We start from the raw sequence: 72,089 nt of genomic DNA, 5'->3' as shown, positions 1-72,089 counted from the left end.
CCGCTTAGTCTTCCATCCTCCTCAGGGGATGAAAACCCCAGATGATCATCTATAAGAAAGAGAACTGAAGATAGGTGATTTTTTTAAAATCACAGAGGCACTTTCCTTTGTGGAGGAAACCAGACCCACACCTCCCAACATTTCCCTAGCTCCAGCTGCTGCCTGCTTTACCCAAACCAGGCTGAGGTGTGGGGGCAGTGGCAGCACCTCACCCGGGGCAGCAGGAGCCGGCAGGCACCGGGGGTGCCGGGGGCCAGAGAGTGGGCTGGGGCTGTGCCCAGCAGCGTGATGGCATTTGGAGACACAGGGCTCCCATTCTGCATGCGTGCAAGCGTGGGCCGAGCGTGAAGCCGGCATTTGTCACACGCTGAGGTCAGGCCGTGGGAATGTCAAAGAAGAGGAGCCAGATCAAAAGCAGGGTTTCTTCTGTTTGTTTCCCTCTCAGATCTCATGCTCAGAGGGCAAGCTTGTTGTAGTATGTATTTCGGATAGAGTGCGCTGGAGAATAGCAGTACTTGAGGTTGCACAGCTGCAAATCAAGTAAGAATCAGGCGCGAAGCTCTAAACTGCTGAGAAAGAGGAACAAGAGAAGGAGAAACCAGGTGCTTAATGCAGCGAACACATTTACCTTTTTAACACTGATATTTGACTAACACTAGACTCTGGATGGTGGAAGGAGGACAGAGGGAAAAGTTACAGAAAAAAATTGTCTTAAGAACACCTTGATTTTTAAGAAAGAGAATATTCCTTTGGGCAGGCATGACATAAAGCAGATTGAACTTGAGGAACCGATCCCTGAAATTGGCCTTGCTGAAAAGTACTTGAGGAGGAAATTCAGCTGTGGGTTGAGAGCGCAAGGACTTCTAGGAATTAATCTGATCTCCCAGCTCTGCCTGGCACCACGTCAGAGGGAGAGAAGCTGGGAGAGAGCAGGCTTTGAGCTGAAGGTATCAGCTGGAAGTTTTGCTTCTCCATCCTCTGTGAGATGGGCTGACTTGGGAAAGCACCATATTTATAAGCAATATTTTGTGACAAAACTTTAACACATTTAAAATGCACAAATAAATCTGAACCTAACTGTTTAGTAACTATTCTCTGCAACGTGACAAATAATGTTTCAATATTTGCATGCCCAGGCATCACTAAACTTCTTGAAAAATAAGCCTAAAGCACTATTTTTGCACCTAAATGAATGGCTTGCTTTTCATATATCCAAGGTGCCCAGCCATCCATCACTGACTCCAGAGGAAGATCTTGGAAGCAGATCGAAAAGAGGAGGGGAAGAGGGGAACAAAACAGATTGCGGAACCAGATCCTGCTTTCTTATTATTTGGGCCCAACACAGCCACAACACACCCAGGAGTTGGTGACAGGAAGCTCCGAATTGCACAAATGGCTTGCAGCTCTCTTTTGAAGACAAAAGAGAGCACACAGAAATCAAGCAGCCAGCAGCAAACAAGCATTTACTGCCTTCTTGTCTGCAAAGTGAACGATGACACACTCCTGCATCAGGGGGCTGCGGCAGCGTGAGCAGAGATGGGAAGGGGTACATCATGACATTAGTTCTTTGGCAGAACAAGGAGTTACATCAAGGGCAATGTCATGCTGTTTCAGAAGGGTGTTCACCCCACACACAGCTATCTGGACCCCTCGTGCATACAGAGCAGCTGCTAAAGGACTGCGCAGCTATTCCTCTGAAGCTTGCTCCCATTATGTCTCTTTCTCCTCTGAGCCAGAGAAAAAGAAAAAGCCCCAGTAGACTAGATATTTTAGTGGCATGACATGACCAGAAGCTAAATGCCATATGTTTTCTGTCTTCATTGTAAGAATAACAGTTAAGGGCAGCAGACACGGCTTGTTACAAGTTCCTGAGGCTTTTGAGCCTCAGGAACTTTAAAAAATTGAAATGAAGCCAAAAGGGAGAGCTAAGCATGGTTTTGCTTTCCACATTTCACTTGCTCAGCATTCCTGTCACTGGGCCAGTGAAGGCTGGGATCCTCTTCTCCAGAGACAAAGGTTTAAGTACTTTGAAGAAGAGACAGGCAGTGATTATTTTTTTCATGTTAACTCAAATGAAGCATACTTACTAGGTGTCATTTGTGAGGGCATCAGCATATGCACATCACCCTTCACACCTCAAATTTGATGAATACCTATTAGGTTAGTAGTTAAATATTATCAGAAGCAACAAAGCGGCATCAGGATCTGCAGACATTCTTTAGTGAATTTGAACATTGAGGAAAGAGCAGGTGCTGATGGGAGAGGTGAGGTCTTAAAACTCATATAATCTGCTTCGTCTGGGACTGGCTGACTTGATTTGACCAGAAGATGAAATGGTCATTTATAGAGATATGTTTTATATAACCGAAAAAGCTTTGCTCATTTTGTGAGCCAAAAGAGTTTGCATGTGGAAATTTAGAAAAATGCTCATAAACAATTCCTATGCTATGTTTTTTTTCCTAGAAAAGCTGAACAGAATTATTTTAAATAAATGTTTTGAAAAAAAACATGCCAACTGCTGCATTAAAATTTAAGTTGAAATTAACTTGAACATATAAAAAATGTTTCAGAATGTTAGGACAGCCTCAAAAATACCGTCATGCATAGACAAATTCTGATATTTTAGTGTTGAGGATCGTGAGAGAGAAAGACAGGAATTCCTAAGAGAAGAGAATGAAAATCATCAAAGGATTTATATGTTAACAAACGGGATTCTACCAGAGATCATCTATTTCAGAGAAAAGCACCATCTGTCACCCCCACACAAAAAAAATCAGATTTTGGAGCTCCCTCTGCTGGACTCAGTTACTTTCGGTTTGCTTTCCCTCCTCTCATCTACCACTGAAACTTCAAAAAACCCGCAACCTTTTCAGAAATAAACTGCACATTTCACATAAACACGTGATATCAGGAAAGAAAAGTTTTTTTTTTTCCCCTCTACATAAGAAGAGCAGATGCATGTAAACCAGTACTGCTTTCTCTACAACTGGAAAAAAAATTACAAGTGGCGTTTAAAGATTGGCTGTACTACCAGTGGGATTTCTCTTGCTATTTTTCCTCTCTTTTTTGAGCATGGGAATTCACACTTACAAAGCTTTCCCCCTCCCCTCCCCCTTGTTCTCTTTTTTCTCTCTACCAAATCAATGGGGAATCAATAAATTACTGTTTCAAAAATAAAAGAGGGCATTCTCAAGAACAAGCCTTGGAGGTAGTGCCAAATACTGTATTACTCATGACACACATGCAGCAGAGCTGACACAGTTATGACAAATTCAAACCTAAAAATGTATCTGTAAGCATAATTGGGCAGTGCCTCAAATGTCTAGTTTAGTTCTTGGTGCCCTGCAAGACTGACATTTTGGGAGGAGAACTTGGAGCATGTCAGAAGTGTGTCAGCTCAGGCAGGGTGCCGTTTTAAACAGCCATCTTAGCATGGGACGAAGCATGCTGTGGAGGGAGATTTCTTTCTTTACTGACCATAAAGTGCATTTAAATGCCTTCCTCAAAGTGGACTTTTGTCAGTTTTTATCACCTCTGTTCCTTTATTCTTCCAGCCTTTTGTCTGCAGACAGGCACGGCTGCTGCTTCAGCGAGGGGAGTGTATCAGCCGCTCTGCTGATTGTACCATCATTTAGTTCAGTGTCTGCCTAACCAGGCTAGTGTGGAACATACTTGGCACAGCTTATTGGCAAGCTTGGATACGCACGACTTCACAGAGAGATTTAAAAAAGGATGTGTTCATCGTCCCAGATCCAGCATTCACAAGTTGCATGTAGAGTCATTTATATACATATATATGTATGCATTCCGTTCATATATAATGGATATAAACTCACGGTAGAAGAGATAAGAACTGAAGGAGCGTTCTTGGGGATATGTGTGTGCGTGCTTTCAGGAGGCTGCGATATGGCGGTGAAAACAGCTATGTAAAATAAGAGAGTGAGGTTGTGAGGTCAATACTTAAGAAAGTGAAAAAGAAGAATGGGGCCACTGAGAAAGAATAAAAGGTGGGAGAGCAAAGGAGGCAGGAAGGCTCAACATCACAGGCTGGCGAAAAGGACACTATTGTAAGGACAAAGGAAGAGTGCTGCCACATCTCACATGCCTTTTTCTGAGAACTCCCCCTTCACTGCCAGCATCAACCTACACAGAAAGGAACATGAGAAGTCACTTTTTTTCTTTTTCTGGAAAGGCAAAAGAAGCGTCTTATGCTTTCTAACTTCTTGTTAATTCTCATCTTCTATTCCCATAAGTACGAGCCCCCCCCCCCCCCCCCCATGTTTAAATACTTTGCTGAAAATCTTAAACTCCATACAATAAATTTTGGTCATTAACATTATTCATTGCTATGTTGTAAATATTGTCCAAGATGTAACGATACCAGTGGGGCTAACCCAATGCCAGCAGCGACACTGCTGCTACAAATTAAGAGAGACTGGCTTAAATCAATACAGTACTAGAGTAGACCACATTCCGCTTTAATAATTACATTAGACTGTTGAATTTAGAATGTTATTTTAGTGACATTGGTTCTTTGAATATGAGATCATGTCTGATAACTTCATTTAACTTTATTTAGTTTACTCTGTTCAGAAGAGTAGTGATAGGGATGTAGTCTCCAGGACAGCTGCTAAGAGACTAATATTTATTTCCTGGGTACAGTTACTTGACAGAGGATAGACTTACAGAAGGGTAATACCACTGTTTAATGTTAGGGGTCAACTTGCATTCATTCTAGTAGTTTCATCCTTTTATCCTTCCTCCCTATTTAAGTATCAAATGCAAATGAATTCTACAACTATTAAAAATAACCATGCTGAGAATTAATCACTGGAGAAGAGAGAGATCTAACAGGAAGAACAGGAAGATAAACTGAGTCAAAAGAAAAGCGATTATTCTTCCTTTTATTCAGTACTTACTCTCCCTGGAGCTTGACGGCATGCAGACCAACAATTGCTTCATGTCTTAAGGGCACTATTTTCACGGCTGCTGAGCTTGGGTCCGTACTTGAGATCCCGTTGGATACAGGTGGTGGCTGCAGCTGCCAGCAGCTGCCTGGGCAGACCATAGCTTGAGCACCACAGCACAGCCAGGAGCAAGCCCTGAGGAACTGAGGGCTGCTGTTCTCAAACAGGTGGGTTGGTTTTTTTCCTAACCTCCACTCCCCAAGTTGTGTTTCCAAAATACAAGCTTGGTTCAGGGAGTTTTGCTTGGAAAGTATATTTTTTGCTGTTGCTGCCACTTCATTTGTTGCATGACCATTTCTATTATATCTATCTTTGGTAGTTATTTTGCCCTGTTCCATCAAACCTGTGGGTGGGATAGCACAGGATACTGATCTGGAGCTTTAACTGATGGCTTGGCCCTTAAACCCATCCAGGAGCCTGGGGGGAGGTGGGGGGAGGGATGTCTGTATTATCCTGCTTTTCTGCCTCCCCCCCCCCCCCCCCCAAGTTTTTTTTGGGCATTCTTCAGCAAGGCCACAGCATGGGAAGGATGCCTTATTTTCAAGTTCTGCTGATGGTGTTAGCTGTGGAAACTCCTAACAGATCAACTGAGGCCCACACTGTTAATTTCTGAAATTACACAGGAGGCAAATAGAGATTGAGCAGTTCAATGGTAGATGTCATTGTTGGGTGGCACCTTCCTGGTAGTCGTATTAAACAACAACAGTTAAAGTTTATTTCTTGTTTACCGTCAGTTCCCTTTCTGTTTTGTAGGCACCTGAAAGAAAAGGTTACCTACTTACAGAAGGTATTGACTAGCAGAAAAATTATTATACACAAAGAGTGTGACAATATGTGTGACAATAGGTGACAACAGCTCTTTTAGGAAGTTGATATTGGATGCTGATATTTCAGCAACTTCTCTTTGATTACAAGTCTTGAGTACTTACACAGTCTGGAACATGTTTTGGAAGAAAACGTAACAGAGAGTCCACCCTTGGCAGGTTATTAGCTCACATGGAACAGAGATGGTATCTACTGTCCTCTTCATTTTGGCAGTGGTTACTTTCATCCCAGTACTTTAAGAAACATACAGTTCCAAGAAGCTGAAGGAATATAGAAAAAAATCTATTTTTACTCCAATCATACTTTTTACATCAACTCCCCGGTGCTTATTGTTTGAGTGAGCATAAACTGCACAATGCCATCTAAAAATAAGCCCATGCACAGTTTTTCATACCAGAAAATAAATCCATTCATTTAGTGCAGGAAAAGCATATCAGCTGCTAGTCTTACTGATTCTGTCAAGCTTTTAAAACTAAAATTAGTTGGTTTTGAGGTACTTTTCCTTTCCAGTCTATTTGTCACAAGTTCTCCCCTGTTCTCTCCCCAGAAGATCACCAGCTTTGTCATCAGAATGTTCTGCGACCTGAGCCAACAGTAAAAGCATAAACTTTCACATCTCAAGATATTATGGGCTGCAGTGCAGGAAACAGGTTGTCCATGACCTCGCCTTACAACATCAGGAACCAGAAGATTCCTAGTGGAGTCACTTTTCCCTCAGTGTAGTCAACAGACTTCAGCCACACTGGGGAGGAAAAGCAAGTCACTGTTAAGTGTCAAACTTATCTCCCCCCAAAGCAAAAACTAATGGTGGATGTATCAGTGACTATAAGAATAATCTTAATCAAGATGTCGCTTTATGAGGGAGCACTCTAATCCCTATGTTTCAAGAGGAGAGCATAACTTCTTTTGGAAGAAAGGTGAGCTGGTGCCCTGTGCACATATTGATAACCTAAAAACCTAAAAAACACTTCAGGCTGTGAATCCCAGTTGCAAAGAGAATGTATCTAGGCTCTGGGCCAGGTACGCTCTACAGCATATCCTGCTCTCCTGATTTCACAGCTGAGTTCCTGCCAGAAGCTTGCAGTGCTGCCTTCTGGGGCGTGCACCCCGATTTTTCCCATGGAAGTAAGCATATGCCCTAGGGAAAAGGCATAGTGCATGTTAAAATCTAAACAGGACAAAGATGAGATGCCCTTGGGGCATGTGCTTAGACCAAGGACCTAGAGAATGCTCCCATGTCCCATAATTTAGACACAGCTGAAGATACCTAACTAACGCCTGCGAATTCACGTGACATGCACCTCAAAAATGTTCCTTCACATGGCTTTTTTTATGGTTTATCTAGGCAGTTGCTCCAAATTGCAGCCAGAACAAGCCTTGCAGAATATGCACATGCTTGCAGAATACCCATTCTGAAATCCATCCCTTCCTTCAGCTTTTGCTTGGCCTTATAATTTAGATAATACGATAAATACTGTAATTCTGACTGCCACTTCATTTTCTGCATGCATGTCAGTATACTGGCTTTGATTCATTTAAAGCCCAGTGTCTCTGCTCCTGCTCTGTCCTAGCAAACAGACATTCCAGATCCAGAAACAGACAGTTAAATTTAGTAAACATTTAATGCTCATCTCCTGTAGAATTTAAACTGACACACTAACCTAATTAGCTTTTTGGCATCGCAAACACTCTCAGCTTAGGGAGGGTGGGGGTTCTGTGGCAGTAATAGGAACCAGATATTTCTTGTACTGTTTGCCTGTTTTAGAGATCTCAAATAGAACAGTTAAGAGGCTACGACAGTGGTAGTTTGGATGGAGAAGTAAAATGGACCGAGAGTCTATCGGCAATATTAGTTTGGGAACCCTGGATTCATGAAGCAAATGTTTTTACTTAGTTTAGGTTAGCTGATACAAGCTCAGCACATTAGGGGTAAAAATCCAGATTCTATCTGGATTTTTTTTTTAAAGCAGCTGTATGATGTTTAGATTAAAGCCCTGAAATTTCTTAATAAACTAGATAAAGTGTTTTCTAGAATTCATCTTTTAAAATTAGTCAGAGATCTGAAGTTAACATAGCCACCACTTATCAACTTCTTCTAATAACAAAAGCTTTTGAAAACATAATTTTAACTTAGATATATGGGCAATGCATTTAAAATAAAGCACTTTATTTTACTCACATTCTCAAAAGTAACCGTGCTATCTTCAGCCCTGAACAGTGAGCAGAAATAGAGTTCCTTAACTCAGAATGGGAATTGTTCAGTGAATCGACTATGACTGCTTAAAATCTGAAACTTGTGTGCACATTGCTGGCAAACACAGCACAATGAGATACGAGACCTATACTTATATCCGTGCTGACTAACTTCTGTATCCGTAAACACCTGTGACACACATACTTTCTGCTTTCATGATAGTACCAGAGAAAGGGAACCTCAAGAGCAACCACAGTGGTGCACTGTTTAGCCCAAGACAGGCTAATGTTTGTTTAATTTGTCTTTAAGACCTTCAGTAATGAAGCTTCCACAATCTCTCTATGATCACTGACTTTTGGACTCACAGCCCCTGCACCAAGCTTTGCTCAAGTATCTGCTGGTGGGCCCGTCTGCACTTAGCAAAGAGATCTGGAGAGCGCCTGACCAGCTCATTCTGTAACTGGGTTTCAGTCTGAGATTTCGACAGTGAATTGCTTGCCAGCAACATTTCTCCTTGGCCAGGAGAGCTTCTTACCCTGAGCTGAGGAAGGTGTAATGCCAGAAGGGCTCAGGTCTGTGTGAGTCCATGCCAGGGAGGACTACTGAGGAAAGCTTGCTGGCCTCATCATGAAGAAAGCTCTTGATAGCTGACTCCGTGCTCCATACCCCTTCAGTGTCCTGGCACCCATCGTATTGGAACTAATTCTAAAAATAAGAAAACTTGTTGTGATCCAGGCCAGGGCACTCTGTTGAGGTATCGTATGTCTTAGTTTGGAAAAGAGCATTTAATGTCACAGTCTGGCTCTTGTTATCATGGCTTACTGTTAAGTGCAATGGATTCAGGTAATAAGGGCGATAGTTCTGACGTAATACATAAAGCAAGAGTTTAGTATATCATTTGGTAAGTGGAAGATCTTACAATTATACTACAACTATTTCTTCCACCAAACAGTGGTACTAGGAAGACCTGTTAAATTACATTTTAAGCATGTCAGGAGAGTACTCCCACCCAAAGAAATGTGACATCATTTTCTGTTGTGATTCCTGGGACCAAGGAAGAAGCGGCGCAGTCACTGTGACCAATGAGTATTTTCCCCAGTAGTTGGTTCCCAAGGTCGTTTCTCGCTGCAAAAAAGAATTCAAATTTTGGAGCTCCCTCTGCTGGTTCTACATCAACTTTCATTCACAGCCGCTTTCCCTTCTCTCCCACTGCTCATTACCACATAAACATTTAATTTCATGTATTGTTGTATTGGAAAGAAAAGTGACTACATTGCTTATCAGAGCATCTGTCTGTGATAGTTGATATTACATTGGAGAAAAACCTGACATTCCTCTAACAAGGGGAGAAAAGTTTCTTCTTTTAAGTTTCATTTCAGGACTTGCAGATGCACAGTGCTCGCACACGAGTGTTCAGTGGAAGCATATGCCCCTATCACTCCATTCTTCCATGAATTTCTAACATGTGCGCACTCATGTTATGTAACTACTTTAATATACATTAGTCTGCCTTACGAAGTATAAGCAAAGTAAACCAGGAGGAAGACACTGTGAAAATGTTGCATGAAACAGTGCAAGCGCACACCACCAAGAAACTAGGTGGCTTTATAGGGTTTTTATACTCATCCTTTATTCAGGTCATTTAAGTGTTACATGGTCTAGAACTTCCCTCATTTTTATTCAAAGCATTTTCTTATTGTCATGGGTGTAAATGGCACTGCAGAGGTGCAGAGTTTGCCGTTCTAAGCTATAACCAGGCTCAGTGCGCCACACACTGCGATCACAAGGGTATTTCAGGTGCGTGTGTTAAAACACAACCAAACAAGTGAGAGAGAACACAGTCAGATATCAGAAGCAGTGTGCATCCAAGGTATTGCTGAAGTTTCGCTGTCTTCATTACCTTCAAAGAGAGCTGGGGGGTGTAGGGGAGGGGGGTTTGTATCAATTGGCTCACTTTGCTTATAACTTGAGGGCTGTTAATCCAAATTGTCAGAGATTAGAAATGAACCTCTCCATTTTGACAGGCAGCAGCTCATCTCCTGTTGCCTTGCAGCAGGCATGCCATTACAGGCAAGTTTGTAGAACAGCCTCCAAAGTGCATGGGGTCAAATCTGAGCCTCAAGCCTTTCTGGGACATGCTTTTACTCGGCAGGCAACAACCTCTCCTGCAAAAATTACAGTTTTCTGCCTCAATTTTGTTTTTGTGATTAATACCAAATAGCTTTAACTTTAAAAGGTAAAATTTCATTATGCTTAAGTATTTTCTGAATGGATTAAAGGGGTCTGAAAAGAGATTATAGAACTTCCCCTTTTCTTGTAGCTAACCCACTGTTTTTGCAGTTATGCTGCCATAAATTCCAGCCAAACTGAAGTCTGCACATCAAATTGTAGCCTATAAAAATTTTTAATAGTGGAGGCACAGAGCCCTCAATGAGGCTGATAAAGCGCTAATGGGAGAGCCACAACGTAATTATGGGAACAGCTGATTAAATCAAGATAGCGCTTAACAGAATAAGATCAGTTCAAATCTAAAGATTACATTAGATTATATCATCAGTTCAGTGACACCACTGAGAGGTGATCAGAGATGGAACTTTAACTGTCAACTTTTGAACAATTTAATTTACATTTTTTAATCACTAATATAGAAAAAAAACAAACTTATATTTTCTCTGTGTTCACTGAGAGAACAATATATTTTTAGTTCCAGTTTGCTTGAAGAAAAGGATTCTTTCAAAAGATTAGAAGGCTGCTTAGTCCTGAATATTGATAACTGGATAATGGACCCATAAATATATGCTGCTGAGCTGAATCTTGTGAAAGTCATTAGAAAATTATCCTGCTGAAGTCACTGGAAATATTCCTTCTGATTCTTGCAGAAACCAGAATGATCTACTAGTGACTTTAAAGATTTCAATCTTCCTAACATTTTATGATATATTTAAAATGATTTTGGCTTAGGTCTTTGTTATTTATTTAAACAAAGAGAAGATCTTTCAGTGATGCTGTTAATCACTAGCGATATAGTAGAGGAGAGACGTTGGTCATAAATATTCAGAAACTGTAAACCAGACACTGTTAAAAAGTATTTTTTACCAAAAAAAAAAAAAAAAAAGGTTAACTTGCCAGTTTAGGGGGAGTTTATCCTACCTTTGAATAGAAAACTAGAGTAGGTGATTCTCAGCATTTCCTCTAGTTTTTAGCCTTCATGTTTAATATTTCTGAATTTTCCCATGGTCATAATTAGCTCTAGGTGTTGCTAAGATGAAAGCGGAGACTGCTTGCCTAAGTATAGGACCTATGACTCTGAGAAAAGAGTGCCAGCCGCAGAGAGGCCGCACTGCCGTGGTCCTCAGCACAGATCTGCACATGCCTGCTAACTTGGCAGCACAGGGTCAATCCAGATCCATGGATTGGGCTGGAGCACGTCACCTAAGGCTCATGCTGGTGTGTCAGTGGCTATATGTCAACTGGCATCCCATATTGCTTGGAGTTACTTGCCACTGCAGGATGCTCAACCCGTTAAATTTTGGAGCTGTTAGTGGGTAGTGCTCTCTGGCCTTCTGTTTCTGAGGTCAATCTGTGACCTAAAAGAACCTCTTAAAAAATCATTGCTCTAGTCCGTAGATATATGTGCATTCAAAGACAGGCATTTTTACGCCTCCACATCTCCATGAATGAGGGAATGGAGTAAAGCCGCTGTCCTGCTAGTAGTGTGGAATGGGAGTGAAGCTTTATGCTTCCTTGAACTAGGTCATTGCTTCCAGACCACTGAGATGGGCTAGAAGCAGAACTGCAGGTGCAACTGCTCAAATTGCTGACTAGTCTCTCTCACACTGACGGTACGGAGGTGTTGCTTCTCTTCTGTGTGATGGGAGGTGTCCTTGCCCATGCCAGGGGGGGTTGGAACTAGAAGATCTTTAAGGTCCCTTCCAACCTAAACCATTCTATGATTCTATGTTTTGACAGATGAACAACAGCTTGTGGCAAGCAGGTGCCTTGAATGGAGAAGGAAAACACTTCAGGACAAAGGCAAATTACATTTCTGGAAATATGTGGTGCATTCACCTAGTATTTGGCAGTGAAGACAAACAACATAAGGATGGCAATGAACATGGGAGATGACTACATCTGGGAACGTGCAGCTCCCACTGTTCTTCACCCCTGCTTTCCGTTGCCAGGGAGTGCGGAGTTATAATAATGTTGACAGTAGCAACAGGGTGATTTGGGACACGGTATCTGCTGTTCAGGAAATGCCAAACACCTTGTGAATGATCACAGTCATGCAGGTTTTGCTTGTATGAGCTTTTCTGTTGAGGACTTTGATGACACATACACTTCTTTCCTTGCCTTTTTACATGTTCTTATTGTAACAATCTCACGACTATTGAGTTCAAGTTAGGATATGTGACTGACTGAAAAGTCATTGCTCCAAAGGTTATCTCTTTCTAAGTTGCATTGCAATAATATATTTTATTTGTACAATAATATTTGCCTTATTATACAACATGCATTTGTCATGCATATATTATTGTGTATATACAGTTACACAATTGCACATATAATTATTACATGTGCAATTGTAATTACACAAATTTGTTCAGAATAATAAAACTTGATAAGACACGTACTTTCAGTCTTTCCTAAAATAGCTGTACTCTTTACTCAGTAAAGGACAATGTTATTCCTTGGAACTATTAACATTCTTCTGTCTAACAGGAAGGAAAGTATTGATAAGCAAAGGCATACCAGATTCCTAAGGGAGATTACATAATTAGCATTCATTATTAATGCAGCTATTGCCTCATTCACATGAAATACAGAGCACTTAATACTCTGTTTACCTCATCTTCCCATCAATAAATACATTCCCTCTAGAATGTGATGTTATATTTCCTTACTTGGGAGACCTGTTCACATTGAATCCACTAATTAGAAGTTTCGGTTCAGTTTATATTGACTTTGCCGTGCCTTTGGCGTTAGTTCACTTGGTTTTGTACTCCTGGTGCACATCACATTATATTTAATGCATTAATCTACGTACCAGACAAGAATCATGACATTCAAACTACTGCCCTGAGAATAACGCGAGCAACAAAGCAAACTCAGCCATGTAGGGTTTTTTTCCACTGACTAATTATTTAGAATGAAAAGCAGCACATAAACTGGAGTAAGACTAGCTGGCAGCTGGCGCAAGAGTGTGTTAGCAGAGCAGCTCACACACGTGGCGCATGCTCCCTTTTTCAGTTTGTCTTCTGCCACATTTTTTGTGTCATGTCTAAAATTTTCATAATGCTGGGAAGAGCTGAAAGGTTGGTTTTGTCAGATGTTTACATGGCAAGCGATTCCTATTATAAGCTTTATGAGCTTAAGAACTAGGTATCTGCCCCAGAAGCACCTTAAATAAGGTGGGCAATACTTCCCAGTTTTGAGGACAGCGGCACTGACATTGACTGCAGTAGGTGCCTAGACTTTTCTCCTGGGGCAGGGATAGGTGGCAGACCTGACTGCAAAACGTGTGCCCAGGTGGAGGACCTCCTGCAGTGGGTGGCTGAGCTGCAGGAGGTGGTGAGGAAGCTGCGTGGCACCAGGGAGGCTGAGAAGGAGTTAGATAGTTGGTTCCAAGTGCAGTTTGTTCTGGATCCACAGACCACAGCCAAACAACCAATAACTCCCCCACTGGCACACACAGAAGGGAGGGAGGGAGGGAGGGGAAACAATGCAGAAGAATGGAAGCTTGCAACAGCAAGGACCAGTAGGAGGAAGACGCTTCCCCTGACAACAAATGGTTACAGGACTGGTGCCACAGCTACAGGTTCGGCTACTTCAACCATGGGATTCATTTTGAGAAACAAGGTCTACTGGGGGCTGATGGGGTCCATCTGTCAGAGAAGGGGAGGAGCATCTTAAGTCAGAGGCTTGCCAAGTTCATGAAGAGGGCTTTAAACTAAAGTTGCCAGGGGAGGGGAATCTCAATCCATCCCACTCCTACCAGTTTGATACCAGTGCCAGCGATAGGTGCCCAGAACCTGGAGAAGGATCACAGGTCAGCAGGAGAGCACCTGGAATGCAGCACAAAGGAATTCCAGTCAGTCCAGATGGTAAGTGCTTCATCAGAGGCCCAGCTTAAATGCCCCTACGCAGATGCACCTAGCATGGGAAATAAACAAGAGGAGTTAGAGATGTGCGCACACCTGCAGGGCTATGATCTTACTGGCATCACAGAAACATGGTGGGATGGCTCCTATGACTGGAGTGTTGGAATAGAAGGATACAGGCTCTTCAGGAAGGACAGGCAGGGGAGACGAGGAGGGGGTGTCACCCTCTACGCATGGAGCTCTGCCTGGGGATGGATGAGGAGCCAACTGAGAGCATGTGGGTCAGGATGAAAGGGAGGGCAGGGACAAGTGATGTTACAGTGGGGGTCTGCTACAGGCCATCTGGCCAGGAAGACCAAGTGGATGAGGCCCTCTACAGATAGGAGCAGCCTCACATTCACAAGCCCTGGTCCTTACGGGGGACTTCAATCACCACAATATCTGTTGGAGGGACAAGACAGCAGGGCATAAGCAATCCAGGAGGTTCCTGGAATGCGCCGATGATAACTTCCTTCTCCAAGTGACAGAGAAGCCAATGAGAAGAGGTGCCATGCTGGACTTTTTTCTCACCAACATGGAGGGTCTGGTGGGGAGTGTGAACCTCAAGGGCAGCCTTGGCCACAGTGATCATGAAATGGTGGAATTCAAGATTCTTAGGGCAGTGAGGAGGGCGCATAGCAAGCTCGCTCCCTGGACTTCAGGAGAGCAGACTTTGGCCTCTTCAGGGATCTGCTTGGCAGAGTGTCATGGGATAAAGCCCTGGAGGTAAGAGGGGCCCAAGAAAGATGCTTAATACGCAAGGATCATCTCCTCCCAGCTCAGGAGCGATGCATCCCAACAAAGAGGAAGTCAGGCAAAAACACCAAGTGGCCTGCATGGATAAACAAGGAGTTCCTGGACAAACTCAAACAGAAAAAGGAAGCCTGTAGAAACTGGGAGCAAGGACAGGTAGCCTGGGAGGAATACAGAGAAATTGTCCAAGCAGCCAAGGATCAGGTTAGGAAACCTAAAACCCAGACAGAGTTAAATCTGGCCAGGGACATCAAGGGCAATAACAGAAGCTTCTACAGGTATGTCAGTGATAAAAGGAAGACTAGGAAAAATGTGAGCCCTCTCCAGAAAGAAATGGGAGACCTGCTTACCTGGGATATGGAGAAGGATGAGGTACTCAGTGACTTTTGCCTTGGTCTTCACCGACAAGTGCTCTAGCCACACCGCCGAAGTTGCAGAAGGCAAAGGCAGGGACTAGGAGAATGAGGAACTGCCCACTGTAGGAGAAGAGCAGGTTCAAGACCATCTGAGGAACCTGAAGGTGCACAAATCCGTAAGAACTGATGAGATGCATCTGCGGTTCCTGAGGGAACTGAGGAATGAAGTTGCTAAGCCACTATCCATCATATTTGAGAAGTCATGGCGGTCTGGTGAAGTTCCTGCTTACTGGAAAAGGGAAAAATAAGCCCCATTTTTAGGAAGCAAAAAAAAAGGAAGACCCAGGGAATTACAGGCCAGTCAGTCTCACCTCTGTGCCTGGCAAGACCTTGGAGCAGATCTTTCTGGAAACTATGCTAAGGCACATGGAAAATAAGGAGGTGATTGGTGACAGCCAGCATGGCTTCACCAAGGGCAAATCATGTCCGACAAATTTGGTGGCCTTCTACAACGGTCTTATAGTGTTGGTGGATAAGGGAAGAGCAACTGACATCATCTGCCTGGGCTTGTGCAAAGCATTTGACACTGTCCCGCACAACATTTTTGTCTCTAGATTGGAGATACATGGGTTTGATGGATGGACAACTCAGTGGATAAGGAATCAGCTGGATGGTTGTGCTCAGGGTTGTGATCAATGGCTCGATGACCAAGTGGAGACCAGTGACGAGTGGTGTTCCTCAGGGGTTGGTACTGGGACCTGTGCTGTTCAACATCTTTGTCGGCGACATGGACAGTGGCATGGAGTGCACCTTCAGCAAGTTTGCCAATCAACATCAAGCTCTGTGGTGGAGTTGACACACTGGAGGGAAGGGATGCCATACAGAGGGACCTGGACAGGCTGCAGAGGTGGGCCTGTGTGAACCTCATGCAGTTCAACAAGGCCAAGTGCATGGTCCTGCACATGGGTCAGGGCAATCCCAAGCACAAATGCAGGCTGGGCAGAGAATGGATTCAGAGCAGGCCTGAGGAGAAGGACTTGGGGGTGCTGGTTGATGAGAAGCTCAACATGAGCCAGCAATGTGCGCTCACAGCCCAGAAGGCCAACCGTATCCTGGGCTGCATCAAAAGAAGCGTGGCCGGCAGGTTGAAGGAAGTGATTCTGGCCCTCTACTCCGCCCTCGTGAGACCCCACCTGGAGTACTGTGTCCAACTCCGGAACCCCCAACATAAGGACATGGACCTGTTGGATTGAGTCCAGAGGAGGGCCACAAAGATAATCGGAGGGCTTGAGCACCTCTCCTGTAAAGACAAGCTGAGAGAGTTGGGGTTGTTCAGCCTGGAGAAAAGAAGGCCTTCCAGTACTTAAAGGGTGCCTGCAGGAAAGATAGGGAGGGACCCTTTATCAGGGAGTATAGTGATAGGATGAGGGGTAATGGTTTTAAACAGGAAGAGGGTAGATTTAGATTAGAAGTTAGGAATAAATTCTTTACTGTGAAGGTGGTGAGACACTGGAACAGGTTGCCCAGAGAAGTTGTGGATGCCCCATCCCTGGAAGTGTTCAAGGCCAGGTTGGATGGGGCTTTGAGCAACCTGATCTAGTGGGAGGTGTGCCTGTCCATGGCAGGGGGGTTGGAACTAGATGATTGTTAAGGTCCCTTCCAACCTAACCCATTCTATGATTCTACGATGACATTGCAGGACCAGGCAGTGACAACAGTCCTGAGTTGCAGAGAAAGAAGGCAACAAGGGTCTGGAAGGAAGGGAAGGAGGTGAGGAGGCACCTCAAGAGGAGGGTAAGGAACCAGTTGCAGCAGTCACAGGCCATGTCTGATAAAGCACTGCCAATGGTCTCCAGCAAGATTGGACTACAAGAAGGTCGCGAACCATGGCTTTATACTCGTAAGTGCTGTAAGATCCCGAAAGGTAACAAATATCCACATATTCTGCTGTCTTTAAGAAGGATTTCAGGTGATCCCGAAGGATTGGAACTGATTATTAAGTGTAACTTAATAGTGCAACTGTTTAAGTTAAAGAGGTCAGAAATATTAGAAGAAAATAGGATGAAAACCAGCTTCTTTCTGCCTTACTGCCTTTTCATTTCAGTGAAGTTTCACATAATTGCCTATGGATTGCACTGTTTGTGTCGAATGTCAGTTTTGCAGTGATGCCTACAACGAACTGGTGACATACTAGATTGCTGTATGTAGCATGCTGAGACTCATCTGCAAGTGAGGTAATCAATAAATGAAGAGATGAACTAAGGTGAAATTAACAAATCACTAAAAAGATTTTAAAAATTAGAGGAATTTAAAAAAAACACCAACAACAGGTAAAGACTCCAATAGAGATCTCAAAATAACCTGTGGCTGTATAACCAGGAACAGCTTTTTACTTTGTCTTCACCTTACTAAGACTGCCGTCAATAGCATCTAACTCAGAAAATAAGCCCTGGGCATGGCTGATAGCCTGGTTCTGTAAGTGGGAAGTAGAGAGAAAGACTCCCTAGGAAGCCTCTTCCAGCAGGATTTTTCAGCTATGAAAGAAATGAGGAGACAGGCCATCAGAGAGGTCCCTAAAGCAACCAGTGATGTATGTAACCACAGAGAACAATTAGTCACAGCTCCCCCTTCCCAAGTGCTGGCAAATGGGGGGCGATTCAGGCACTAAGCAGAGCCACCTCATGAGAGTCTAGAACATCCTACATGGGCTCCTAATTTGGAGGAGTGTAGGTCTCTCTGAAGTCTGGTCTCTTTTCAGCCAAAGCTGTGCCTTCCCTAGCAAAAGTGTCATGCAGGAGGATTAGAATTATTTTGATGAAGCATTTTTTTACACAAAAATATAATTAAAAATATAAATATATTAATTGTTGGGGTCTTTGCTTTCCACCTTCCTTTGACCTATCAGCATGTCTGCGTGGGCCATCAACTAGAACACTGCCATGGGACAGCTGCCAGTAAAACCGCGATCTTGTCCCGTGCTGACATGACATAACCTGCTTTCAACCAAGGCAACAGAGTCTGGCCATTGAATATCTAACAGCAGCATTTCACTGCTGCTCGCAAACAAGGATGTGATCAATATGCTGCTAGAACCAGTGACTTCTAAGGTTTGGTTCAATTGGGTTGTAAGACAGCAACATATATATTCACCTTTAATGAACCAGACTCATAAAGATAAAACACATGTTAATAAAATACTAGTGTATTCAACAGTAATAATTGCTTTGATATACATTTGTATATATTCACCCTGGGAAGACACCCTGGACATGTTTACATTCTTAGATCATGGAGTCAGAGAGGCAAGTGTTAAAACATGAAGGAGAGAGCGGCTGGGTGCCTGGGCAGGAAGGCAGGCTGGCAGGACGTGCATCTGCCCACTTGACTGCACAAAGTACTGGCAGGGGAAATCCATCTGCAGGTTAGCCCAGAGGACCTCCACTGCCATAAGCGATTAAATCCTCCCATCACTGGGCTATTGTAGCACTCAAAAACCATTAAAACATATAATTGTTTGTGAGGGAAGTTGGTTTAAAAAGGGAAAGGAAAGTTCCCTGCCAACGCACTGATAAATGGGTTCTGTAGCAGTGGGAATGGTGAGGGAGAGTAAATCAGCAGCAGGTATCATTTTCTTATTACTGTGTGCTTCTCATTTATCTTGAATGCTCTGAATTCATGCTATGAATCAGAAGCAATACCACAACAGTAGTATTTCAACTGGTCTGGTAAAGAAAGATCTCAGCAGTATCTGCTCTTCTAAATTTATTCTTTGGTTACTTACCCAACACACTTGGGTAACTAGGACCTCTTTGCACACAGTTTGAAAGGACAACAGTTTTTTTTTCTGTTAATATAGAAAAGCTGGGCCTTTCTGCAAGTGAATACGATGTCCCTGTGCCTCCTCTTCTTTGCTTCTAACTGGGAAACAAAGCTGCCCAAGAGGCTTTCCAGGCAGAGTGACCTCAGAGTGACTGGAGTTTGCAGTACTCTTCCTTGATTCCTTACGGCTTTCATTCCATTTCTCATGCTATATGAAAGGGAAAAGCAGATCCCTCAGATCTCAAAAACTTCTGCTCAATAAAGCAGCACAGTTCCATTTCATAAAGTAATACACTGACTACTTCTAATCTGGGGAATCCGAAGAGACAAATTTCTTTTTACTGATATACTATCTAACATATTTTACCTCAAAAATTCTTGACCATTAAGACACTACAAAGAATGAGACAATTCACCCTGTCTAAAACAGTATATGTTTTGATTTAGATACCTAAAATATATCTAAGGGGTAGATAGCAACCCTGCCATACTCTATCCAGGGCTAAGTAGCTCTATAGACAAAATGTCTTCACTGATCTGGAAAAGTCTCCTGGGCATTATCAAATTTGTCCTGATGTGCTCAAAGGTATTGTTTTGAGGGATGCACGCTTGACTTGCAATTTATGGGACAGGGAACTGCTGGAGCGAGTCTAGCCAAGGGCAACTAAGATGATTAAGGGCTGGAAGAGCTGGGACTCTTTAGCCTGGAGAAGAGAAGGCTGAGGGGAGACCTTATTAATGCTTACAAGTATCTAAAAGGTGGGTTGAAGGAGGATGGAGCCAGGCTCTTTTCAATGGTTCCAAGCGACAGGACAAGGGGCAATGAGCACAAGTTGGAACATAGGAAGTTCCGTTCAAATACACGGAAAAACTTCTTTACGGTTCAGGTGACAGAGCACTGGAACAGGCTGCCCAGAGAGGTTGTGGAGTTCTCTTCTCTGGAGATTTTCAAGGCCCGCCTGGATGCAGTCCTGAGTAATGTGCTCTGGGCAATCCTGCTTTAGCAGGGGAGTTGGACTAGATGATCTCTAGAGATCCCTTCCAACTCCAAAACTCCATGATTCCGTGATTAAAGACAAGTGCTAAAATGTGGGAGGTCTTAGGTTCTTAGATGTCCTCAATAAGAGCAGTGAACCTGTATCAATTTCTTGTTTCTTCTACCCCCAGAACACAGGGTATCTATCCTAAGTGAGACCATTCACTACCATTTCTTTGTGAAGGAGCCATTTCACAACCAAGAATATGAGAGAGATGAAGACAGAAGAGCAAAATTATAATTACACTGCACCTTACACGTCTCATTAATTAAGCTTCAGCCGTCAAGCACTCCGGACACCTGCAAATCAGGCCTTACAAATGGCACCCATTAAAAAATGAACAGAGTTTGCATTCACTAGTGAAAACCTTGAATTGTGGGCTAATTTGTCCACATTAAGCAGAGGCTAAGATGCCGTGGTATTTCTTTATCCTTCCTGGTTCTGTTCTCTCGTAAGCATCGGGGACCCTTTTTAGGCATTTAGGAAGCTGCTGCAACTTTCCTCTTGCTGTCAGGGGATTTCAGCAAGCCTGCGGAAGAGCTCATACATTTAAGCTCCTGTAAGTTCAGATATCTCAATATACATACCTTGCTTGGTGGCACTGTGCTAAGGCGACGAGAGGGTGTATCCCAAAGGGCCACCAGTATACTGAACTGCTTGAGTCCACCAGGAGCAAAGTACATCAGGTAGCTTATCCTGAGATCCACTCTCCAGTACGTTGCCAACTTGTCCATGGCTCTGCTGACTGTGCTTTAAAAGAATAGTTAAACTGCAGATTTGAATTCAAAATGGATTAATTAAAAAAAAAAAAAAAAAAAAAAGAAAAGGGATCTAGCAGGATTATATCAGCCAAACTGCTGAACCAGAGCATAAATATGATTAGTACAGTATGACTGGAAAAGCTGTGGGACATACTGGATTAATTTACTGGATCAGAGGAAAGATTTTTCATCTATGAAAAAATAAAATTGTTTTTATTATCTTCCCTTTACTCGACCGCAATGATCTGTGCACAGGTTTGAGGACACCATGGGAATGTGAGTGCCCAGTTCCCACAGTTGTTGCTAAATGGGCATTCCCTTGCTTCATGAGACTTCACACGCCTTATTAGTACAGAAGATCGCTGTCTGCGTTACCTGGCATTTCAGCTTTCCCAAAACACAGCTGCTCTGCTTCACTGTGCAGGTACCCTGGCCCTCAGGCAGATCTTACAGTGCCACAACTTTGAAACAGGCAGAATATAAAAACCAGAACCTTCTCAAACACAGCATAAGCATGGAGAATATGAAGGAAATTTTAAGCCTGACTTTCACCTCAATTTTGTGCCACTACGACTACGCTAATTTCAAGAAAGTTCTGATTTCTGCTGGCAGAGGGAAGAAAGTCAACCAGCCTACAACAAAAGAATATTTAGGAAAAGGTCACACAGTTCATGGGAGCAGCTCATCACATAACTTTACATAGCAAATTACATTAGATGAGGCCCTAGATACTGATCTACAGGGAAGTGACGAATAAAAACAATACTTCCAGCATAGGTGGATGAAATTTCTCGACTAATTTTTTTATTATTTTGCATGGTAAAAAAAAAGCTCGTGATGCTTGACTATGGCAATCCAGTAGCTATGTTCTGGCTTTGCACTGGCCAGCCAGTAACATCCATCAAACCAAACAGCTAGCAAGGAGGATTTTTGATTGTAAATGAGACCACCACGCAAGGAGCTGATGCAGGTCCAGTGCTGATGAAAAACTATGCCATTAGCCGGCCTGTGAAAATTCAGGTAGGAATACCCTCATAAATGTTAATAGCTCCAGGATTCTTGACCCATCTCCAGTTTCAGTGCAGACACAGCATCCTGTAGGAAACTTCTGATTTTCACGGGCAGTAAGTCACCCTCACCTGGGCGTAGGTGTTTGTGAGAAGGAACAGGAAGGGGTGGCCCTGTGCTCCCAGAGGGAGGTGGATAAATTCCACTTCTTTTGATTGATGTGATGTTTCCAGTGGAAGAACTACCACACAATCAGTCTGGACAGAAATGTTTCTGTCATTTTCCCAAACTCTTAACAGTAAGCCAACTGTACGACACTGCAGTACTTGGTCCTCACACTTCATCTTCTGAAATTTTGCAGTATTTTGACTCACTTGGTTCCAAGGGAACTACTTCTAAATTTAAGCAAATCAAGAGAGAATCAGATCTTCTTTGTGCTAGCAAGCCTCTCAAAGGATTTACTGTGCTGTAAGCAACCACTCCATTCCTTGTTTACCTTGCAGGTAATAACAAGAATATTCTGTGGAGAATTAAAATACAGAAGAAACATGGCAGGCAAGTCACTGAAAGAAATTTCTCTGTAAACATGTAGTGCATTAGTAGATTAATTTCCCATTAGACAAATGAATGACATAGGATGCAGCATGCTACAGAAGATGAAATGCATATCAGATGCAGTAAAACTCTAATCACAATTAAAATAGTCAAATAAACATTATCTGAGTCAGAACAAAGCTACACTAGGGTAGCTCTTCACCATGCTGCTAGATTTGAAGTGTATCTTATATGCCAGGGCTTAATGCCTGCATTAAAGTTACCCTGGTTACGGAGGACTTCCATTCAATCACCTGAAATTTGAGAACTGTGTGTTTATTATAGAGTTGGGTTTGGATAAAATGACCCAGAATACAGACAGAGATACCTGAACCAGTGTATTTAAAATTGAAATTAAAAAAACAAAACCAAAAAGCTCTCGATCTTTGTCTTCAACATCAGCAATGTGACAAGGAGCATGGTAACCAGAAATGCAGCAAAATTGTCATGATACTGATAATACAGAAATACTTACCATAGCATGATGATAAATCACAATATTGCTAACTACGCTGAGACAAATAGCATATATAGATGAACGAAATATAATGGCATAGCTTTAGCATCATAATTTTTCTAAAGTGGCATACTCATTTGAAAAGACAATCTGAATCACATACAGTTCTAACCATTGCATGAAATAAAGGGTAACAGTCAATTAAGCCTGCTCTTCTGCAAGATTCACTATACTTTGGATAGATGAACATGACTGTACAAGTCTTCAGGTTACATCAGGTCAATCAAACCAGTCAACTGATCAAGCAGTCTTGGGAAGAGTTTAGAAAAAAGCCACATCAGACCTGCAGTATAAGCAGTCCTTATTTTATGCAGAGTATACAGCCCTTGAAGAAAGTATGTTCATTGGTATCAACAGAGGTCCAGGATGATTGCTTTTAAATGCTTTGCGAACTATGGATACAATTGATAGAAGGATGGAGATTCAGAAGAACTGCACGTTAAGTAATTTGGAGGATACACACCTTACGTGTTTGCATTTTTCCTAACCTCTTCATCCCAATCAAAATCTAATGTAGCATCATCTAGCTCTGCTATGGAGAAGAGAGATTTCTGTGTAACCACACTGGCTTCACTAGCATTTCCCAGCACAAAACTCTTCCTTCTGCTAGGATTGCTCACATGCACCTTCAACAATGGGCTATGGCTTTCCTTTTTAGTGTCAATCTTAACGGTAGGTAAGGTTTCCAATTTTGACTCGGGACGTGATGCAAAAGAGAATGTCGACAGTTTGGCTAATGTGCTGAGGCGCACCTTCCCTGTGCTTGGGCCACCAAGCTTCTCCTCTCCCTCCCTTTTCTTTTCAGTGGGTGGAGATGGCACAGCATCAAAACTGACATCAGAGCGTAGTGTTACACTTCCTCCGATCTCTTTGCCTAAGGCCTGACTTTGTTGCTCTTCTCCTCCTTTATTATCAATTGATTGTTTTTTCAAACTATTTTTTCCTAAGCGAGTCAATGTCATCTTGCATTTCTCAGGGGGGCAGCATTCTTCTGGCAGTTGCTCTCCCTGGAGCTGCTCTTCAGGCTTAAAAATAGTTTCACTCTGAAAAAGAGAAAATTCTTCATTTTTCTCCTCTGAAGAATGATCAAGTTTTGTCCTTGGTCTGAAAGAAAATTTAGCTAGTTTAGCTGCTGGAGGACTTTCACTGTCAAGGATTTCTGGCTCATGGGAACTTACTACCTTTGTTTTCTTCACTACTTGACCTTTACTTCTTTTTCTCATGGAAATTGTTGCATTTTTTGCTGCTACAGATATGCTGTTCTTTTCCTCCCCTAGCACAGAATCTGCATCGCTTGAAAGATCTGTTAGGCCGGATGCAGGTAATACTGAAGGAAGGGCCTTTGCCTTGGGGTCCTGTGTACTTGTAAAGAATCCATGTGATTTTTCCGTGTGCAGTCTCTGCCAGCGTTTAGAAACACGCTGTGTAATAACTGAATCCTGCACACTAGCACTTGGTGATGCTGGGTCTTGAATATTTGCTTCTGAAGAAGAACAGTTGTGTTCTTCAGTCCTTTTCCTGCTTATCTTGGAAACTTTGTCCTGTTCCAAAGGAGCATGTAGATTCACAGTTGCTAGTGACTCTATTCCATTTCCCTTCCTTGGTATTGAAGCAGTTCTTTCTTCAGAACAGGATGTTTTACATGGGGTTTTTGAAGCCAAGTCATTTGGAGACAACTTGGGCACTGGAGACTTTTTCTGAAAAGTTTCTTCAGCATCAGTATTACTCTCTTCCAGGCTGTCAAACCATGCCAGGCTGCCATCATGACCTCTGTTACTATGTTTAATCAAGTGTTTTGTGTTTTTGTTATTACCATGTACTGAGTTGCATGAGGGTTCTAGTTGTATATCCCCTTCACAGCTGCCTTCGGGCAAAGGCGGCTGTGGCCTGGAGTTATTCTCTTGTTGATTTGAAGGCTCTAACTGATGCATTCGCTTTGATTGCTCAAATGTATCCCTGTCCAAGCATCTTGTAGTAGTACTGAAACTTGTGCCTTCAAGCTGCAGCTGGCATGAATTTTCCTTTTGTAATCTATGGAATGAAAAAGAATTAAGCAATAGTAATTTATTTTTCTTTTTTTTGTTTGTTTCTTTATTGCATAAAACTTCATTTCCTTGGGAAACCAAACAGAACTAATATGCTTATTCTTAAAATTTTCATGGAAAGTAGCAGAAATTATCTGACTCATCAAGAAGGGCTGAAAGATACATGCTTGTTTTATTGAAATATAGTTTAGGGAGGATGCATGGGACAAGTCTTTTAATACAGAATAGGTTGTTTTAAAGAGGACATTTGTTCAGTGTTCTCTAAGCTGCTTAAGATGGGGAAGAAGAAATCAGCTTAATTTGCAGCATAGGGCATTCAGTAGGATATTGGGAAAACCTTTATGAGCATTAGGATGAGCAATAATGGAAAAGACTAAGCGATGGCAATGGAAAATCCTCTTCATTACAAGGCCTTCCAAGCAGATAACACAAGCCCCTGCCAGGAAGGTCAAACACAGACCTGATCCTGTCTTTATATTTGATCTCCCAACCCATCCTACATTTCTATCATCCCTTATGAACACCTCTGTTTTAAAACTAGCTTTTGTCTGTCTGTTGGAGATCTCCTACTTTCATCTGCTTTTATTGCCTCTGTGGTTATTTAAGATGTCCTTACTACGAGTTACAAAGTAAGTCTGAAAAATATTTAAAGGAAAAAGTGTATCTTCCCAGCTGTTCTTATTCCATTAGCTTCGATAACATTAATCTTTAATCTTCCTTTAACAAGAAGAAAGTAAGGGTTTCTTTAGAGCCTAATCTCATTCCAGGAAACAAATGTTATTTTTTTTGTATTTTATTTCCTTCCAATCCTAGTGTTTTCCTCTCAGCCTCAGTACATTAAAAGTTTTCTATTAATAACAGCAAATAGAATTTCCAAAGATTATTGCAGTGAGCTGAAAACTAGAGAAGAGACAGTGAAAATTCCAGTGTGTAAAAAGAAAAATCACCCAAAAGTACAGAACTTTGATTCAGGCTTATATTTTCCCTTAACAGAAAGGGAATGTTCCTGACAAGACCAACACAAAAGAAGGCTTAAAAAATATGAAGCAAAATCTGCTGTATTTTATCAAGTAAGTAATAAAAGGTGAAATAAAATTACTTGCTCAGCTACAGAATCTGGCATTTTGACCCTAAGAAGCTTCGCTGAAACTTATCTGAACATAGAATTGAGATATGAGTTGAGAGCTGATTAAAATGTTCTTAAATTCTTTGTAAATTCCATAACCCAGGGGGAGAAATGATCTTGTGATGATCTCAGAGTGCTACTTTAAAACAATCTCCCTGCTTATCCATGTCCTCTAAAGAACAAGTCCCTTCCCAATGCCAGATTCTATTTTTAGACCCTCTCCACATATTATTGTTAAACATTTTTTTTTCACTATTGAATTATTTTGTTACTTTGCATATTATAACCTGTCAAGTCTTTGTAGCTCTTTGTGCAGAAGATCTTGCAGCTCCAATCGCTCCAATATGAGTTCACACTGTGTTCGGTACTGTGCCATTGGATTTTCTGGAAACGAGGTGTGTAAGGCATTGATGCCTCCGAGAAGTGCACCCCCCTATGTCACCAAAGAGATTAAAAAAAAAAAAAGCAAGCTATCTTTATTATTCAGCACCAAATTTAAACATCAGAGACAATTTTATACAAAATTGTTCCTTATTTTAAAGCTTAAGGTAGCAAATATTTACTGAGTAACTGTATTCACACAAATAATCCTATTAGGTCTGCTCACACAGGCAAAGTTGTTCATACACATAAAGCAATTATATGATCAAGCCTGCAGTTTACTCATACTGGTTTATTTTTATTTATCCAAAAAAATGGAAAGTCCACCTAAGGCTTGAGGACATCATGACTAAAAATGGAAATTAGCATTAAAGAAGTTTTCCAAATACCTTGTAAAAAATCTGCCCATGTGAGTAACTTTTATAACTGAAGAAGTTCTAACTGCTAAAAGTTTTCATTAGCTTTGCTTAATTATTTAAATAGAAGGACCTGGGTATTAAGTCTTGTCAACACAGGGTAAATTGACTGGCAAAAGTATCCCTGAGTAGCTGCTCTTTAAAAGTACCTAACTATTCAGGAATAATTCCAGAAAGCAAGTGATTTTAATCTGGGACAGTTTTGCTGTACCTTGTGAAAATGAAGTAGTTTTTATTTGGAACACAGCATGAGTGCAAAGTGATTTCTTCCACAACAAATAATCTAGAATAGCTCTGTAGTTAATTGCTTTTTCAAAAAAAAAAAAAAAAACATTAATGCATCCCATTGAAGTTATCACTTGGGGTTTTTTTCACATATCATTTCAACAACATGGTAGATCTGTTCCACATAGGAGCATTAGTCTGTAGTCATGGAAAACACTGCCACAGAACCTCTCTGCTGTATTTGTTTCAAGGACTGGAAGGTTCATAGTTAATGAGGCAGGGATTGTAGATAGGAAAGTCCAGTGTCTTGGTTAGGACAATTAAAAGCAGCCACAGAGAACTAGATCCTATCCCTGATGCTAAGTCCAGCTCCTGTGATTCATAATGAGACAGTTAAGCAAAGGTTTTGAAAGGCACTAAATCTGTAAGTGGGATCCTGATGTGGTGTGTGCACAGAAGAAAATTGCAGTCAACGGGAAATGTGCGCAGTCAAAGTGCTACTACTCTGAAATGGTCGGCCAACCATCTCTCATGGGGTATGCTCCAGTGGACAATTTATTCTGGATCGTGCATAATTCAGCTCCAGATTACAGAACAGGAGTAGCACCATTCCATCACTTCACAAGGACCATGTGAAGATAAGGGAATTGATATTTCTGAAATACACAAATATACTGGAGATGAATTCCACAGAAAAACACATGAAGATATTTAGAATTCTAACTTTAGAACAGCAGGTAATAAACAAAACATTGAGCAACACACTGACAAAGGATAGTTGCTTTTGTCTTGAGTCCTGTCAACCTGTGACCTAAGGATCCAATGGAAAAAAAAAAAAAAGAATACATGATTATATAACTTGAGATATATACCCAAGGGGTACAATGACGTCTTGTCCTCACTGACTTTTCAGTGCTTTACTTGGCCATCACAATGAGCTTCTTTCAAATGTTCTTCTGCATGTTCTTCTAAGTGAGATGGGACTGAATTTAAGGTATCTATGATGTTTCATTCCCGTGCTGGTGCTTATGTCTCTGAGATATCTGCCCCCCTGAGACTCTGAGATATGATTTTGAGTAGAGGAAGGTAGGCATATGACAAATCCACATGCTGTGGAACTGAGGGCAGAGGATCTAGAACACAGAGAGAAAAAAGAAAGTATTACAGGGAAAGTCAGCAGAAAGAAAGGGTGTAAAAGGGCCTAAGGATGGGAAGACAAAATGTAAAAAGGGAGTAAAAGGACAGGGATTGGAAAGGGAATAAAACAAGGATGAAAACATGACCAAGAGAAAGAGAGAGACAGTGTTAATGAAGAGGAAATGAGGCAAAGAAAAGATCAAGCCAGGGGGGATTAGAATATCCTCCTGACAAAATAGGAAAGAGAAAAATAAGGGTGAATTAGAGGACTAAACCACCAACTTCCCCCGCAATGAACTAGGTTGGAGATGAAAATGTGATAGTCCTCCTTCCCAAGAGGTCTCACAAGAAATATCTGAACACTGACCTGAGAACTATGAACTTTGATTTTATAATGGCAAGAATAGGACTTTTTGTAGAAGTTGCAAAGACAGTGTTGAAGACAGAGTTTGCTGAGCTGAGAGGTGGCAGCCAGTAATTCAAGAATGACACTGATACTTCCCAATTTACAACCTCAATCTATAGACTGACAATTAGGTAGGAAACACAGGATGTAAATATACATAATTTTTTTTTCTTCTAGAGAAGGAATCGATTTCTGAGAACAAACTTTTGCATGTTATTTCTATTTTTTAAATAAAACAAATAAATCACTTCCTTCAAAAAGAAACTGTTTCAATGATTCGTATATAGTTTCCAGGAGGAAAGTAAAATTTGGCCTTAAATAGCAGATCTCAAATTTGCAGATTCCTAGCAAAAATGAACACATCTGCCTACTTGCTCATAAGAAGTGAAGAGTGGAGAAAATATGATGAGCATACCAACTACTCCCAGGTAGTCTTCTGCAGTCATATTTCAAGCAAATGTCTCACTGACCCTTATTAGATAGATGCCTGTTATGCAAAACTGCAGCCCTCGAGGGCAAGGCTGTATAAATATGAAAAAGCGACCCACAGTTAAAACAATTTTTTTACATTTATTTGTGCTGATGAGGTAGAGAAACACACAGATGACAATACACATTCATTATTATTATATACATGCATTACACTTTTTATTCTGTTATGAAAAAAATTTGAGTATTTCAGACTTCTTATATCCAAAACCATATTGCTTTGAAACCACTGCCCCATCAAATTCCCATCTAGTTAATTACAGGTTTAATTACAGTTAATGAACACTTACGTGATATCTTCTGCTGTTTCAACTGGATACATTAGTACAGCTTCTTATTTTAAATTAGATGTGGTGCTGTCATTGAAAAGCTGAGCTCTTCAAAACAGTGCAAGATGGATTGCAGCAGACAGTGAAATAATCTTTTGCTACTTAATAAGGTCAGGCCCTGTAGTATTTTTGAGACAAATTCCATTTGCTACACTATGCAGTAGATTATCCATGGCACAAACTGCAATTAGTCTCTCAACCCTCATTGAAAAACCAAGGGAGATCACAAGTGCCTACCTGCCATATGTGACTTTGTGCATCTATCCTGAAGAGCTTTATCTCAAAAAAAGAAGCATATCTATTCCTGCAAAGGTCTTTAAGGTCCATTGAGTTAACGGGTGCTATATTAAATTGTTTTAATTTTAATATATTCATATCAACCTATACAGAAACACAGGAAATGTCATTTTGAATCAGACCAGTCATCTGTGCAGTGGAGTACACCATCTCTGGCAGAGATAAAACCAAATATTTCAGACATACTAAAAACCCCCATGCATAAAACTTTGGATAATCTGCTTATGGTATTTTTTTTTTGCTACCCCAAGGCATGAAGATTTATCTCTTAAAAATATTCTACCATCTGAAGTAACAGTGTCTATGTTATTTTCCACATTTCCATTTAAAAAGCCTCTATCAGATTCACATTCCTTTTATTAATTCTAAATGTGTTGATTTTTCTTTACATTCAACATCCTGATAACGTTACAGTAAACTAAAATCTGGCCTTCCACATTTTTAAATGCCTTTTTACATAGAAACATTACACAAATCCACGTGATAAATGGAATGCACAATTTTCAGTGCAACCGAAGTTTTGGACTTTTAAGGTTTCTCAGAGTAAAATTAGTCTTCTAAAAGTTCTGAGTTTTAGTATCACCACCAACATATTTTAAATGGCATCTAATGGCAAAATACAAGGTAGCTCTTGGGAACTGTTTGAAACTTGCTCCAAAAAAATTTCATTCTCTCATACCTAGTTAATGAATGATAAGATAACATAGTGGAAGAAAAACCCATCAGAGGCTATTAAACACGGTAATATAGACACAATTTCTGACTCAAAAGGTCTTTAAAATATAGGTTACCAAAAGTCAATAGTATGCCAAAACTTCACTTACATTGCAGAGTCTACGAAGAAAAAGGTACCAAGCCTTTATCACCAATCCAGACTTCTCAGTATCTCTGTTTAAGGATTTTAATAATCAAGATGGACTAAAAATGACTTGTCACAGTCTCTAATGACCTACTTTCCATGAGTCCATGAAATCCTCTCGAAAGAGATGAAGGGAGCTGGCATATATCTACATGATAAACCGAATCCCTTAAATGTGGTATTGCACCAATGTCAAGATCTGCAAGAAACCTTACCTGCATAGAAGATTCCATCACCGATACCACAGTTACAGCATCTTCCAAAGTCACAGTATCCCTAAACATCAACCGGGCATGAGCTATCAAAATAAATGGACATTGAAAACAAGCATTACCAAAGTCAAAAAGCAATTTTTTGTACTAGAAGAGACAGAATTTCTTCAAATTTCTTCAGCTCTTCAAACACTCATGTATAGGCGTAACTTAGACATGAATACAATCCTTTCGGTGTTAATTTCAACAGGAATTGGAAGGCTTAGTTTTACTAGTAAAGAACATACTGTGACTTCCAGATTACAGTTACAGTGACAGTTCAAATAAAGATGCTCAAAATGCTAGAGTTAAAAAATGTGAAGTGCTGGCTATCACAACAAAGAGTGTGATATGAAACATCCCTATCTATATAAGTATGTGTCATCACCATAAAGTAAAAAATTAAGTCTAATTTTCATCACAGGTCAGAAAAGATTTGATTTCCTCCAACAGATCTGCGTCACAAATTTAGTATTATTTCAAATGCTTTTCTCTACAACAGCTTTATTTTTTCTTCCTTCCCTTTATTAATTCAGCAAAACAAAACTGCTTTTTGTAAACGGATAGAATGCAAATAATTTACCACGTGAAGCTCTCCTCCTAATTGGCCATGGAAACAAACACCGTTCTTACTCAGCAAGAGAAATGCAAGTTAATTAATACCATCTATATAATACTTTGAAAGAAAGAAATACTGCTAAGAGCCCCAATTGTATGAATGCATTAGAATGGAAGAAACACTGAACGTGAAAACAACATGTGGATCCCTAAAAGTTAGGAATGTCTTTCACTTAAATAATCCCCAAAATGGAGATCAAAATATAAACATCTGATGCAGGAAGCACCGCAATGCTGACCAGCATAGACAAGCATAAAGACTATTTATGATTGTTATACAAAAATATAGTACATTCTTTTAAATTCATCCTGAAAATATTTGATATGCCATTTTATAAAACAGAATCATGCTAAGACAGAGACCTACTGCTTCCTTTGGTTTTGTTCTTATAAATGAAATACGATTCGAACTCAGGAGTTGGAAATGTTGAAGTTGTATTGCAAAATACAGACTTAATTATTGATACTTAAAGAAACAAAAACATGTTGGTTTTGATGTTATATAATTTTAGGATAGAAGCAAATACTTGACACCTTTCATCAGGCTGAGTAGGATGGCAAACCAGGACTCAAATGAAGTCAAGTAAATCCTGAGATTGTTTTCATAAAGATACATCACTTCTGAGATTTTTCTCTTGAATGTGATTTCTTCCAGTGGTTTTAGTTTATGCGTGTGAGAACAGCAAAATTAAAACTGATTTTGGTAATCTAAATGTAACACCCTTTCCCACATTCAAAATCTCCAACCCCCAGTCCCTTTGGATTAGGAAGACAAAATGATACAAGAATCACCTATCCCTACCTCTACGGAAAAGCTGCCACTCTGCTTACTGGCTATAATTATACTCCTGATCTATTCATTTGATAAAGGTTAATTGTTAACCTAAAAATAAAATTGCCATGGCCTTACCTTCTGCGAGGCGTATCAAACTCTCTAATAAGCGAATGGTAGTTCGGGCAGCATTTCTGCAGTCACTCTGACGCTGCATTTGATAGTAGCGTACAAGGATCAGGTTGCTCTCATCAGACAATTTTGGCTGTATTCTTTTTATAAGGCAGAAGTAGGTTTTCATCTTTTCCATGCTCCAGAGTTTTTCTGATTTGCTTGGGCAACCTGCGTAACAACTGCCTAGTCAGTAATTCTGTAACAACAGACATCAAGCTTTTTCCCAAGAATTCCTGTTAAATAGATAGGTGACTATAAAAGACATATTACTGTATTTTTGGGGCATACTGGGTTGTCTGTACACTAGTCCTCAAGGATTTCGTCAAATTCCAGTGTGGAATTTTACATACTATTCAATCCCTCCCCTATCAAAATCCACAGTAAAGCTTCCAGTAATTTCAACACAACTGCTGTCAGACTTACTGCCCACCAGATGGTACAGTTACTACTAAGTGCTCTAGTATTCCTTAAAATGTAAAATGCTCCATGAATGTATATACCTCCTCTGGCCGTTTTACCTACTTTGTAGGAGCCAAAAGGTACCTGATATATTCTGAACATTTTTTGCAGAGAAACATTGTGGGAAGGATGCTAGCTGAAGACGTTTTCTCTAACCACTTCTTCCCTAATGGGGATCAAAGCCATGTTCCTGAAGTGGATGGAGAAGAGGTTGGTTAAAATCAAATCACACTGCCTTCCTTAATTCCAGAGTGCAGAGCTCCACGTAGGCAACAGTATTGTTCATTCTTTGACCCCTGCAGCACATGCAGCGCAGATTTGTTCTGTCTGAATTAAGTTCCCCATTAACAACATGTACAATTGCATGGTATGTAGGATCTGCATATCAAGCAATGTAAAGGCGCAAGATGGAAACTATCCACTTGCTGAGCAGTCTGTGCCAAAATCTCTTCTAAATCATCATAGATTAAAATTATAGCATTCTCAGCTCACACCTATTAATTAATTAGCACTCTCTATCTTATTCTTACTTGAAAAACAACCATACTGCAGGAAACTACTGTAGCAAAAATGCAAACAATGATTAATATGAAAGACTCAAGAATACAAAATTAAACTGAATGGTGGGGAAATGAAAGAAAACACCAAAAACCAACCCAAAACAACAACAAAAAACCACCTTATAACTTAAAAAGACTACTCTTACCTTTATTTTGCAAGATGAAAGATGAAATTATGCGGTCCCATTCCTCGTTCTTTGTATCTAACAATACTAAGACCAGGTCAAATCTGCTCAACAGGGGACTGCCAAGAGCTATGTTGACAGAGACAGACTCATTAGGGTCATAATGGCCTTTTGGGTTTGTTGCTGCCAGGATAGTTGTCCTTGTATTAAGCTTGCACACCAAGCTAGAGGAAAGTATGGTGAACGTTATGGTTGAATGAAATTGGGTAGGGGAAATGATTCCAAAGTGCTAAAAATTATCATAGTTTTATGTTATAAAGAGCACATCTTACCCTGAAAGACCATAAGAGCTAAACAATATACACAATTATTGCATTAATAAATATTATATACACAGCATTTCTCAGAGAATAGCAGCTAGACAGAAAGACAGTGATCAGGACAGCAAAAGTAACTAAGCAATATTGCCATGAGTAACCTCTATATACAGCTAAGTCCTTAAATGGTGAAAAACAATGTAACTTTTCAGAAATAAATATTACTTTGCTGATTTATACAGTATAGAAACACTTTTTTTTACAATGGAAAGTAATATTATAGCTTAATTCACATTTTAATAATAATGTTAATAATATGAATAATATGTAATATGAACACGTTTTATTCCTATGTGTAAACATGTTATGAATATGAACCCAACCAAACAATGATGGCAGCCATATCAACTGTTTCTCCAAGGAAATAGCCATTTTCCTCTCTTAACCATGCTATCCTGGCATGTGTTTTTAGATGTGGGGAGAGATTATTTTTATTCTAGTAGTCCAAATGTAATCTTTTCAGTTAAGGCAGCAGCAGAAGTATTCTAACTTTGGTTTGTCACTGAGCTATTTCTAGTCAGCTCCTGAGTAACCGCCACCTCACGTCCAAAGTTCTTCTGTAACTGAAAGACCACAAATCATCTATTAGCTTATACCCAATGGGGAAAAAATCCCAAACCTATCTCCCATGCACCAAAATAAGACCTTAAATTAACTAAGTGCTTAACCTACCTGTGCTAAGGTACTACTCAAAAAATCCTCATTACATGTAGTTCTTAGAAGAGAGCAACTCAGGCTATACGTCTAAGTTAGCAAACTGTGTTTTGGAGTCTACAAAACCCAACCAACTGCAACAAGGAACCGGGCTAAAATACATCACTATCTTACTAAGTAGGTAGAACCATGTTGATTCCAAATATTTGTCCCCAGCTGCATTAGTGGAAAAGGCTAGTAATCAGCCAGGTGAGAGCTACATTACTTGTCTGCTGTCTGCCAAAGAGGGTAAAGAGAGCTTCAGTTGAGATGCTCAGAATAAAGAAAGGACGTGATCAGTTAGAGGAGTCAAGAAGATGTGATTGGAGCAAGAGCTGAGTTGAAGGGAACAAGGAGGAATGTGGAAAGGGTGATGCCTTTTGAGCAGCAGAGACTTCAGCAATACCAGCCAGGAAATTATTTGGGCCTGGACAAGAGCTGCACATGACTGACAGAATGAGATATGAGTTCAAAGATCAAAGTGGCAGTGGGGGGGAATAGCAGATTTAAACACACTACTTTAAGAAAGGAAGCAAGGAACTGAAATTAAGCAGGAGTTTATACCTATGCCATGTCCAACATATAAAATTCAGCAGCCTGGGAATCTCTTAGTCTCTTTTTGTTACTGTGCAGTATTAATGGATTTTGGAGAAACAAAGTCCTACTTTCTGAGTTCCAATAAAAAAATGACAAAGTTCCTAATTTCACATATGATTATTATGACCACTCACAGCAAAGAACAAGAAAAAGAACACTAAGTCTTCTTAGGAAAGTGCCCTAGCCTACAGTGGTAGATTGAAAACCCAACAATGAACAGGGTATGTATTTATTCTGATTGCTTGCAACCTCTGGTCCAGTGTACTGTCCTTTGAAATGTTGACTCGTCTAGTTTAAGAATACTGCTGAGAACAAAACTAATAAGTACAACAAAGAAAACATATATTTAATCAGCAGGACAAACCTCCCTCCAACTTGTAAGTACAAGAGAAACATCTTACGTTGTTTTATCACGTATGTTAACATGCAACTTACCCTGCCTTTGCAACACTGATGGTTTGTTGCTCCATTGCTTCATGGATACTGGTTCTGTCATGTTCTTTGATACTATTGAACTCATCAATGCAACATAGGCCTCCATCTGCAAGCACCAGTGCTCCAGCTTCCAAGTTCCACTCCCCAAAGTCTTTCACAGCAGTCACTGTCAAACCTGAAGAATCAATTACTTCAGTCAGTCTTTTCCTTAAAATGCAGGAGTGCACTTGAGTGAAAGAAAGGGACCCAGCACACTGGTTTTGCCATGGACAGAAGGCAAAACAGCAGGTTAGCTCTACCACATACATCCACCATGTAACTCACTTTACACCTACCGGTAAGAAATCCTGCTAGTGTTCAGCAGGTTAGCCTGGCTCTGTGGAGCAGATTCTGTCAAGCTTCCCATGGTCAAAAGAGACTTCTTTTAAGACTTTGTTAATTGAACCAAAGAGATTAGAGTAAGAAGACTAAATCTGCCAGATCAAATTGAAAATTAGGGCAAATGCAAAGATCACAAAATTATGGAATGGACCCATTAAGCTCCTCCTCTCCATCAACTACTAAAACAGAAAAAAAAATTGGAGCTGCAAAACAAAGTTTGGAAAAAAAATATTATTATGAGTGTCTTTTAACTCCTGGCCCAGGAAATAGAGACAAATTCTCACGTTAAACTAAGGCAATTAAATTTCTTTATGAGATTTTGGGTTCCTCTAAGCATTAATCAAAAATTAAAATCCAAAGATACACAAGAATGAAATAGGCAATTTACTAGGGTACTAGTAAATCTAAAACACTGGGAGTATGGCAGGTCAGAAACTGCACAACTGTGAAAACGGCCACTCGTTATCTATGTGCGGCTCCTTTTAAACCTTCTATTCCTTATTTCCCAGTTTCTCTTCTATACTTAGCCCTCCTTTTTCATTCCAGTGTTCAGCTCAAAATATCCTAGCAGTTGACCAGCTGCAACCAGCCTAAAATCTCTTAGACTGCTAGGGCAAAATTTGCCCAAGTATCCTTCCCCAATTCCTTTGGCTCAGGTAGGAGAAACTGCTGAAACCACCCACCACAGTAGCCATTTGTTCCCAAATGGTCAGCAAAAAGTTACTGGAAATATGCTTCCTGATAACCTAATGTGTACTTTAGCTTGGTGTGAGGAAGGAATCTCCTCCACTGTGTCCAATCTTGCCTGGTTTCCTGCATTCTGCACTGACCAACTCAGGCAGTCAATCATATAGCAGAATTATAAAAAAGTAAACCAACCTCTAGCTTTGCGTCAGACATTTGGAGGATGCTATTAAAAAGTGGAGCGAGCAACAGATGAGGCAAATATCAGATGGTGACATTTCTTTGTAAATACAAACCAAAACTGTCATCTCTTTTCCAAACCTTGCCCAGGCTTGGAGATTTCCTGAAGGCCAAGGGCCTCCGTGCCTCAGTGGTGTGCTCTCGCCCGCTGCAAATATGGCAGTGCTCTGCTCCCACCAGCAGGGCTTGGCCTTTCCACACAGGTGGGAAGACGGCTCCTACGTGCCTTCCTGCTGTGCGTAACTTCATTGTGTTCAAGGGCAACCTGCAGACATTACTAAAGCCTGGCTGTGTATCTATTTCCACACAGAATCTCCTCTTGTAGTGAGGGTACACAACTCACATCCCCCAAACCCAGAGCATGTAAACTGGTGCTACAATGCTATGTCACTCCTCCCTATCCCTTCCCTTGTGTGTTGTAGCCACAAGATGGCCTCCTCTCCGGTCCTCCTGCAGCCACACAAGATGGCCTCCTCTACAGGCCTCCTGCAGCTGCACAAGATGGCCTCCTCTCTGGGCTTCCTGACGCTTCACAGGGATACATGTTGTTTCACAGTCTATTATGTTACCTAAGGCCTTCTTTACAAATACAGGAATGGACAGCTTCTTGACAGCACGGCTGTGTAAAAGACATGCTCCAGTCCCTCCACGTGCCCCTCTATGGGTGACCCCTCTAGCAGCAGCAAGGTGGATGGGTGGCAGACTCCAGGCCTGTGTGGACACCCTGCCCAGGCACAGGGTGCCCGGCACCCCGCCAGCGCACCCCCCTTCATCCGGGGAGTACCCAGCAAGCGAGGCACCTGCCGGGCTCCCCGTTACACCGCCAGTTGACACGCTTTGGACAAGGGGTCGGAGACCAAGACGGTGCAGCGCCCCTGCAGGGCTGGCCTCTTGCGAGCCCAATACCCACCCCATGCAGCTCCATGTCGTGACCCCAACACTCGGGACCCCATCGCCACCCAGCCCCCGCGAAACCACCTCACTGCATCGCCCCGACCACCTCTGGCCACGGAAAACGGGGAAATAATAATAATTAAAAAAAAAAAAAAAGCCTAAAAAAAAAAAAAAACCCAACCAAAAAAACCCCACGGCACATGGCGCAGCCCCACGGCCGAGGAGGGGCGAGCCGGGCTCCCGCCCGCCCCGACTCCGCCCGGCCGGCTTCGGCCCCGCCCCGCCCGGCCGTTGGCCGCCCGTTTCCCCCGCGGGCCGGGCGGGGGCGCCGCGGCGAGGCAAGGGGGAACGGCGGGGCCCATCTTGCTGCCGCTCGTCGGCCGCGCTGAGGGAGGAGGGCCCTCGGCCGGCGTGCGGCCAATCCGGGCGGGCGCTGGCGGCGAGCAGGGCAGAATGGGCTGTAGTTTAGTGAAATAGGAAAGCTGCGAACAGTGTGGAGTGTTCCTGGTGTAAATAAAAGGCGGGGGGGGGGGGGGGGGGAGAAGAAAAAGTTTCTGCAAGTCGCGGCTCTGCAGCCTCGCTCGGGCGCCGGCGCGGGGGTTTGTGCCTTGCAAAAAAAACCCCAACACACTGGACTTCACTGTGCCGCGTTAGCGCGCTCTTCCTATTGTTTGTGTTTTTTTCAAAATATGGCAAAGGTTCAGGTGAACAATGTAGTGGTGTTGGATAATCCTTCTCCTTTCTACAATCCTTTCCAATTCGAAATCACATTTGAGTGCATAGAGGACCTGTCGGAAGGTGAGTAGATCTTTTCCCGGTACGGGTTTTGTGACCCGGGGCTCTCCGTTTCGGGGGTTTTAAGGCTTAAACTTTGCACAGGCCTGCTCCTACAATTTAACAGTTTCTCCTTCGCCGCATCGCCGTGCCGAGGCGGAGGGATGTGCTGGCCGCGCCGCCCCTCACCCGCCGGCGGAAAAACGGGGGCTCTCCCGGAGCCCGGCGGGGAAAGTTGGCGGCGCTCGCCTTGCCCTGGCCGCCGAACCGGGGCCGCCTCTCCCCGCCATCGGCGAGGCCGGCTTTCAAGTTGCGAGGAACTTGTTTGAGTGGTGGTAGCCATGTTGCCAGCTTTGTGTGTGCGTGGGGGGGGGGAAGGGGGGCGGAGAAGCGCGAGTGGGAGAGGGTTAACCGGGCTCGGCCGCCGCGCGTCCCCGCGGCGAGGGGGGCTACTGCGCCGCCGGCGCCCCTACGCCCCGGCGTTACTTGCAGCGCGGAAAACGCTCCGCAAGCAGCGTTTCGTTGGCCTCGTGCTCCATTTTAATACTTATTTTTTTTCTATTTTTTTTTAATCGTTGTGGGAGGCAGGGGCGGGTGGCTCGCCCCCGGGTGCCGGCAGCCGGTTGCCGCGGCGCGGTGGGTGCGCGGAGCCGGCGGTACGGCGCGGTACGGTACGGCACGGCGGCTGCGGGAGCCCTGCTGGTGGGGGAGGGGGCCGGCCGCCAGCCACTATTTTTGGAAGTCACTCGAAAGTTACCGGCTGCCGCCAAAGCGTGGGGGTAGGGGGGGAGCGGTGCCGCCCTGCAGGGACCCCCCGCCGGAGCGCGAGCCGCCGGCCGTGCTCCCCGCCGAGGGGCGCGCCGCGCCGCCGGCGGGCTCCCGCCTTCCCCTCAGCTGGGCGGGCGGGCCGCGAACCGCCTTCGCCTCGGCGGCGCTGCGCAGCGCCGCCCGCCGGCAGGCCGCGCCACCGCTCTCCGCGGGAGTCGGCCCGAGAGGCCGCGCGTCGCCCCTCGGGCGGGAGTTTTGAACGCGGCGGCTCAGGGCGAGGAACCCGCCGGCAGTCGGCGGCTCCGGGAGGAGGATGCCGCTCGGTTGGGGCCGCCTGGTCCCCGGCGGGGTCATTCCCCCGGCGGGGCCCAAGCACCGCCTGCTCGCCGGGGAGCCCCAGCTACCCTGAGGGGCAGGCAGGAGGAAACGCGGGGTTGGCGGGTGATGGCGCCTGGCAAGCTCGCTGTCGTTGCGGTTAAACTCTCCTCACCACGCCTGCTTCTGTAGCAGCTTTTACTAGTGCGTGCCGGCGGTCCGGTGGCAGCGCGCTGGGCGGGGAGGGCCTGGCTCGCCCTGCCCCACCGCCGCTGGCAGGGAGGGCCGCGCCGGCGGGAGCTCCGGCAGGGAGCTCCTGCGCCTGGGGTTGCCTCCAGGCCTCTGCCCCGAGTCTCCTGCCCTTCCACGACTGAGCGACGCGTTAGTGGGAGCTGTGTGCTCCCTGCCCCTCTCCAGGTTGCTAACTGGGTCTCCCTGGTCAGTGTGGCCTCAGCTGACATACAGCATCAGCCCCTTGATGGCAACTGCTGCGGCAGTGCCCGTCGTAGGGGCTCGGCAGAAGGCGTTGTGCTTTTCCCTCCAGTTGTGCACAGCTCTACGCGACACAGTCCCCACTCTGAATTTACGTTAGAGTTAATCCTGGACAATTGGGATGAGAAGAATTATAGATGGTGTAATGCAAAATTCTCAGTTCCCTTCCCCCACCTAAATGCAAGTTAGACTAGAGGATAAACTCACCATGAGCGCTGCTATCTTTCACACTTAAAAACAAGATTAAACATAGCTTTTCTGTACTCAATGAAAAATTTGCTGTGCTTGCCTTAGCCTTCGCATGCTAATATGTCTAATTTACTCTACTGTTTTCAGCTAGTCCTGTGCACCACTGATCTTAAAACTAAATTAATTAACTCAGCACTCTTTTTTTTATTTTTTTTTCAAAGTTGTTATTCTGTATCAAGGTATCTAAACAGCATTTGGATCAACTTATATTAAATGTATAATTTAAAACTTACTTTTAAAAAGTCCTTTTTTTAGTACTAAATACTACTTGTGTAGAATTAACTTTATACTGTTCTCCTATGAAAATGCCACATGATAACGTGATAATTTTGAGCAGTTTAGCTTAAAAGTCCCCACTTCTTGTAAGCAGTAAAACTTAAACTCTGATGCTGACAAAAGAGATCCTTAATTGTCCTGGATGAGTAGCCTGCAGTACTGGCAGTAGCTAGTACTAGCTGTTTACAAGGTAAATAAAATGTATGATACAGTACATGGCCAGTTGTGCTGTGCTGTACAAAGAAGTAAATTCCCTTCCTAAGCCCTGTTTATTATGTTACTTAAACCCCCAGTATCTGCATGATAAGCAAGAAGAATTTAGTAATGAGGAAAGAGAGTTGTGATCCTAAACCAGTGAAGTTCTGTTAAAGTGCTGTTGGTTTTTTTTTTTTATGCTTACATTTCATTCTTGCATCAAGAAACTATAATGTAGACCTTTGGATTTTGCAGAGAATACTAATAAAGTAAGTGTAATAGGGTCCAGGTTAGTGCTTTTGCACAGACCGTCAGGGCATTGTTCTTAAGGAAAAAAATATTAAATATACTATGTAAGTTTTGAAGGTACAGTTTTGAAGCTACAGTTTTACTTAAAGACTTACTCATAAGTTTTCTGCAATAGTGGTCTTTTTTTTTTCCTCATTGTTTAAAAAAAAATCAAAAATCTGTTTTTTAAGATTAGTTCTATATGTGTATTTATGCATGTGTTTTTGAATAAAAAAGTGAATGTGAAAAGCTGGCCCAGGAAAAACTAATGTGTGCTAATTTGCAGTTTCAACTTTCAAACACCTGCGATAGAGAGGGTGAGTTAGAATAAACTGAATTGTATGAAATGTTTCATTTTGGTGCATTATTTTAAGAAGCAAAAATATACTTTTTTTTTTTTTTTTTTGCCTGTAACTCCATTTCAGGATGTGGATAAAATCCAAGCACCTGTATCTTTGATCAGAATATGATCTAATCATGCTATCACAATTTTACATACTTCTCAGGTTACACAAGTTACATGTGAAGGAATGGGGGCATACAGTTAGTGTGCCTGGTGCTTACACAATGGGTTTTCTTATCAATTAACTACCTTCCATGATCTGTGGAATTTGTGAGGTGTATATGTGGAAGGTGGGAATTTCTTTCTGGGAGGCAAGTCAGTATTCAAGGCGTGCAGTGTGTTATAGGCATATATAGGCATCATCTCTGCTGAATCCATTCTGACAGGCTTAGAGAAAATGCTTAACACAGCTCCCAACAAGTAAATGGGCCCTGTCCTCTGTATAAAATTTGAAAAGTAACCTGACTATGAAAATAGAAGGATTCCTGCAGTACTGACTGACTGGAGAGAGACAGTGGAATGGTCTGGTTCATGAGGACTGGGGCAGGCATTCATAAATTTCCCCAGTGAAGACAGATCTTTGTTATTTTAGGCCTGTTGCCAAAGAAGCAATTTTAGGCTATGTGAAACTGAAGACAGGCAAGAGTGGAAGACCCTTAACTGTAATGATAAATAATGTTTGTTGTTGTGTTTTGTTTTGTTTTAATTTTTGTTTTGCTGTAGATTTGGAATGGAAAATAATTTATGTGGGTTCAGCTGAAAGTGAAGAGTATGACCAGGTGTTAGACTCTGTTTTAGTAGGACCTGTTCCTGCAGGCAGACACATGTTTGTATTTCAGGTAAGTTTGATTTCATAGAACCATAGAATGGTTTAGGTTGGAAATGACCTTGAAGATCATAGAGTTCCAACCCCCCTGCCATAGGGTTGTGTTAATTTGTTTAAAGATGACTGGATCAAAAACTTAAGAGGTACTTGAGAAATAATGGTAAACTAGAAAAGTATTTCAGTCACCTCTTCAGGTATGATACAGCTTCCTTTAAAGTCTGTTCATGAGCTGGTATTTCTTGCCCCTGATATCTCCATGGTAGTACTTTCACTTGTGGTATCGGTAATTAGAGATAGTGATATAAGCACTATTCCTGTAGCTACTGATAATTTTGACCAGTTCGGTTTATAAATCTACTCTAGATCATTTGGTAATCAAGAGTGCAAGTTACCTGGTTTACACTAGCACTGTCAGACTTAACCCTATGGCAGTTGGTGGCAGCTTCAGACAATCAGGGGCACTAGCTTAATGTAGATAACATCTTCAGAAGATCAGGCCAACAAATTAATTGTAAAACGAAGCCAGAACAATTAAGAGTTCATTTCTATTTTGCAGAATAAATGTTCAACCATGATGTTTTGCTAAGCATGCTAAATCACAACAAAATATAGCAATTTGTAAAATAAGACAAAATTCCAGTGCTAGATAGCGGGCATTTGGGACACAAGTGTGTAGATCAGGACTGTCCAACAAAGTCTGGAGCATGTGAAAGTCCAATATAATACTGCTGTTAAAGCCAAAAGTTACTAAGAAGAAATAGTGAAGGGAAGGAAAACAGGGAAAGAGCCACACTAAGATGGCTTATTAGCCTACTTTGGTTTCCATTTTAAGTCAGTGAGAGGGGAAGAAGCCTAAAGCAGACATGCCTAAGTTCTTATGCAAGTTGTGGGGTTTTTTGTTGTTTTTTTTTTTTTTAATCAAAACTATGATTTAGCTCACTTTCCCCCTGTTTATCAAATACTAGTATTTGTCTTGTAAACTGAGAGAAAAATCAGAGTGAAACTGCATATGGCTTATTGCATAAGAACCATACTACTTTCTCAAATATTATAAATTCACTTAACTGTTTAATGGCAAACGCGTGCTGCATATAAGCATAAAAGAAAAAGTGCTAATATACTTTCTTATTTCTCACAGTTACTGTAACTGTTTTAAAATAACATCAACATTTGTGAAGCATCTTGATTAATCCTGTAAGTTCCAGGAAACTTTTTTTTTTCTTATAGGGCAGGCTAAAGGAATAAGATTAGGCTGGAGCTTACATTTATCAACCAGACACATGCAAATCAGTCTTGAAACATTTCTGTTTGGTTTTGGAGCTGGGCCTAATTTTTCCACACTACAAATAAAGCAGATGTGTAACAAATGCATCATTTATTAACAGTTCTTCCATTATGAAGCTGTTATAGCTTATGGTATTAATTGGTCAGAAATAGGTGATCCTCTGTTGCCCTCAAAGGGGCTGCCTTGTAGCACTATATCCAGAGAAATCAGCTGGCACTTAGATTTCTAATTTAAAAGATGCACTGTTCTCAATTAAGTTACAAAGGTTCATTGTTGATGGTGATGGGAAGGAGCAGGAGGCAGGTGCCTAAAAAGGCATGTTTTGGCTGTATGATTAGGAAAGCCTTGAAAATGAAATTTGCTCGTCTTGCAGTTTCTGTAGGATGGACTCATCAATTGTATCCCATCTATAAATAACACTACAGCTAAATTAGGAGTAGATATGTAGACATTTTGGTTAGATTGGAATAGGTCCTGCAAGAGTCAGTACACCTTCTGTATTATAATAAAGTATCCCTTTTATTTCTTATGAAAGTACTGTTGGTCTAAGTATATTAGACTTCAAAAGCACTGGATTTCAGGTGAGGGTAGGACTCAGCCAATGTGTACATGGGAGATCACCAAAAAACAGTGCTGTACTAAGCCTTTGCTAATGACTGAAGCTACTTTATTCACCAAACTGAAGCAGCTCGGGAGATGGAGAGAACTAGGCTAGAGTGGGGCAAAGCACAGAACTGCAGGAGGAGTATAATATGAAGAGATTATGTTCACTACGGATAGCACAGGGAAAGGACCTTTGCAGAGGTATATAAAATTTTCAGCTAACAATATGCTGTTGATTTTTCTAAATAGAAAAATGGCTGAAACAGCAAGTAAAATGGAGTACCACACAGATAAAGTACCAAGGATGATAAAACTACCTTTGTTGAAAAGAAGCTGTGTATCAGGTTGGGAAGTCAGCCTTACATAAAGATGGAAAACCATTGTGCTTTTCAGACTTATACAAGCAACCTTCCTTCCCCCCCTCCCCCCCCCCCCTTTTTAAACATTTTAAAATATTTCAATATTAAAGGCCCACAGCTTGGCCTATTTAGTTCTAAATACCAAGATATAAGTAGTGAAAACAGATTCCTTCTCTTTGTGCACTTGGGGATTTGTAATAAATTCACAGAAATTTATTTTTGAGAACATAAGCACAAAAATAATTTACTATCTTAAAGTGGGGATATGACCTTACACTAACTTAGCTGCTCTGCAGTAATAGCTATGATAATAAATGTATCGTGGAAAAGCAAGATAATTCAAGACAAAATATACATTGAGTGATTTCATAAAATTCTTCAGTTATTTCTAGCATGAGAATGGCATATTACGACAGTGATTTTTATGCAGAAGTTAATCCTACTGCCTCTTTTTGCCTGCCAAAATATCTATTTGCAACTGCTCACTTATGACTTGGTCATACAAGCTCTTCTTCCACCTGTGTATGTTCACTTGTTTCCGAGGCAATTAAGAGGTTTGACATCCAAGGCAGGAAGCTCCAAATTTGAGGAAAAAAACCAAAACCAGTTTTAAACACTGTTCAGTGTCCTTTCCACTCAGCAAAACAATGTTTGAGAGTTAAGTAGGATTAAAACAGAGTATTTCCTTGGGTTTGCAATTGTATCATAGGATATTACAGGACACAAAATGACAATGGGATCCTGGAAGAACTAAAACCCCACGTTAGGCTGTGAGTTGAGTTTCACAGGGGGTTAAATGGAACAGTGTCCTTTTGCCATATATCATTCTATAACTGCCTGCTGTGGAATTTAAAGTAATCAAATGGTCCTGGGCACTGTTAGAACATGACTACTGAATTAAAGTAGTGACTTCATATCCATTGGCAGTTCTGGTAGTTTCTTCAAGCTTCTATGCTTGTCCTGTTCCTTGGTCATCTTTGCCATTCTCCTGTGCAAGCTGTAAAGCCATTTGGTAATTTTCTGTTCCCTTCAGGGCTGGAGGAAGCTGTGTTCTACCTGATTCCCTGGTTGCTTCTCCTCCCCCCAGTGTATTTGTAACTGAGAGGTCTGACTCGTCTAATTCTTCTGTGAAGTGCCTCCAGCTTCTTATAAAAAGCTAGACTGGTTTGAAGGCTTAGAATTGAAGTAGCAAAGACTAGAAGCCAATGATGCATGACCACTACCTCCCAAATTTTACAGTGCTGCAGCATATAAACACTACAGGAAAGTAGGGATGAGAGGAACAGCAGGAATTTATGCCATGCATCCTCTGTCCTAAGGCAAGATTTGTTACACCTGAACTATTCTAACACGCACTGTTAATACCAACTTGTACTTGCAGCACAGGTGTTCATTGTTGGCTTCAGATCTTCATGTAAAACTGTAAATATGAAGTGGTTTCCTTTATGCTTAGATTGCTGTTACTTTAAATCCTACAGCAGAATGAGGCATCGCATTTTATCAATAAATGTGTAGTTAGGAAGTGTTTTAAGGGACTGATGTAAGCCGCATTTTACAAGGCAAATTTTATTGATTATTAATAACTATAGAACCAAGGTAGGTAAGGACGTTGAGGAAGACTAGAAGAGTTGCCCATTAGGATTGCATCCTGGCTGAAAATATGTCAGATGTCTTAGAGTGATGATGCATTTAAAACTGCGTAACAAATGTAGGCATGTGGAAGGAGGTGACATAGTTTATTTCTTTCCTAGAAATCTGTGGGATCATATATTTAAAAGCAGTTTTGGATCAAAGCTGTCTAATCACCCATGAGAAATGTCAGCACGCAATATTACTGTATTCTAAGTAATTTTGTCTCTAGTGAATAGTGTTCTAAATTCAGGGTGGTTGTTGTGAAAGCAGGTATATTTTCTGGTTAACCTGAAGAAAATTTCAAATACAGTCACTACTCAGCTGCTAAGACATACTACTTAAGATTCCGCTGCTAGATAGGTATGTGGTATCAATTTTATTTTAATCCCTCTTTCCTTTTCACATTTAGGCTGATGCACCCAACCCAGGGCTTATTCCAGATGCAGATGCAGTAGGTGTAACAGTTGTGCTAATTACATGCACCTATCGAGGTCAAGAATTTATTAGAGTCGGCTACTATGTAAACAATGAGTATACTGAAACAGAACTGAGAGAGAATCCACCAGTAAAGCCAGATTTTTCTAAGGTAAGGCAAGTTTTGTTCTTGTCACATATCAAAGGTATCTTTATTAGAAAGAGGTTTTTAAGAAACAAAACCAAACCCCAAGTGATTCCATAAAGTGCATGGAACAAGGCATCAAATAATGGAAAAGACTTGGGAGGGCAAACTACAAGTGCCATGTAGTTGCCAGAAATTTGGAGAACGTTGAGACGCCAGCAGCAGTTTCCACCAGCTTGAAGCCTTGGCTGGACTTCACTATTTTACGCTAACTGTGAAATGAACTGCTGGGTTCCTTCTTTTTGCACCACTGTTCATAAAGTGGTTATGTTCTTCAAAAAAACAGTAATGTGTTTTTCTAGGACAGTCAACCTGGAACTAAGCTTTAAGTATTTAACACAAGTGTTATCCAGCTGTTCTAGTGTTAGAGCTACAGTTTCTGCAAAACAGTAACAAAGAAACTGAAGAACAAGTTACATATAGAGTACGAGAAGATGGGTAACCTGGTAAGAGCAGGTTGGATGATTATCTGGTCAATGGACAGCTTCACCAAGGAAGTATCCAGGTTAAGTTTAAAAAAAAAAATAAATATCCTTCATGGTAAAAACTAAACCAGGACTAGAATTAAAAGATGATGTGAAACAGAATTATTTGGAACCTAATACCTTGAGGAGAAGGGTCAATTAAAAATGAAAAACTAGACAAAATCTTGTGAAATACTCTACCCAGGTAGACTCTGTACAAAGCAACAAGGTTCCATACAGCATCCAGGTTTGTTTTTGTAGAAGATTTTGTGGAGTTGGATTTTCTCTTTATGAAAGCTGACCTAAGTGTATACACACTTATGTTCCAAAGTTGTGTGATGGTGACAATTTTGTTATTTCTCAAGTTTGCATGGATTGTATGACTGGATATATGAAGAAGTGAATGGGATAATGCATGTACTGTGATGACTAGTAAAGAGGTAATCCCCATAGTCCCTGAAACTGATCTTCAAATGTAACTAAACTGAATTGGTATGTAAATTGTTTTTTAAAAGTTGCTGATGATTTTCTACGCTTAACTTAATTTTCAGGGATCAGATGCTCCATGTATTCTCAAAATTACTGTTAATTTTGAAGTTTCTTAAACTTCTAGTCTGTTCCTTTCTTTTTACTTTCATTTAAATCATATACTTGTTATTTTGGGTGTGAATGCCAGAATGTTGACTTTCTTTAAGCACTTGAATTTAGCAATGCCTAGAACTTACTTGTCTTAATTCTGATTTGCTTATGTAAAAAGCTAGTTCTGCTTCTATGAAAAAGAGCAGAAAAAGCTATTGTGTATTTGTATACAAAGTCCTTAATGAGACTTTGGGACAGAATTTAAACATACAAGTAGGATAGAAGTTTATTAAACATGTTTAATTGTAATTGATGGGTAATGGACCCTACTAGGTGCAAAAAAAGAAATGATCTTGTTAGTTTGCATAAGGAGTTGGGAAATATTTAATGAGTGCACTTTCTTAGAGAATAAAATCAGCATTAGTACTACAGCAAACTTTTCCTGTGGTCAGTCTTAACTTTCGTAATAAATGGCCAATGGTGTTAAGTTGCCATGCTCCAGAGCTAACTATATATTATCTTGAAAATAGTGAAAGATTCAGGGAAAGTGTTTTCTTTTTGCTGCATACATAAATACAACATGTTTTCAAAGGAAAATCAAGGCCAGCTACGATGATAAAATATATGACTAATGTCTAGGCATCTCTACTGCCACAATATTAAACTCTTCCAAATCTAAGTAATGTTTTTACTTTAAAACTTGAGTAGACAAATTAAAATCCAGTTAGTGAAATCAATCTAAAGCATGGTAATTTAATTTAAGGAAAGGTTGTACTCTTAAACTAAGGCAGACAGTTGATGGAATTGATATAATTATTGCAAACACCATAAAGTTGATGCAAAATTTTATGAAGTACTGCGGTTTGCAAAATCTTTGTGGGAGTAGTCATTTAGCTTACTGAAAGCTGGCTAAAATAATAAATGCACTTCACTTGCAGAGCTCTCGTACAGCTTTTGAACTCATGGAACAGTTAAAAATACCCTCTCAAGAAAGCAGTTATTTTGCTGAGTAGGATATTAGAGTAAATGAATGAGTGGTGTGTTTCTGTGAGCGTGTTTCTGATCCATAGATAGTAGCTATAGATTCACATTTATATGAATTACCATTTTAAGCAAATCGTTTTGCTTACACCTACAAGGCTATGGGGAATAAAAGGGGGGAAAGTCTACATGCACATGAACTCCTGTTTAAGATGTACAGATTACATAATCCATATATTTATTTTTTTTTTCTCCCAGCTTCAAAGGAATATTTTGGCATCTAATCCCAGAGTTACGAGATTCCACATTAATTGGGAAGACAACACTGAAAAACTGGAAGATGCAGAGAGCAGTAACCCAAATCTACAGTCACTGCTTTCTACAGATGCATTACCTTCAGCATCAAAGGGGTGGTCAACATCAGAAAATTCATTAAATGTTATGTTAGAATCTCATATGGACTGCATGTGACTAACCACCACCACTTTGGTACTGTACATGTGTTAAACTGTAAAAACAACCAGAACTATTTCCCTCAAATTCCATAAGTACATAGTTGACAAGCAATGTGAAGAACTTGTTTTAAAACATCCTGTAGAAAGTTTATAAAAAAACCAAAAACAACAAACCAGTATTTGAGCAAATTGTGGAATATAAATACAACTATTTTTAAGTAATTGCCTTTTTTCTCTAATGTGTTATTCTATGTGGTCTAACCCAAACCTGATTAAAGTATGCATATTCTCCCCCCCCCTTCCCCTTTACTTTGTAAGCATTATTAAAAGTTAAAATGTTCAGGCAATATGAAGGAATAATGCCATGTCCTCATCTCTGATATCCAGATTGCCAAATATAAAGTGCCCTTTAATAGCAGCTTAAGAACAAAACTGTCATTAGATGAAGTGCAAAGAAAAAAGTTTCTCTTAAGGAGGAAAAAAAAAAAAAGTCCAAAAATGTCCTCTTGCTGTGAAAGCAGGCAGCACAGTATAATTTTAGGTGCAAGCTTCTTTTCCTTTCAAGGCACATACTTGTTACTTAAAGCATGCAATTTGAGATTTACCATCTGCTATCTTGGATTTTAGGACTACTTTTTTTTTTTTTTTTAAATCTCCTGCTGCTGCTGTTTAGTCAAACTGTGGTTTGTTAAGGACAATGTTTCATGTGAATTTGGGTGGGTATCTCAGCAAAGCACCCTTTTTCAGCCACCCTAATAGCACACACAGTAGGAAGGATTCAAGCAATTACTAGAAAATTTAAGCATCAAAAGGAATAGCATGAGTAGCCAAAAAAATGCTCTTCTGCAAGATTATTATGTACGCCTGTTGGGTTGGTGCATTTATTTTCAGGTATGCTTTATTCTTGTAGTCTTTTTAACTAGTAATAAGGAGTTTAAATGCAATCTTATGCACTGGTATAAATCAAGATTCAAACCCTGTTGTGGCAGGTGTGACACACTCAAGAATACATTACCTGCCCTGAAGCTCTTGCACTGAGACATCCCTACTACCTGAGGCATGCTTGAAGTTAAAAAGAACTAGACAGTAAATTGTAAAGACTTAAGACATTATTATGACACTAATAGAGTTATTCCTTCCAATCCTCATCAGCCTTATATATTTACTGTGCCTATATGTGCATTTAAAACTGTACTGTGTCATGTCAGATTACAAGAATATAGTTTTGCTAGTTTCTAGTGAACCCTTGTAGGTTCCAGGCCCTTAAAAAGAGGTAAATTTCATGCTGATTGACAGTATCGCTCTGAATAAAAACAGAACACTTTCTCCTCTCTTTCTGCATTATCTAATAGGGATGAAGATGTCCCAAGCAGTTAGCACTTCTGTCTTTCCACATCGTTAGTGAAATTGTCTTAGTTTCTAACATGTAGATTTTTTAAATCAAAAAGGAATGTACATGCACATGTTTGTTTCTTTTATAGAAACTCAGCAGTACATGTGGTAGGTGAATGAATTAATGAAATCCATTAATATTTGGAACCCTAATTCTAATGTGTGCTCTTGAAAATCTCTCTGTAATTGTTTGAGATTATGACTGGCAATTTGAAAATAGTAACACTCTAATATCTGAACAACTTAACACAAAGAACTGGTCCCCCAAACCAGCAGTTGCTTTACTTGAGGGCTGAAATTCTGTGAACTTTTAAGAAAGATCTTTTGATTTTTCAATTATATTGCAACTTTAAGGTCTACAGTGACATTTTGAGATTTTTCATGCACTTTATTGTTCTAGTTATAAATCTATTTTAAGGTATCTCTTAAATGTAAGTATGGAAATAACTTGGTCATCTTCTGAAAGACTGGCAGGCTAATGAAGTCTGCCTTGAGCTAAGGCTACTGTAGTAGTATTTCAAACCCTTGCGCCTGTTGAAGATTCAAATGAAAACATGCTTAAGTACAAGTTGTAACCAAAGTCCATCCGTCAGTAGCATGAAGGCTTCTTTGAAGCATATGTGACAAAGCAATGGAAGCAAACTGTATTACTGCAATTGCAGAATCAGCTACAAAATAGTCAACAACGTAACATCACTCAGCAAACCAATGAACTTGGAGAAATCAGAAAGAGAAGATTTATTTTTCTATTTAGGAGAAAAAAAGTAAACTGTGCACGTGAATGCAGGTGCATTAAACTTCAAGCTAGACCAAAGGGCATGATGCTGCAGTAGAATTTGGCACCACCTTACCAAATACACTAACACATCCTAGATATAGCTGACCCACCAATTAGAGGAAAAAGAATAACCCTACTGTGCTTGGTGAAAACTGGAGAAGCACAACCGTACCTTATGAGAACACCTCATGATCTTTGCAAGAGAAATGGTCTTTCTGTGCTTTTTGAGAGACTGGATGCCTCTCAGGTCTCCTACAACTTTGTCCAGATCTTAGCAGTCCATACACACTGTTTTCTGAATATCACATTTCCTGGCAAAATCACGCTGAAGAGCCACGGAACTTAAGAAACCAAATTCCAGTACTCCAGAGGCTTCAGGTCTGATCATCAGGCAACATCACAGCACAAACTTAGTAGTATTAAAGAAACAGTGCATATAAGGCACCTCTGTAAAGACTTGTCCGCGATCTCTGAAAATTTTGAAACAACGGGGCTATACGCGTGACATACAGACAGCTAGTGCAGACAGCACAGCATTACAGTTACAAGATCGAAGACGAGTTCACCTTCCCATGAACCTCCACTTGCAGAGACCACCAAGATGCAAGGGTGGTTTACAGATTCTATGAACAGGACTGGTGATGCATCTCACTGTATTTTTACCTCAGGTAGATAGACTCAGTTCCATTAGAAGATTGTGATAATGCTTACCGGAGGTTATTCATGTACAAAAGAAGTAAACGGATCAGACAAAGGTAACATTAGGGATGAAAAACATGAGTGGGGGTTATGTCTAGCTTGAAAAAAACTTGTCCCTTCATCTTACAGTCATTGTGATTTATTCATGCATGACCTTCAGTCTGAATTACTACGACACTCAGAAGGATGTCTAAGGAAGAAGAGCCAGCTGGAGTCACTAGGGAGGCTTTGCTAAGGGCAAAATCCAGGTTTGTATCTGGAAGGCCCTTTCAAGAGGGAACGGAGGGAGGATACACTTCAACATTTCCAACTTTCAGTAGTGCTGGCTTGGAGGCATGGCTGGGTACTCAACTGGCCATGGTGCGAGGGATGTGACTGGCCTCCCTGCAGATGGAGAAAATCAGGAAGGAGGTGTGTGCTGCAAAAAGCTACACCAGATGTAAGAGACAACAGCTACATGTTAACAGCAGTGCTATGAACTAGCTGAAATGTCAGGAACTTTTCAGGACTTCTTGGGTCTCCCTCCAAAACACCCCTGGACCACATAAAAAGGAGGCCTACCTTTCAGCATAAGGGGGTCCTCCAGTTTGTCCTATGTCACTAGAAGGGTATGGCAGACCTACACCGATACAAACGGGGAAGAAGCAGGGGCTTTATGGTATGGATAGGGAATCCTGAAGACATGTGATGTCCATCCAGAAATCAACTGTTTGAAATGCTTGCCATTTCAACAGCAGGATAAAAAAGTCTGATGAAGGCCTGCCTGGATGTATTTTGCCACAAGTGTGAAAAACCTGAAACCTCCAGCCAACATCATGGTGTTGCTCCTGCAGTAGTTCCTGTCCATCCTAACTACGGGTCTTCAGATACAGATGTATGAACAGATTGAAATTTCTGACAACAGATACCTACTTGGCTAAATAATCTTTTGCGTGCAGGTAGTCAAGGTCAGCTCTGTTTCAGGACAAAGCCATCTTGGAGCAGCATTATTCAGAGGAAATTAAGGGAATTTAAGGATCTGCAAGAGATGAGACATTGTTACAGATGTGGCCTATTTCTGATGAGGTTTGATCACAACTTCAAAATTAATTCCTTGAAGAAGTCTAGCAGACTTCCTACAGAGTTAAGGCCTCTTCAATTTGAGGCCCAACTGTTGAAGGTACAGCCAATGAAGTCAAGCTCTCGGGAAAATATTTTCAAGGTACATGCTGATAGAAAATACTTCAAGTTCATGTACAATTATGACTATTCAGGAAAACAATGAAGAATCCTGTGGTAGAAGTGAAGATCCAAGAAGAGTGGCCTAAAGGCTGCATCTCTGTTAATAACCTTATCAGGGCCAGGGTATGGATCCACAGGGGAAAACTGTGGATTCCCTGGCACTCCCTTGGCCTGTATCAACTAGGGAATGCTTAGGGACAGTTAGGGGATCTACAAACAGGGAAAAATGTCTCCAGTTTCAGTGTCTTGCGTACCTCAGGATGCTAACACCATGTTCTTTATTCATAACCATAGCTGGGTGGCTCATGTCAGCCAATTTGAACTGGTGTCTAACGGATCAGAAGAGAGACCTGAAGCCTGCCTAGCAGGGGGAGGCTTACTATGAAAAAAGAGAATGGTGGTTTCCCCTTGAGTTAGTTGCCTTCAATGAAAAGAAAAAAAACATAGTAGCATCATGCCAACAGCATTTTATGGACAATGTTAGACATTGCAAAATGTCAGCAAAAAGGCAGTACTCTCAAGGCTCAGTAGAGGCTGTAAGGGGAGAGGCCAGAAGGCTGCATTTCATACAGCTCAGGAAGGCATATTGTACAGAACTGGGGAGCTGGAGAAACAGTTGATAGTCTCCCAGATTTTTAGGCAGGCTGTTCTAAATACAGTTCACAAAATTCTTTAAGCAGTCCATCTGCGGAGGGACACAACACCAAACAAAACTTTGCAGAAATGTGAACAGCCAAGTACGCACCAGGTAGCAGCAGAATGACTCTGGCCCCGATGTCTACAAGTTCCAGACCCACTAGCAGCAGGCATGTTTTGGTTCCTGTCCCTATGGACTCAAACACACCACTCAATCAATTGCTGTAGATCTCAAGCTCCAGAAAATGAAAGCTCAAGAAAATGAAATATTTTCTTACTAGTGATTATCTCATCCAATTATGCACAAGCAGCACTATGGCTCTGGGGACTGCAAAACAGTTGGTTAAACTCAGTGGTAAGGTGGGAACAAACAGAGAGTATTTGTTAAACCTCACTAAGTCTCTTTTTTTTTTTCTGGAAAACTATGTACCAATTTATAAAAATTAAAGGTACCTGAATGACTCTAATTTTCAGATGAGAGGCTAGGGGGAGAATGAACCAGGCCTTTACAAAAACTAAACACTGTGTAGACAGAACCAGACAGTAGGGCAGATGGTTCCCCTGTCTTTTATTTACAAATCAGAAAGTCCTATAGTGGTCAAAGAAATTTTTGCCACTGAGTTGTTGAATGTGGGTTGGCCTTCTGGCTGCCAACTTTCACTAAAGAGATTTGGGAGGAACAAGCCCCAGTTCCTCATAAAAGTCATAAACTTGCAGAGAACTCTCAACAGGAAATCTCTACTAAGTGTTCACAAGAAAAGCAACCTAATAAAAGAAGTAAACTCAGAAATGCTATCTAGAGAGTGGAGGTAAAGTTCTGTTTTTACCCACAACAGAGAATAAATTACTGGTCATTTGTAAGGACTGTTTGCAACAAGCAGTTGACTTGAGCCTGTTGGTGAGATAAGAAGGATGAAGATCTTCCATACCGATTCACTAGAACAAGAAAGCAGAGTGTTAGCCTGGGTCAAACTTTCTGAATCAGGCAAAACCCATCTGATGAAGCACAGACTTTGTTTAAAAAGCACTGGGGGAGGCAGGAACCTGACTGAAAGAGCAGAGGCACAACAGCAAATCAAGCTGCGGAGTTAGGTTGCTGTTTTCTGAAATTCTGCGAGGCAATTCCAGTTAGGTCCAGATGGGGTAATGGGGTGCAGCAGGCACATGACACCGCAGGGCCCCAAGGGATCATAGTGGATAAAGCACATGATACCTAAGGTAAAGCAGGAAAGAAAGGGAATTTTGGCACAAGGAGAATGTTAATGATCTAACAGGCTGTCCTGGTACCAATAAATGCTTGTACAGAAAACCAGAGAAAACTGACATGACAGACAGTTTTGGAAGCAGAATTCTAATTCTACAGTTGACAAATAGCTCGTGTCCTAAACCACTATGGGGTGCGTAAAGGGTACAAGACATGTTAATGCACAAGATCTTACCAAAGGTGGGTTAGATATCAGCAGTTTTCTCTAAAAGAGGAATCCAAATGTAATATGGCTTTTAGTACTTCTCCAGGGTTTACACAATCTCAGGTGTGTCTTTTGGCCTATGCAGACAGTAATCCCAGAGTCAGCAATTAAACTGCAATCCAGACTGCTTTTTATATAAAGTAAGGAGCTAGCTTAAAGTAGAATTTACTGGTTTAGTCTTTGTACCCTGGAGGGAAAAATGTGTATTAGGACTCTCCTCTCATGGGAAAGTAGAAACTGGTAATTTGAAGTGTGAAATTACGACAAGGAACGTAAAACAATTTAAAAAGTTCTCTAAAGTCATCATTTGGAGCCTCTGCACGAAGAGCAAGTTGACAAAATCAATGTTAGGTACAGTTATAGATATATTCATAAGTAAGACAGCCCTTGCACAGGGAAGGCAAAGAAAATAATTCAAACTACATCCAAACTCCTGGGCTAGAAATTAATGTTTCAGTCCAATGGTTCTAGCCATGAAAAAGTTCCCTGAAATTAAACTAGAGTTAGTAAGATTTGCTAGGGACTCAGGTTTCGCTTGTGATAAGGGTACTAAAGAATTTTAAAGTGGAAATTTGGTGCACCTGCTCTCAGATTTCAGGAAGAAGCAGAGGGGGCAAGGAGAGGGAGAAGCTTTTTAAAATATAAGGAGTATTTTAAGTGAAAGGTAGAAGATCCAAAGACCCAAACCAATCCTTTCACAAGGTGAAACTCCATCTCCACACATCATTACAGCTGATTTTATGGCACACATACCACAGTAAGCTTGTAAACTGCAATATTGGTTTTCAGGGAAATGTCTTTGAACCTAAATATCATGGCTGAGCTGGAAACCAGATCATACAGAAAATGAAGCACAGGAGGGGGATGTGGTGAGGAAGACAACAGTAACATCAGAGGCCAAGAGCAGCTGACATGGGGAGATTATTACTGACAAAAGTGGGCAAGGTCACATTGAAATGCATGGCAAAATTTCACTCCAGGTCACTGTCAGTCCCCTAGCAAAATTTAAATTACCCAGCCTGTTCTCAGTTCTTAACACAGAACAAAGGCTGGAGAAAAGGTTATGCTGAGCCAAAATGTTCTCTCTGGCTTCTCTCCAGACCTATTTGTCAACAGTTTGAATGGAAAACCAGAGGCATATGTGTTTCATAACAAGTTCCCTGCACACAAAAGTGTATATGTTCAACATCGTGTTCCACATCCACAGCTATGGGAGACCCAGTACACACACATACACATAGCTACAGAACGGGAAAAGAGTTATTTTCTGGTTTTCCCATGTAGAAATAATGGTGTTTCCCAGGCATAAAATGAAAAACAGCACTATCTGAGAAACATTCAAGTTTCACAGGCTAGCTGAGACACTGTGGTGTATCCCTAACTATTTTGTGATTTTGAATGTACTAGTAATACAGTCATTTGCTCAAATAAAATAATTTGCAGAAGTAATCTGACCCTGCACATTGTCCCCAGAAGAGTTTGTAAAGATACCTGGCATTCAGAGCCAGCTGGGACATACCTAAATTTAACAAATGAAAAAAAAAAAAAAAGGAAATGAAAAAAAAACAACTCCAAAACCATCTTGAAACCATCTTTATGAGTCAGAAATAATTCCTCAGCACAGGGGTGAACTTCCAGAAAGTAAGCAGAAATCAATCTGGCACCCAGCCAGAACATATAAAAGAAGAGAAGAGAGGAGAGTGTCTGTTCAGGAGAAAGCAATTGATGCTAGCCCATCACACTGTGTGAGCTCTGGAAAGATGTCAAATTTGTCATAGCTAGGAAGAACACTAAAAATACAGGTCCAGATCATCCTCTGCTAGCAAAACAGTGAGAGATGCCTCTGGATGAGGTTTGTAAGAATCCCTGTTCGAAGCTCATCACACTGCTCCATTGATACAGAAGAAAGGGCAGGACTGCCTTTCTGCAGAGAGTCATGTTAGGCCTCATATGCCTCCACAGCAGTTCTTTGCTTCAACTGTGCTCATATAACATAAGCACATATGTTCATCTACGTAGAAGGCCTCTATGTAAATATACTCCAGCAAAAAAAGTAAAGCATTCCAGCTGAGGAAGCACATACCTGCACTTGTAGATCCAATTCCTGCAGTAAGCACAGACCGTGGTATAATCTTTACTGCATACTTGAGAAACTGAGATTTCCCCGTACCTGGGTCTCCAACCAACAAAAGATGCGATTCACCTTGAGGGAAAACATTGACGTAGGAGTAGACGGTTCATATACAGAGAAAGATATGCACAAAATGCTCTGCATTAAACAGTACTTCTTATTATTCACCTAACATTTAGTACTACATACATGTAATTATCTATAATTCTGTTTAAGACTGCACTATTTATTTGGTGTGATAAATATTCTGTTTAATGAAAGCATCCAGTCATATTGCTGCACCAAAACCAAATATTTACAATGAAATATTTTAAAAGTATTAGCAGGCATTTGACACACTTTCCCTAAAGTGAGTTCTTACATTTTAGAATACTCAACTCACACTTGAACATGAAACGGAAGGATAACAGGGTTGTTATCATTCCACTATTCAGTTACTTAAATTATTGTGAAAAGGACTAATAAAATCAGCAGGTTGTTTTTCTTAACTAATTCTGTTACACTGCCAACAGTTACACAATTTAGTAATATCAAAACAATGCAATTACAAAAGTAAATAATTTGACTACTACAATCTCACTAACGTGTTCTACAATTATTTCATTGTCTTCTACAAAACATTAATACAGCTTCAAATATAAAGCCTATAACCTTATTTAGCTGGTGGAACATTAAGGAAATCCTGTATTTGTACATACACACATATTATTTTAGAATTATTATGACCTACATAGATTATGACCTGCGTACCACCTGGCACATGGCGTATTTGCCATCTAATAACAACAGAAGGAGAATCAGCAGGCAGATAACTTACAGTAACAGAACTAAGCGAGATGTGCTGACAATCACAGATGGAAAAGTCTGGCATTAGGAAGTAAAATGAATACTTTAATTTTTCCTTTCAATGTACTATAGTCATCTGCATTAAGGAAACATTAATATTCCATCATTTGATGCCAAATGCTGCTGGGAATATTCTACTAGAAATAATTTCAAAACGTCACTTAAACAATAAAAAGTGAGTTTATGTTTTATCTAAAACAACTGCCTTTAATATTCTACCTAATGGAATCCTGAACACCTGCTTTTAGTGGGTTTTATTTAGGAAAAATTAAAATAAAAAGAGGAAGTCTAGACACCCACTTTATTTGTCTGAGATTCCTGAAGAATACTTAGCATTAATCAAAAATTGCTCTCACTCAAGAAAATGGGATCGTTATGCTTCCGAAACCTTACTGGTTTGATTTTGGAGCGGGGAGGGATGGGGGTGAAGACAGGGATGGGAACAACTGTTAGAAAGAATGTGATGCTATAAGAAACAATACTAACCTCTGATTCGAGTTCCAGTAGCATCAGTCCTCTGTACACCACCAGCAAGCACCATGGCTACAGCCAACTTCACCAGGTACAATCCAAAAACTTGAGGACATAAGCTAGCCAAAATTTCATTCCTCCCTAGAACAGGAGGAAAAAATGGCACTCAGCACTGCCCTAAGAGTAAAACTTGGTTTCCCATGGACTCCTATGTACACTTAAAGTCCTATATACACTGACAAATAATTGTCCTATGTCCACTCACAAATCATTTGGGTCTGCTTCCCGAACACGAGGAACAGGGCAAGGAGGAGATTTTTTTTCATTATTATTTTTTTTAAATGGGACCCAAAGCAGTTGTTTGATCCAAACTTCCTTCACTATAAAGAAGTTAAGTCTTCCACAGTCACAAGCAGCAAAGCCAATCCTATCACAATTTAAGGAATGTATGATCTGGATATAATGAAAAAAGGCATTAAGGAAATGCCATCACGCAAGTTCTTTTGTTTCACAGATAAAAGTGTAGGGGCTATGAAGAGTAAAACTTAAAAGTGTCCAGACTTCAAAATATCCACTTGAAGACTGGTGTGTTGCACATTTAAGAGAACTAAGAAAACATCTAACACACAAAAGTATTTTGCCCTAAACCTGTGCACCATGGCTCATTTTCTCATCTTTGTCTTGAATCTCCTTCTCCTTTGACACTTCTGTGCCAAAGGTCCCTCTCCTCCTCCCTACCATAGTCTCTTTCCAGCAACAGAGTATTTCAATCTGCTATGGTAATGTTGTTGGCTTGCAAGGTGTGTAACAGAATTAATTCTGCCTCTTGAGATTCTGACACTAACAGCACATAAGGGATCAGAGGTTTAATGCCATACATTACTCCCATTGCTAGGGAATAAAACAGACGGATCAAATTTAGATGCAAGTACATGGTACTGGCAAAATATGTAAGCACCTAATAGATGACTTGAGGTACATATGTTTCTTGTGGAGGTCTTCTGAGGGAATTAACACATTTTTGTCCAAAACCAAAATTTTAAAACCTTTGGTCAGCCATAGCATAACTCAAGATTTAATTCCACAGTTGTCTTTATTTGCCTTCAGATTCATTTGCCTTGTCAGTACTAAGCAGCAGTTGTCCTTCTTCCTAGATAGTATCCAGAAAACATAAAGTCACCTGCATAAATTCTCTCAGAGGCCTGCCATGGTAGACTTTGTCAAGACAGTAAATACACAGCATCAGGAATTGACTGACATAAAATGCAGTAGTAACCACCATTATCTCTTGAGAAACAGTAAATGTACGTACATCCTGTTGTGAAATGGCTTATACCTTAGACTCGTTAGTCAAATTTGACCCCTGCCCTCACCTAAGGGGACTCAGATTCAGACAAACGGACTGAAACAGACATCTTAGGCAGTCAGGGTCCTTCTAATTTCCACCCCATTTTTCTTGTAGCCACTTAGTATTAATTTATTTGTTCTAAATGGGTAATATTGCATAAAACCACGTTGCTCCCTGCAGGCTTCCAAAAGTTGTCTGGAGAATGAAAGATTAAATGGGATCTTCAAAAAGGATCCTGAATTACTTTCGGAACAGTTCTAACCAGGGTGATAAGAAATGTTCTCATTCCAAACAGCAAGGGGAAGAAATGTTCTCGTTCCAAACAGCAGGAGGTTAGCAATTACATTGCTTTCCAGGAAACGCAGTTCTGAAGAATCTTTGCCATTGACAAGATCTCCAATTTCTTATGTGAGCGCTCTAATTTTTAAGCTGACATGAGCAACTTTCCCACCTGCCTTTCCTCCTGTTTGTCTTTTAAGAAGAAAGACTAAGACCTTTTCAGGGTTTTAAAAGACAGAGTGTTTGCCTGAGACAGTTCAGTGACAGAGATCCTAAAAGTCCATTGTGGTTCCCTGCGGTTCAGGAGGAGGCACTCAGATTATGGAGAGGGACAGAGTTCCAGACACAACTCTTGCCAATTCCTAGGTGGCTGACTGCAGACCACGGTAAGTTTAGAAGCCAGTGTACTAAACACTCTGGCTGTTCTAGAAGCCACTGTGAAATGGGAAACTCTCTCCATGTGTGCCAGGAGGCTCCACAGCATTTAAATCACAGGTCTAGGCATCCAAGAGTTAGGTTAAAGATGAGATGTGCTAAGCTCTGTAGTAAAGATTCACAGCTTAATTTGGGACGCAGAGACAGTGAGTCACATCCCTCACCCCAGAGTCAACAGCTATGCTGACCAAAAGCAGATCTGGTCTGCACCATTTCTTCTAAGAGGTATACTTTTCCTTTCTTGATTATAAACACTTCGTTTTTTCCCTGAACTTATATTGTTTCTCATTTCTTGTTAATAAATGTTCCACAAAACACTTGGCTAGAAAACTCAAAAGAAGGAAGATCAATGCAGTATCTGTGGTACTTTTTTCCCTGGTAATATTGAAGTAAGAATTTCATATTCCTGTTCTGGAAAAAACATATTTTTGGAGGACTGGGTGGTGGGACAGGATAATGGGGGACAAATGTGTTCAGTCACTGATTTCCTGATTTCCTCTATAACTGAACATGTGTTCTACTTAAAAGCTTTCAACTACTAACCTGCTAAGGGATCATTCCTATGTGTTTCCCAGAAGTCTTCAAATTCTTTGCGGACTTCTTCATCAATTACAACCCCTGCTAGCTGCTCATTGTTTACTTTAATGTAGTTGGCTTTCAAAACAAGCTCCAAGTCACAGCGTACACCCTCATGGAAAGGTTTCCACCTCTGCATTACCACTCCATACACTGTGATGTCATCTCCTGGTGGTGACAACAAAAATTAGTAAAGTAACATCTGACCTGAGACATGCAGATATGTCAACTGCAATGCATAATAATGCCATTGAGATCTTGTGTTACCATTAATAAAGTTAAAAAAAAAAAACAACAACAAAACCCAAACCTCCCTCAGTTACTGGAAGTCTAAAACAAACATTAGGTAAATTGCTTATGTCTGTGGTAGGAAGTTGCTATGTCTTTCTACTTCTGTTTAAGGTAGGTGAATTCTTAAAGATATACCTCTGCTCATTTCCTTCCTTAGCAAAGAGGAATTCATGGTAAACTGCAGAAGCTCTTCTTTCAATTAGATTTACTACACAAAAAAATTTAGTCAAAACTTATTTAACTTCTGGTAACTTTTGTGATGAATAGGCTGCCCAGGGAGGTGGTGGAGTCCCCTTCTCTGGAGCTTTTCAAGACCCGCCTGGATGCAGTCCTGAGTAATGTGCTCTGGGCAATCCTGCTTTAGCAGGGGAGTTGGACTAGATGATCTCTAGAGGTCCCTTCCAACTCTGAAAATTCTGTGATTCTGTGAATTCCAGAATCACTCGTTAACATTCTGGCCGCAGTGTTCTTCTGAGAAAGTACAATCAGAAATTACCTCCTTTGGGGGAATGTGCCTATCTGAGAATTTTTAGTCCATTCTTCATACATCCTCCTGCCAATTAGCTTCCTTTTCAAATGCCAAGTAGCTTTTTCCACTTATTTTCCTCCTTTTTTCCAGCACTCCTTAGATAGGAGGTCAGGTTACCTAGCTCTCTGAATCTACAGAGGGGCAGCACATGCTGTGTGATGGTGTGGACCAATTTCCTCAAGAGGTCTGGTGTTCCCACACTAACAAGATTTAATATACTTTCTGTATGTCACAACACATTGCTTATTGAAACTGGTGTGTCAAACAGTCAAGATGTAACATGGGAATGTATGACATTTCCTAGAATAGTCTTCAGCTGCCATGCTAACGTCCAAGCTGAACCAGCAACATGACAGATGAACGTATCTCATTCAACAAGCCCTCAGCTTGGGAACAGCCTACTTGGGAAAGATTCATCTCAAATGGAAAAAATAAAAATGCTTGTGGTACAAACATATGCAATACATGCTGTATCCTCACCAGACTTGCAACTGTCCACTAAGTCATCTTCTAGAACAACCACCATGCAACGAGGGATGCTTCCAACAGACAATCTTTGAACCTTGGGGACAGGAAAAAAAAGCACTTCTTAAGAGCAGCACCCTTCAAAAGCCATTTATAGATGCTCTGGCTTAGAGGACCTACCTTCTTTTCCTGGAACTGAGGTCAGCCCTTGCTTTTTCTCACAAAACTTACACAGTAAACATGCCACTGCTGCCATGAACTTAATAATGGAAGTTTAATGCTGATATTAATAGAAATGGGATTGGATCTTAAATTAGAAGAAGGTGCTCGATCTGGGAGGTGGTATGTGATTTCAATATCTTGCTGAAGAAAGCTCACTAAAAGTGGTCATTTGAAAGAGCTGTTGGTTGGGGTTTTTTTAATAATTTGAGATAATTTTAGGTACTTCTTCAATATGCAAAGTTTACTTTAGGTACTGAAGCATGTCCACGGGTTAGATAACCCTTCACTGAAGTATATACTGAAAGATTATTCTCTATATTTTTCTGATATTTAACCATAATTTGACAGGTTGTGACACCTAGATGTCAAGGTTTAAATCAACAACAGGAAAAAACACATCGCATACAACCAGCCAAATCTATATTGACAAATGTGCCAGTAACTCCTGTAATTCTTTTTCTTTTCTCCAGGGCAAAGTATATGCAATCTTGTCACAGTCTATTTCCAACCACCAATCTTTCCGTTTACACTTAAAGCTTGCAATAGATTTTAGAATATCCAGGACACAAGAACAACAATCAGAAGCACCTTTCATTCTGCAGCACAGGTCATATGTGCTAGAATTCTAGATTTATTCACTCTCTAGTGCCTAGCAAGGTTAATTCACCCGTGTGTATTATCTAAATGGCCACAGGCTGTTCACATCACTGTCAGTACTGGTGGCACATACAAAGTTACTTGCGGAGCTCAATAGGAAACATGAGTGCAATTAATTCCTGGTTTAACCTTACTGTGTTTAATAAGCCCATGCTGCTGAAAATCCTTCCCATCACAGAAATCTGTATGTCACACAGTAAAACAAAAAAAAATGTTATAGAAACCATATGTCAGAAACAATCATAATATAAACATGCAGCATAGGCTTATTTCCTAGAAATAGTTTTATTCCCTTACTTTTTTGCTATTCCGAACTTTAAAGAGCTTCATTTCTAATTTCATGCATTTCTGTTTTCATACATATTGCATGTAGATTGGCACCCTTATCCTCTTAATTTATAAAATCAAAAGCCTGAAACAACTGAAGAGATCTTAGAAAACATTTATGAAAAAGACACTGAACACAGAAATAAACACAGAAACATTGCCTGCAATATACCCTAGTTATTCTCAATTTTCATACAGTGTAGATTTTCTTGTGCCAGTTTTGTCTTAGTTATGTGCTACTGTAAAAAGAGGCCCAATAGTTCCTTACTCCTCCAGCTTAGCTGTACTTCCACCCAGGACGACCTTCAGAAAAATCAAATGCAAATTCTGTGAGAAGTACATATTCAATAGTTGTTGAATTCAGTATTGGCTGAAGGGAAAAGACATTTGCAGACACTATGTATTGACCATACTGCACCACTAAAGCTGGCCTTGGCCACCCCTGGGCTAGCTGTAGTCCTTAGAGAAACAACTCAAACTTGGTGTTACAAGGATTTAGCATGGAAATTTAACCTATGCACTGTCCCAGGTGGTTTGTATGATCTGGAATGGAGTTACCTAATAATGGAAGTCTGATCAACAACTTAATTCTGATGTAAGCATGAGCAGTTTCACTAAAATTAGCGGAGTTACCTTATTCCAGCAGGAAATTAAGTCTCCAAGTGCCTTCTTGAGTAAGTTAATCCTTTTCATACTTGAAACATCCACAACTTAATACCCTCCCTTTTTTCTCCATCTTTTTTTTTTTTTTTTTTTTTTTACCTGTTCCTGAATTTTGATTTCTTGATAGTCTCTGCAGCAGGTCGAAGAGGTTGTTCCAGAAAGACACGTGAACTTGGTTGAGTTGCAGCCTTCTTCATTAAGACAGGTTGATGGACGACAGAATGCATAGTACTGTTCAAAGTCAGCCTTGACGACAAACACATGCTTGCACTTATTGCAGATATAACTCCGTTCAAACTCCAAAACTTTCACCAAACTGGTACGTATGACCGTCCCAGTAACAGACAAAAAGTGACCCACATCCCTGGTTTTAGGAATGTGCTCTCGAGTCAGCTCTGGGCAAACAGGCAAACCTGTTAAACAAAATTATGTGCAGCATAAGGCTATGCATATAAAACATAGACTTACAATGTTACAGTTACAGTTGCTTACAGTTAAACAGAAAGACCAGAAAAAATGCCAGACATTAACAGTAGCCATTGTTATTACATTTTCATAAATGTGATTCAACAACTCATCTGTTGTACCCTAAGTCTGATTCACTGGCCTCAGATAGTGAAAAACATCAGACACTGAGCAGTAACAAAAAACATTGCCATTTTACTCTCCTGGTCTTGCCCAGGGCTGAATAGTCATAAGCAGTTTCCATTCATGGAAATAGCTCCTGATGGTCTCACATCTATTTAATTTAAAAGATCTTTTGGCAAATGCCATTTATTCCACAACTGGTTTATCTGGATTACAAAATTTTAGTTATGCTACTTAATTGTGGTTCAATGTTATTCCCACATTTAAACAAGTGTAACTCCTGATCTAGTGTGAATTGTCAAGTCTAAGCAAATTTAAAATTCATAGCTTGTGAGCATTTGACCTTAAATCCACATTGCATGCCAGTAAACCTCAGGCACAAGGAAGATGGCATAAAAAGAATATAAAGGGGTTATGAACACAACCAAAGCAAATGCACTTGCATGTTCAAATGAATAACGACAGAACATTTTTGTGGCATTTGCTCTCCTTTAATTCCACCCCAACAGCCAGTTCTGTGGTTTACTGATCCTGCTCCGGCATTCACCCATGTGGCCATCACTTTGCACCACAGCGGCTGAAATCCTCAAGAAGATTAATCTACTTCAACAGCCTACAAAGTCTTTATAAAAATAAATGGTCTCTGAAACGCACACCTGATGATAGCATCAAAATATTGGCTCTTCAGAAGTTAGTATATGAACTACAAGATACTAATAATGATCAACTTAAAAAGAAATTACTTGCTCTTAAAATAATTTCTTAGTTTTACTTCCAAAATAGAGCTAGGAAACAGAGATGTAAAATAATAAATCTAATGGAAAATGATGTTTCTAAGGGGATCAAAACTATTTGTGCATTTAGGTCAAATTTTCTTAGTAGCTCTGGCTGCTAAATAAAGACATCATATATTTATTTCAGTGTTTTCAAAATCAAATGCTTTGTTTCAGACATGCTGAAACATTCTGTTTTGATGCTTTTAAGCAAAGTGTTTGACCTTTTGCTTTTGTTTACATAAATATTAAGCCAATTTAAAAAGGTAAAAGAATAAAATATAAAAAAGCTCAACAACCTTTGCAAAATACAACACATCTTACACTAGAGAGAGCTGCAGCACCGTTGTCAGGGTATATGATATAATCATCTCTGTGAATACTGAAGAGACAAGAGTCTGGATGGGGAAAAAAAGAGCCTTCATTCTGATCATATTAGACTGCTCGACAAACTCTTTATTAAGTATATGCCTCCTTGAATCAGCTTTACTATATTAATAATAATGTGTAAAACTGAACTATTAGAAGCAGCTTGGTCATCAGTACCAGACACAGTGGTGCTCAGGCTAACAGTCAGTAAGGAAAAATCTTTTAATAGATTCGTAGCAAAAGAAGTTAGTTATACAATCAATTTCCTACTGCTAAAATTCAGATAAAGAACTTAATCTTTTACTTTCTTCAGTGAACCCAGGGTAATCATCCATATTAATCACTGCATATTGACACTCCTTCAGTCCTTCTTTGAAGTCCTAGATGCTCTGTCCATATTGGTATAAGCATGCTAAGATTGCATTCTTATACCTAGCATAAGCAAAAGCACTTTTCCTCACTTCAATCCAAGCCTGACATGCAGGTGCCCTCAGCCCCACTCTGGGTAGGTGCCTGCCACTCCCACCAAGAAGAGTGCACCACCTTCTCCTCATTCCCATTTGACATGGAAATGGGAAGGTGCACTCCAAGACAACAATCCTGAAGGTAATCAGAACCCAGCATCCACTTAAAAAGTAACAGTATCATGGGGAAATTTGGGCGCAAAAAAGCCTACAGATCATTTAGCTTACTGCTTTCATTTCTTCAACAGCCAGCCTTTTAATGGTACAGAACACAAACCAAACTACATGATGTTCTTTTGATCCAGCTGGACCACACAAGGATAACCACCCCCCTGCTCTTCATCAGTTTCCCTCCTGTTTAGTGATGGAGTAATTTGCGAGTCTGCCGACTACATTTTTCCATCAATGATCAGTCAGACCTGCTTTTATAGAATCATAGGGTTGGAAGGGACCTCTGGAGATCATCTAGTCCAACCCCCCTGCCAGAGCAGGGACACCTTAGAGCAGGTTGCATAGGAACGCTTCCAGGTGGGTTTTGAATGTCTCCAGAGATGGAGACTCCACCACCTCCCTGGGCAGCCTGTTCCAGTGCTCTACCACCCTTAAGGTAAAGAAGTTCCTCCTCGTGTTTAGGTGGAGGTTCCTATACTCAAGTTTGTGCCCGTTACCTCTTGTCCTGTCACTGGGCACCACCAAAAAGAGCCTGGCCCCATCCTCCTGGCACCCACCCTTTAAGTATTTATAAGCATGGATCAGGTCCCCCCTCAACTGTCTTTTTTCCAGACTAAAGAGACCAAATTCCCTCAGTCTTTCTTCATAAGAGAGGTGTTCCAGTCCCCTAATCATCTTGGTAGCCCTATGCTGCACCCTCTCCAGCAGTTCCCTGTCCTTCTTGAGCTGGGGAGCCCAGAACTGGACAAGTACTCCAGGTGTGGCCTCACCAGGGCAGAGTAGAGGGGAAGGATGACCTCCCTCAACCTGCTGGCCACACTCTTCTTGATGCACCCCAGGAAGCCATTGGCCTTCTTGGCCACCAGGGCACATTGCTGGCTCATGGTCATCCTGTTGTCCACCAGGACTCCCAGGTCTCTTTCTACAGAGCTGCTCTCCAGCAGGTCAGCCCCCAACCTGTACTGCTGCATTGGGTTATTCCTCCCCAGGTGCAGCACCCTACACTTGCCCTTATTGAATTTCATAAGATTCCTCTCCGCCCAACTCTCCAGCCTGTCCAGGTCTCTCTGTATGGCGGCACAGCCTTCTGGTGTGTCAGCCACCCCTCCCAGCTTTGTATCATCAGCAAACTTGCTGAGGGTGCACTCTATCCCCTCATCCAAGTTGTTGATGAATATACTGAACAGGACTGGACCCAGTACTGACCCCTGGGGAACACCATTCATCACTGACCTCCAACTAGACTCTGCACCCCTAACCACAACCCTCTGAGCTCTGTCTTGCAACCAGTTTTCTATCCACCTTACTGTCCATTCATCTAACCCACTCTTCCTAAGCTTCCCTATGAGGATGCCGTGGGAGACCGTGTCGAACGCCTTGCTGAAGTCAAGGTAGACCACATCTACCGCTCTTCCCTCATCTATCCATCCAGTCACACCATCATAGAAGGCTATCAGATTAGTCAGGCATGACTATTTGATCAAACGTGGCTAAATTTGCCTGAGGTTGATTAGGGACTATACAGAAAAAACATCACTGTGGAAGGAATGGGCAGCTCCAGCGACAGCCTGATAATAGGAGCAGGAACGTCTTAAAGACGCCACTCCTCATGCAGCGATCTTTTGCCCCTTTACTCCTTCTAATACTTCCTGGTAGCTTATAAAATAATCATACTTGGAGTAAAAATAATTCAGTTTTCATGCTGAAGCCCCGAATGATGCAAATGCATCCTAGAACACTAGGGGGAAAGTTTTAATTCACTCCAGCTTTTATAGGTACAGGGAAATGCCTGACATTTCAAATTTTAGTACAACACAGAGGCCATCCTTTTACACCACACACTCAGCAGTCGTATACAACCACCATTACACCTAAATAGGGAGCAAGCTTTCCCCATCCCCCCCTTAAAAACCTGGAGAAAATAGCATTATGAGAGCCACAGGCTAATTATATTTCTGATGTATGTATTTTAATGACAATATTTTAATGGAACTTACTGGGACAAAAGACAGGTCTATTTAACAACTGTGATTCATCCAAGTTGAAGCTGCCAAAAGAATGATCATAAACCACTCCAACACGGGGCAGGGGAGGGAAACACGGGTCGCTAGCTCTTGACTTCACAGACTAGACAGCTCTAAATAGTTACCATCAGCAATGACCAGAAGGGACTGTGCCACCGCTGACCCAGTGCCCCACAACAAGCAAAATAGGCATTTGAACCCCAGAACCTGCACTCCACACTTACCATACCTCAAAGCTACTAAAAACTTCCTAGTAATAAAGAATAATGGTATATCAATTGGTAGTGAAAAAAAGGACAAAATAATCTATTAACGATCATGCCTTCCAACAGTTCATTCCAATTTTGTAACAAGTAATTTTATAACAATTAGTTAAGCATAAAATTTGACAATTTCAGATTAAATTGTTAGAAGACAACTCAAAATTTAATCTTTGCCTGTTCTGGTAGATGGGTGGAGCCGATAGAGACCACAAGCCAACTGACACGGTAAGGCAGTCAACCTGCAAGAGAATCTACGAACTACCTATCTTCCCCTAAAACTTTTTTTGTTTTCTTTAGGCCTTCTGGCTAACAACAGAAATAATGCAAGACCAGCTGCTGATTTGAGGAATCTTTCTGCCACAGAAAGGCTTTGGTGTAAGTCCCGATCCCGCAACAAATGCTAACCACTGCAGGCACACCATCAGGGATGGCCACAGCTTTCTTCCAGGTTGGTCTACACAACTCCACGTGTCCTTTTCCGTTTAATAAACACCAGCTGTTCACTATTGGTTTAAACACTTGAATGGCAAGAATTAACCATGCTCCTTCCCTTGACGCCCAATAGCTCATTACAGAATAAGTGAACTGGGCCACACTGACGGGGAGAAGCCCCCGGGGCGCCTCGCTGCCGCCCTGCCCCACCACTCACCCGACACCCTGGCATGGAGGTTCTGCTTCATGCTGAGCTGTGGAGGGGTGGCGGCAGCGGCAGTGGCGGCCTGCAGCGCTGCCAGGGCGGCCCGGCGCAGCGCGCTGTCGAAAACCGGCAGGACCTCGCTGGGGAAGGCGTTGAAATACTCCCCGATCTCCATGTTGGCCTCGAAGAGTGTCAAGGCGTCGACGACGATGGGGTAGTGGGCCTCCTCGTCCGCCTCCCTCAGGATGCCCAGGATGTCGTCCCGGTGGTGCTCCAGCACGTAGGACTCGAAGACCTGCCCGATCAGGTTCACCTGATCCGCGCTCAGCACCATGTCGCCCCTGCACGGCGGACGGGGGAGGGAGAGGGCAGCCGTTACAAAAGCCAGGCTTTTCGGTAAGGCCACGCGCCACTTGGAAAAACTTAACTTTTCACTCAGAAAAGCCCATCACGGACCTGGCGGGGGCAGGCGGGAAGGGGAGGGGCTGGCGCGTGCGCGGCTAATGAGCCCGGGCGACGGCACCTCGTTAACAACGCGCCCTGACCTGCCTTCCCTGCCCGCCCGCGCGGCGGCAACGCTCCACCGCGCGCCGCGGCCGCCTCTCACTGACGGCTCCCGCCAACCAACCGCCCTGCCCCGGCCAGCCAATCATCAGCCCCGCCCCGCCCCAGTCCGTCACCCCCGTCAGGCAGGCAGGCAGGCAGGCAGGCAGGCAGGCAGGCAGTCAGTCAGTCAGTCAGCCGTACCTCCGTCGCGAAGGGTTTGGCGTGCGGCGCTCCTCGTGGCCGCTCGCCAGAGCGGCGGGGAGCGGGCGGGGCTCTCCTCCCCGTTAATGCCAGAAAGTGAAGCGGTCCGGCGACCCGCTCCTTCGGGGGTGAGAAAGCGGGGGGTGAGGGGAGGCGGCAACTGTTTGTCCCGCCCCGCTCTCGGCGGCGGCAGGCGCGGGTCTGACCTCAGCTCGGAGCCGGGCCGCCGCTTCCTCCTCCTCCTCCTCCTCCTCCTCCCCCCGCCGCCTCGGCCAGCGCGGCAAGTTTTGAACGCCAGGCGGGAGCTGTGCGGTGAGGCCGAGCCGAGCCGAGCCGACAACGCGCCGCTTCGGCCGCCCGCCTGCGGAGCGCGGCCCCAGCCGCCTCTCGTCCCGTCCCGCGTCGCCTCCGGGCGGTGCGGGCCGCGGGTGCGCTTCCGGCGGCCCCGCCGGACCGCCGGAGCGCGTGGGCCGGGCTGCCCCCCTCCCCGCCAGGCGGAGGCGGGCAGCTCTCCGCGGCCTCCCCGTTCCCGCTCGATACCTGCAGCGCGGGCCGCCGCCCCTCCGGCCGGGCTCCCGCCGCGCCGCGCGGAGGCGGCGGCCGCAGCTCCCTCACCCGGCAGAAGCGACTGTCTCCGCCCCCTCCGCCCCGTTCTACGCCCGGGCCCGGCGGGCCCCGGGCAGCGCGGCTTCCTTCGGGTGCCTCAGCGGCCATGGCATGGGCGGCTGCGGGAGTGCCCGTCCCCCCGGGCGCAGGTGAGGGTCGTCGGGCCCGGCTCCCCGCCGAGCAGTGCGGCGCCCTGCGGGGAGAGGAGGGCGCTCCGTGGGTGCGGGGGGTATCCCAGCTGCTCTGCCTCCCGTGGGCAAAAGATACAGCCACGGATTCTCGCTTTAAGGATGCTGCAAGCCGCCGTTTGCCTAAATGTCTCTGTCACTGTTCCCCCGGTACAAAGGGACGCTGCTCCTGTGCACCACACGAGCGGACTGCAAGTCGAGGGGGGCAAAGAGCGGTGCTGTGCTGCAGGTTAGCCCCGAGGTAGCTGAGGTGTGTATTTGCTGCAGCTTCCTGCACCCTCCAGCCAACCCCCGGGTTACAAATCCCATGAAGTCTAAATTTGGCTTCTTCAAAGCGAACTGCCTAACAAATCAGTCCATTCCCCCTTCTTCATGAGGGCATG

The 72,089-nt window shown here is 41.9% G+C and overlaps 2 protein-coding genes across 2 annotated transcripts; one reads left to right on the top strand and one right to left on the bottom strand.

Moving 5' to 3' along the window:
- Positions 1–23,432: 23,432 nt before the first annotated feature.
- Positions 23,433–70,499, bottom strand: MCM9 (minichromosome maintenance 9 homologous recombination repair factor; the record flags this gene model as incomplete). Its single annotated transcript, XM_082481904.1, is given in 12 exon segments — positions 23,433–24,999; positions 26,427–26,572; positions 30,894–30,976; positions 32,458–32,661; positions 33,659–33,861; positions 35,740–35,914; positions 57,720–57,839; positions 59,100–59,220; positions 61,688–61,890; positions 63,023–63,104; positions 64,976–65,289; positions 70,178–70,499. Coding segments are annotated over 12 exon segments (3,540 nt in total).
- On the top strand, positions 38,506–49,667 carry ASF1A (anti-silencing function 1A histone chaperone). The gene is made up of 4 exons (XM_082481641.1): positions 38,506–38,736; positions 42,362–42,477; positions 46,753–46,929; positions 49,245–49,667. The coding sequence occupies exons 1-4, from the start codon at positions 38,628–38,630 to the stop codon at positions 49,455–49,457; spliced, it is 615 nt and encodes a 204-aa protein (XP_082337767.1). The 5' UTR covers positions 38,506–38,627; the 3' UTR covers positions 49,458–49,667.
- Positions 70,500–72,089: the final 1,590 nt, after the last annotated feature.

Source organism: Vanellus vanellus (assembly GCF_965231255.1).
Source record: "Vanellus vanellus genome assembly, chromosome: 3".
NCBI lineage: Eukaryota > Metazoa > Chordata > Aves > Charadriiformes > Charadriidae > Vanellus > Vanellus vanellus.
This window is presented reverse-complemented; position numbering and strand designations above follow the sequence as displayed.

Bases quoted from the DNA above. Each gene is read 5' to 3' on its own strand.
- ASF1A (XM_082481641.1), top strand. From the start codon at position 38,628: ATGGCAAAGGTTCAGGTGAACAATGTAGTGGTGTTGGATAATCCTTCT. The intron at 42,478-46,752 runs GTAAGTTTGATT...TTTCACATTTAG, and splicing joins GACACATGTTTGTATTTCAG to GCTGATGCACCCAACCCAGG. The intron at 46,930-49,244 runs GTAAGGCAAGTT...TTTTTCTCCCAG, and splicing joins TAAAGCCAGATTTTTCTAAG to CTTCAAAGGAATATTTTGGC.